The sequence below is a fragment of the Symphodus melops genome (genome assembly GCF_947650265.1).
Source record: "Symphodus melops genome assembly, chromosome: 9".
Taxonomy (NCBI): Eukaryota; Metazoa; Chordata; class Actinopteri; order Labriformes; family Labridae; genus Symphodus; species Symphodus melops.
This window is the reverse complement of record NC_136699.1, coordinates 20,603,849-20,675,937: the sequence shown is the minus strand read 5'-3', so window position 1 is coordinate 20,675,937 and position 72,089 is coordinate 20,603,849. Positions and strand designations below refer to the sequence as shown.

The 72,089-nt window shown below is 40.4% G+C and overlaps 3 protein-coding genes across 6 annotated transcripts; 1 reads left to right on the top strand and 2 right to left on the bottom strand.

Annotated features, from left to right (window-relative positions):
* Positions 1 to 12,209: 12,209 nt before the first annotated feature.
* psd2 (pleckstrin and Sec7 domain containing 2) lies at positions 12,210 to 43,133 on the bottom strand. Of its 4 annotated transcripts, none has more exons than XM_079352381.1 (15): positions 42,977 to 43,133; positions 33,678 to 34,209; positions 32,166 to 32,912; positions 22,111 to 22,299; positions 20,487 to 20,567; positions 19,789 to 19,925; positions 19,545 to 19,605; positions 18,049 to 18,139; positions 17,805 to 17,848; positions 17,507 to 17,697; positions 17,330 to 17,400; positions 16,046 to 16,203; positions 15,600 to 15,744; positions 15,142 to 15,285; positions 12,210 to 14,917 (listed from the first exon to the last, which is right to left on the bottom strand). In XM_079352381.1, exons 2-15 carry the CDS (start codon positions 34,154 to 34,156, stop codon positions 14,696 to 14,698), a joined length of 2,760 nt encoding a protein of 919 aa, XP_079208507.1. In that variant the 5' UTR covers positions 34,157 to 34,209; positions 42,977 to 43,133; the 3' UTR covers positions 12,210 to 14,695. The 4 variants fall into 4 exon arrangements, with proteins under 4 accessions (XP_079208507.1, XP_079208508.1, XP_079208509.1 ...); XM_079352382.1 differs by lacking the exon at positions 42,977 to 43,133 and adding an exon at positions 42,698 to 42,968 and having other exon boundaries at positions 18,049 to 18,138; positions 19,547 to 19,605; XM_079352383.1 differs by lacking the exon at positions 42,977 to 43,133 and adding an exon at positions 42,698 to 42,968 and having other exon boundaries at positions 18,049 to 18,138; positions 19,547 to 19,605; positions 19,813 to 19,925.
* A 7,643-nt stretch (positions 43,134 to 50,776) lies between these two features.
* Positions 50,777 to 62,277, top strand: LOC306828849 (uncharacterized protein). The gene is made up of 6 exons (XM_079351558.1): positions 50,777 to 50,895; positions 54,402 to 54,796; positions 58,390 to 58,507; positions 59,271 to 59,337; positions 59,807 to 60,038; positions 61,684 to 62,277. The coding sequence occupies exons 2-6, from the start codon at positions 54,616 to 54,618 to the stop codon at positions 61,848 to 61,850; spliced, it is 765 nt and encodes a 254-aa protein (XP_079207684.1). The 5' UTR covers positions 50,777 to 50,895; positions 54,402 to 54,615; the 3' UTR covers positions 61,851 to 62,277.
* A 6,044-nt stretch (positions 62,278 to 68,321) lies between these two features.
* LOC306828839 (uncharacterized protein) lies at positions 68,322 to 71,005 on the bottom strand. The gene is made up of 2 exons (XM_079351544.1): positions 70,733 to 71,005; positions 68,322 to 69,906 (listed from the first exon to the last, which is right to left on the bottom strand). The coding sequence occupies exon 2, from the start codon at positions 69,718 to 69,720 to the stop codon at positions 68,827 to 68,829; it is 894 nt and encodes a 297-aa protein (XP_079207670.1). The 5' UTR covers positions 69,721 to 69,906; positions 70,733 to 71,005; the 3' UTR covers positions 68,322 to 68,826.
* Positions 71,006 to 72,089: the final 1,084 nt, after the last annotated feature.

Sequence of the window (72,089 nt, the reverse complement as noted above, 5' to 3'; positions counted from 1 at the left end):
AACATGGCTGCTACGTACGTACGTCAATAGTAACTAATCAAGCAGTATGAGGTTTATTATTAACGTAGTCTTCTTTTTGTGAAAACAAAAGTTCTGTCTGTAGACGTGTTGTCGTGCACAAACTATCATGTAGTCAATCAATCAATATTTATTTATATAGCGTCAATTCATAACAGGTGTTATCTCGAGACACTAAGCAGGTAAAGGACCTGACTGTTTGTCTGTTAACATTAACAAAAGAGCAGGTAACAGGACCATGCTCATTGTTATGTTTACAAAAAGCAGGTAAAGGACCTTACTTATGGTAAGCCCAGCTTAATCCGTCATAGCGTGGCAAGAAAAAACTTCCTTTTAACAGGCAGAAATCTTCAGCAGACCCGGGCTCATGACGGAATAGCCATCTGCTAAACAGTGTGTTGTTATCGTTCGGTATTAGCTTACAAAACAAAGGTAGGACTAGAGGTGTCCATATTGCTCACCTGACTCGCAACTTGAACCTGATCAACTCGAGTGTGACGTTAGCCCCAGCTCTGAGTTCAGTTTTGCCTTATTGAAGGTTTTATCCTGTACTACAAAACAATGTTGTTCTCACGCCCAGCCAGTAGTGGACAGTGGAACTTTACAACGCGACACTCGCCAGTGTAACCACTTCCTCCACGACATTCTCTAGGATACTAGTTATCCCAGATCTTACCCAAATGCTGTGTATGGTCGCCCTGTGCTTGGGTAAAGGTTGAACTATTTGCCGAAAATATTCGATGCTCTTTCGGCGGTGAAATACACAATGTAGAATATCTTTCATTGTTGTTTATGTTTGTTCTCAGCTACTGCGCAAGTCAAAACGTATGGGCGTGTGGTGAGGTCATCATAGCCAGAGAGTTCACTCCGTTTTGTTCACATGGCTGCGATGCGCCCCCTATATCAGTTTCGCTCCACCCTGGAGCTCGAATTCAAAAGCTTGCGTCTTCACCCCCGTGAAACACAGACGCCGTGCGAACGAAAGGCCAATTCATTACTCAACTGTTTCGTCTTACTGTAAAAGGGGCCTTAGTGGGCTATTTTATTCAAGCAGGTTTTACTGATTTAAGCTCGGCCATCAAAGGCAGTCTGGCTAAAAATTGTCAATACACCTTGCCTTTAAAGTCACATTTTCTGCACATACTTATTACTGTGTTGTAACGTACTGAATCAAAGGTGCGGGATAGAATTGCTAACACAAACATTTTACACATCTTACATTAAAATTGAGCTCAGCGTAAGTTCAGACAGGAAGACTGGTGTTATTCGTTCATTCATTCACCTATTCATTCATTCTAAAACCACACGCCCTATTACTACCTGTATCTCTCTCTCTGGCGAGCAGCTGATCATGGGCGTGTATCATCCCGGAATTAACCAACTAGACTCTGCCACGAACTTTCTCAACCAATCAATGGCTTGCTGTCAACAGTTTAAAAACTCTCTCTCTTCCACAGTCATTCTGTTGCTGCAGACATACGCCGCAATACGCTCTTAGTTCTCAATATGCAGGCTGCGGGAGACGCTGTCTAAATCAGATTCAACTCAAAAGGAGAAAGTCATCTCCACTCAAATGACCTCAGCCCCACGGGCAATAACAGGACACACAGGAGCAGGAAGCAGCCTGATCATCCAAAATCTGTTAAGTTCGGTAATTACCTCATAGCTGCATCATGTCTGTCACACTCGCTTACATTTCGTTTCTCAGTGACAGCGTTCTCACTCACAATACAGCCTGCTTCAAGAATAATGTTCATGCTGCAGTTAATCCACGCAGCTGCTGGCCTCCGCTCCTCTGCGTCACGGGCAGGAAAAAACATCATGTTTTACAGCGGTCTCTGGCAAATTCCTGTTAACTTTTATTTCGTAAGGAAGCGGGCATCATGGCTAGCACGACTAAACTTGTTTATGTCACAATAACTTAAAAAACATAATTACTTATGTGTCGGACTAAACCTTAACTGTGGTTAACTAATCTAAACTGTTTATATGCGTTAATGGGTTCATTCACGACCCAGCTCCTCGGAGCAAATCACGTGTGTGACAGCACAGGTGATCAGCCTGCATACTCAGGAATGCCCGGTTACAACGAGCTGCAACCACACGTCATTCAGTCACTCGGCCCAATAAGTCATATATGAAAATCTGCTAGATCGGCTAATCATTCTCTGAATCATCAGTTAATTGCTCAGCTTCACGTGCGTCGGGGCTCGTGGCATCAATCACAAATGCATTCCTCTCTCGTTTTACACAATTTTTAATTATTTAAATGAACGGGGGGAGTAATTAACTAATGGCATCAAAGCAGTAGGAATAATCAAGTCAATATGTTAAATAATAAGCGTAATTCTCGTGAATCCATTTTCAAGCTCTATTCCTTTAACCATTTAAACCCAGAGCTGTCAGAAAAGCTCTATAGAAGTCCTCTTTAATTACTACACAATGGGCATATTGTCCTCAGGTGTTAGACTTTTCGTTTACTCAGGGTGTTAAGTTTTATTTATGGCACACGGATGCCAGTCATTCAATAATATGTTTCCAGCATGATCAGGCTAGTAGTCCGTTTTCTGTGCCTGGGTTTTATTCAACATATTGCCGTGTCATATCAACGTTCAACAGATTGAAGTCATACTAGGGCTGCATAAATACTTGTTATGAGGATTTGCCATAATCACATTATGACGTCTGGAATTAATTCATATTCAATCAATTATGTGTAATATGTTTTATCTAACAAGCGATACGTGGCATGATCAATTACCTCAATTTTCACCCAAATTAAATCTGATTTTAAAGTTACGGAACATGTCTTCGAATACATGTTGCTGAAGCCCGGTCAAACTTGACGCAGCTTGACTAGTTCATGCAAACACAATAATCAATTAGAATGGACTTTCAATTAAGAAATACCTCGAAATGTAAATACCGACAAACGAGTCTCTACAGACTTTCAAGTGTTTCGCTCAAAGGAAGGATGGTCGACTCTGATCCAGTAGATGTCGTCATTGGGCATAAGTATGAAACCAAAACAACTCAAACTGTCACTGTAACATTGTCACATTAACAGGCTAACGGTTGCACCTGAGTTGGTTTATAGCCCCACTTTGCATAATTCTACACATTACCATAATCTTAAATGTTGCGAGACATTAAAATTAATGGCGACCGTAGTGTTTTTCTTTCTATAAATCTGCAGTTTAACAACTTCATGCACAAAGGGATGAGCGGCTGGGCAGCCTTTGTAAACCAAATATAGATATATAGTCATCGTCAGAGATAGCGGGACTCGGGCGTCGCTCTCTTGGAGGACAGCAAGACTCAGAGAGACAAGTACACAGGATATACTCAATCTCTGCTATATGCACTCTAAAAATGTTCTCATTCAGTCTTTAAACCATGTAATGGCCAGATTATCACAGTAATTTAAAACAGTGCCACCTGTGGTGTAATTGAACGTCGTTTCAACTTGACAGTTGTCCGGTTGGCAGGTAAACCTTAATTCAGCAATGAGTCGGCACAGAGTAGTTTACTACTGCTAAAGTTTAAGTGATTTAGCATGCGTGTTGAACCTAACTTAGGTGGTGATGATAATATCATAGATTAAAGCGCAAGTGGAGTTCTCACTATATTGTCAGTCAACGAGGTGTGGCTAACCAGCTATATAGGATTCTGCTCTCGGCTCTGGCTTCTCCACCCATACCAACCAGCAGCTCAATCGACATTCATCACAAATATTAGATTATTAGGTCAACTAGGCTTATTTCATACCGGCGACGTGAGCCATAAATAAGTTAGGTTCATGGCTATTCAGGTAATTCCTTCAGAATAGTCACCGCCACATCAGCAGTCAATCCAGTCCTTTTCTCCTCGACAACTTGGATGATGGTCTTCCCCCAGTGATTAAGGCAGAAATGGGAAAACAGGGGGTGCGGCGGAGCGGAGGTTATGTGCTCCCTAACACACTGGTTTTGAAGAAAACTGAATAAGTCTCTAAATGGTGCATTCTGTTCAATAAGATGCATTGTTACACATTTTAGTTTTCCCAAGCTTGATAATGTTGATTTACTGTACAGCCCCTGCCCTGACACACCCCTTCTGAACGTCATTTGACTGCAGCTCACTTGGTTCATGTTGTCTAACCCCTTTGTAGTTGGCCCACTACTTCTATCTGCACTTTCTTTAAAAAACAAACAACAAATAAATAAACTTATAATACATGTGTCATCCAGTAATTATAGATCCCTAAACCTTGATAAGTCAATCATCTGTCAGCATATTCGATTCGAACGTGGAGCTGACCCGAAAAGGTGGAGCTAAACCCTGCAGTTCGTTGATTGGTTGAAAGAATCGTCACTTCCTTTGTTACGTTGGTAAACAGAACTCCGCCGTGTTCAAACCATTGACTGTAAGACACAGCTGATTGTTTACGTCTGTATTTCTCGCCGCACACAGCCTTCTCTGAAACAAAGCTGGATTGAGTTCTTGTAATAAACAGTCACATGCCAATGACAATGTGGATGAACTGTTGGATGTCTTCCAGCGTTGGTTTTGTTTATGTAGCGTTTTTCTCCTTTGTTGAATTTATTAGTTAGCGGTCAGCTGTTAGCGGTTAGCTGCTATCATATGAAGCTATTTACATAGCGGCTATCGTCACTATTTAGCGCACCGTATAGAAACCCGTGTGGTAAGCACGTCTATTAAATGCAGATATTTGCATGGCCTAGGTCAAGCTGTGCAATAATTTCAAGGCCGTGTTTTTTTTAAATAGGCCGTGCAAAAAGCGGTTTCGCGGCAGGCTACCTAAATCTATGTCTTCCCCTGACTTCTAGTCCTATATTCGTCCAGATATCTGGTGGTTCGGACCCTATGAAATGGTAAGTAAAAACATATAACTGGTGGTGGTGTATCTCATGGTGTTCTATAAGGTTATGTCTTACTTCCTTCTAAATCTCAGGCGTCATTTTTTCTTTTCTGTCACATGATTACAGGGCAGATTAGTAGTCATGCTGGCCACGTGTCGAATATGTCAGATCCAATGCACCCCGGCCAGCTAAAGGTCAGGTATAGTAGTCATGCCGGGCTACTTGTCTGCAGCCGGCGAGCCCAACATGCATGCCACACGACTACAACTTTAAGGGCAGCTTAAAGGGTCATGCAAAGTCAGGTGTCAGGTGAATAACCTAGACTGGCGCATGATCAGGTAAGTCACCATACCATAACTTCACAGGGTGAATATTCTCTGATCGTATTTAACAATTAACCACTGTTCATCATGTTGGGTCCAGCCAGGATGACAAAGTTCAGGCTGTGTCCCTTTGGAGAACCATGACAAAAGACTCTTTATCCCAGCAGGCCTTGCAGGTACTCCCAGAATGTTTTGCCACACCTAGCACATAGGTGTGAAGTTTGGGAGGGATAAAACCGGTCATCTCCCCTTGTTCTCTCTCTTTCACACGTCGTCTGCCGACGTCCGGGGATACCCCTCTGCATCCTGTTTTTCACAGCACGCTTCTCTGCGTTTAAAAGTTTTGGCGCGCAACTAACCCAAGGCCTTGAAGCATACATCCTGAATTCCGAGCTTAGATCATCCATTTGAACGCATCTCCAAGAAGAGCTTCTTATTTCTCCCGTATTAAAACGGTATTAAGAGAGATCGTAAGGATTACGTCTCATTCCGTCCTGTAAAGAAAGGACATCCACGGAGATCACCTCGCTCGACGGAGGACACCACGGCCCTGCTCAACCCCTTGGACACGCCGCCATCACCATACAACTGAAGGGAGACGGCTGGAGACCGTCCCAGCGAGGGACCCTTTTGTTGCTTCTTTCATCAACCGTGGACAAAACGGTTACAAGTGAGGCTTAGCTATAGGTCTGGGCAGTTAGCTATAGAGAGTGTGTTTAATAACTGAGTTATTATTGTGAAACTGTGATAATAATTGCTTGGTGTTTGACCACTGCGTCTTGGGTTTTACCAGAGTAAAACCTCTGTTTTCTTTATTTGGGCCGCTGCGTCCCGTGTGTTTCTCTGTGAACTCTAGCGTCATAACTGAGTAATAGACTCATTATCAGAAAGACTAGTGTGAAAGCCGTCTGATACAAATTCGGCCACTGGCTTCTGGTAGTGAAGTAAACTATGCTCTGAGTTGTGCGTGAGTTCCAGGCTGAGATTGAGCTTTCGAGGTGCGCTCCGTTCTCTCTCTCTCTCTCACACACATACACACACACATCACGCTTGTTTGTTTATGTTTGTCTCTGTAGTTTAGTTTATAGCAGTTGTTTGTTTGATTGAGTTTCATTGATTAACTTGACGTTTCTTTGTTAAATAAATTCTGTTATAATTTAAAGAGCAGTTGTTTGTGATTACTGTGTATTTGCATTGTGACTTAGGCTGGGTGAAAGGGCTTTGTGTTCGGATTTCACACCTTCAATTAAATACAGATTAATTATTAATGATATTGGTATTTAATTAATTTGAGACTGATATTTTTAATATTTTTGTTGTTCCACGTTTACAGGGTGGTGCTCCGAGGTTTTATTAAACTCAGTTTAATAACAAATTGATTTATATTAATAATTAAATAAACTTAATTATTAAATTTATTTTGACAACTAAATTTTACATTATAAAAACCCAACCTAATCGTTGGCCAGGTATTCACTCCTGAAAACCCCAACAATCATCTAACTCATAAAAATGTGTTTCCCGCAGACTCCATGCATCCGTAAGGTAAAACCTATAATAATGATTCTACCTTTGTCTTTCTCACTTTCTTTTGGGGGGCATCCTATCATGCGTCGGCCTCATTACCCCTCAGAGCTCATGAAGTCGTCATGATGGAGTCTAGCCCCCAAAAGACTTTGCACATTTCATTCTACAATTGTTGCACATTTCATTGTTAATAAATAAACAGTAATTGTTCATTCTTAATTAAGTCTCTCCTGATTGAAATAGCTCTGTGGCTGAAAAGCAAAACCAACATGGCAGTGCTAAAGCTTGCTGTTCAACAAATAGTTTCTTGTGGGCTTGGTTTCATAATTAGGAGCTCTTCTCTGTATGACTTGTTGAATTAAAATATGTTTATTGCGGCTATATGGGCTTTTGCAGGTCGTCACAAATAAAAGTGCCGTGAGGGACTAAACACGGGAGAAAAAGCTATGACGCCCTGTCGTTATGAATGACTCTCCATCAATATGCTTTTAGCCATTTATTCTTCCCAACAAAAAAAAAACAAAAAACAGACAAGACACTTTGACTGCATAAAAATCAACTTATGCAGTGCCAGGGCCGCTGGAAGTTATTTTGAACAGGGGGTGCTGTGAAAGTCTTTTGTTCTTTTTTGGACAAAAAGCCTATGAGCCTATTTAGAATACATATATAATATATACATTTAAATGTTTAAAAATAAATAAATTAAGATTCACCACGTCATTGTCTCCCACTCTTCGGTGAACACAGCCAGGGCCACACACAGAATATATGCAACTATTACTTAAACTTCTAAATAACACTTTAACAATGCAATACCTTTGATCAGCTGGCATCAACCGGAGTCACTGCATCTGTCACACACCACTCTATTAGCTCCAAAATCTTTTTACACACAGCACAAAGAAATAATCTCAGACAATCTAAGCACATTATTGAACAGCTCTCCACATTCATTACACAAACACACGCACAAAATAACACTTTCTTTCTCCATCTCCAACCTTTTTATGCAAACCACAAGTAAATGATCTCCGACATTTACATGTTATAAAACAATTCTCCAAATCCCTTATGCACAGAAAACATGATCAAAATAACACTCTCAATCACCACCACCTTGCAGAAATACTACAGTGTGGCATTACACTGCATAGATATGAAAGTGCGCGGCGTCACCATGATTTTACTTTGAGCTTGCAGACAGGGTGCCCTGGATACAGGTGTCCAAATCTCGATGTGTGCTCTGGGGTTGTGGAAATAAAGTCTCTAATGAGGAGACGAATGTTCAGGGAGTTCAAATTGTCTGTGTGGGCATGCATCAATTAAAGGTTTGTGAGTCTTTTCTGGGTCATGGTGCTGTGTACCCATGTCTTCAAAAGACGCAAGGCTGAGAAAGTGCGCTCAGATGAGGCCACAGAGACGGGTAGGCACAGATGTAACTCAATCAGTTTTTCTGTCTCTGAAAACATGGCTCTTGTTTGTTACTGGAGCTTAGTCCAACATGATGGTACATCTTGAACTGTGACACTCGTAGTTCGAGCATGGAGCGAGTGGAGAACCTTTTAACTTCACTCGGCGTCTGCAACCACGCGCCTGCCTGACGTTGACAACGTAACTTCCGTGAACTTGTGTTGATTATGCCTAAAAATAATTAAATCAAAATCAAAAATACATACGTAATAGCCTACGTGTGTCAAAATCTTTCCCCAGAAGATTCATAAGGAATTTATAAATTCTGCAAAAATATTTTTAACAAATGTTTAAAAAATCCCCATCTCGCCACTAGGGGGTGCTACAGCACCCCCATTTCCCGCGGCCATGTGCAGTGCACTGAGTGTAGTGTATGGTGGTCAACAGAAATTTCCCACAATTCCCCACAATCAACCAGAGGCCTATACTACGAAGCAGGATTTGAGCTTAGCGGGGTAACTTCAGGGTTAACCCTGGGTTTTCAGTCCTACGAGGGCGGATTACTTTTTAACTGGGTAATTTATGTTGAACACCTAACCTGCTCCGGTAACTTATGTTGAACACCTAACCTGCTCCGGTAACTTATGTTGAACACCTAACCTGCTCCGGTAACTTATGTTGAACACCTAACCTGCTCCGGAGCAGGTTATGTTGGAGATAAGAGATCAAACTTTGAAAATCTCCGCCCACCATCTTTTGATCGTGGAGCTCCCGGAGCTGATCGAAAGGGGGGAGGACACGTCATGTGTCCCGCATGATTTTACATTAGACTATAGTCCGTTTAGTTAATGATTATGTTTCACTGATATCCTTCAACAGAGACTTAAGAAAGCGCCGTAACATTTTATTTGAAGATGTACAATTACGAATATTTTCTTGTGGCTTTGAATTGTGTTTTCATAAAAGTTTAATGTCTCAAAGTTGCTCTGTTTGTGACGGTCAGAGCTGCAGTTTAAATACAATTTCTCTAACCTTTTCTACTCTCCACCTTAAAGAGTCAGAGCAACACATTCAGTTCAGAGAAGAAACGAGTTATTATAGTCAGTTCTAAGGTGAACTAACGATGGGACCAATATAAGCTACGGTTTTTACTCGCAGATTTTCCTTTTTTTGTCCATCCTGCATTTGTTACTGCAGCTGTGTCTCTTGGGAGTCTGTTTGTCTTAACGTATTTATATCGTTAATATAGTTTTTAGTGTTTGTAGATATAATGGTTGTAGATATGACGATCTGCTGACGGCAGACGCGGTGATGATTGTGATAGGTTAAATGACGCTAACTCCGCCCCTTTTACGTGAACACGCTCTTGGTAACCCTGGATTGACGGATCAGGTTGATAACCGGCTTCGTAGGACTGATAATCACGATCTTGTATGTCAGAGTTTGTTAAGCCAGATAAACCAAAGAGACCCTGGATATGTTGAACTCGCTTCGTAGTATAGGCCTCTGAGGCTGACGGCAGATGATAGTGTAGTATAGGCCTCTGAGGCCTATACTACACTATCAACCTGATCCGTCAACCCAGGGTTGCCAAGAGCGCGTTCACATTAAAGGGGCGGAGTTAGCGTCATTTAACCTATCACAATCATCACCGCGTCTACAACCATTATATCTACAAACACTAAAAACTATATTAACGATATAAATACGTATGGTCTACCGCATAGACCGTAAAAATAAGGTCTGCCGTTGGCAGATCGTCATATATACAAACATTACATTTACAAAAACTACAACCTGTATTAAAAAATACGTTAAGACAAACACTCCCAAGAGACACAGCTGCAACAATAAATACAGGAAGGACAACAGGAGGGGAAAATCTGCGAGTAAAAACTACAGCTTATATTTGTTCCATCGTTAGTTCACCCTAGAACTGACTATTATAGACTGGTATAGTAATGACGTATTTTTGTAGGCCAACCCGAAAAAATGGCGCCGGTGGTTCCTACGAAAATTCGCCTATGGGATTTTTGCATTGGATCATTGCAGAAAATAAGCTCTGTCAAACACTCGTTTCTGGCGCGTTGCTGTTTTGTTCAGCGGGATAATATTTACAGATGAACATCATTTATATGAAGTTTGAAGAGTTAATGCAGCCGAGAGAGGTAAAAAGCTAACGTCATGCGCTACGCGAACTACACCGCAGTCGGTTCATAATGACGTCACGACGGTTATGCTTCATCGAGCTAATCAGCGGATTTGACAAGATAGCTAAACGTTAGCTATTAGCTACTCTCCACTTTAAAGTCAGAGTAACTTATTACTCTGACTTTAAAGTGGAGAGTAGAAAAGGTTTTAGAAGTTATTTGTAAACTGCAGCTCTGACCATCACAAACAGAGCAACTTTGAGACATTAAACTTTAATGAAAATACAATTCAAAGCCACAAGAAAATATTCGTAATTGTACATCTTCAACTAAAATGTTATGGCGCTTTCTTCAGTCTCTGTTGAATGATATCAGTGAAACATAAATACCTAAAGGGACTATTGTCTAATATAAAATCATCCCCCCTCTCCATCAGCTCCGGGAGCTCCACGATCAAAAGATCTGATTGGTCAGTGGGCGGATATTTTCACAGTTTAATCTCTTATCTCCAACATAACCTGCTCCGGACTTTGAGTCATGTTCACATCTGTGGCAGCTTTGAATCAGAGATGTTAGTGAATGTCCTGCCAGGTGTCAATTCGACCAATTCATTCTCTCTATAGTTTACTTTATTAGTTTAGATGTCAGGGACCATGTACAAACAATAACTAATCTCAAGAATTAATCTCACAGAGAAAAGATGCTTCGTACCAGATTATAGCAGTTTGCTAATTTCCATTTGCAGTCCCTGCAGGTCAACACAAAATACATACACAATTCAATAAAACATATAAATTCATATCAAAACATATATATCTCTGTCATTTGTGTCATGTAAATATCAGCGATAAGGATAGCTATCCTAAATCTGTTCCATTTGTGGGTGAGTAAAAATTCTATTACTATTATTACAGCCAGATGACAATATCAGTCATCTGTCAAACAGTTATGCACTTTCACGCATTACTCTTCAGTTGAGTGACCATCTTGTATTCATTTATCTTTTCCACAATTGTCTGATAACTGAATTTGAGGGATCAACAGAATAAATGTGCATTGTCTCCATCTATCGCAACAAATTGAACCTAAATCTAAGAAAGATATCGGCTGAGATATTGGTATCGCATTTTTGTCTCTCCCTTATATCGATGTTAGCCTCAAAAAGCCCAAAATGGTCAGGCCCTAACTGTTATTCTGTTTATGAATGTTAGCACCTATGTAAACATAATTTGTCTGAGTTTAGCATAACTGGCTGATTTCTTGTATTGAATTTTTGTTATGCTTTGCGGGGTGAGACTTGAAGATGGTGAGCTGTAAATTTAACCTTGTTTTGTTTACCAACGACATGAGTTCTACAAGTTTTCTTATCTTTTTACATCGGCTCTGATAAACTACTCCTGCCAGGTACCACCAACAGTAGAATCCCATTCTGTGGGAAATGGTTTGGCTAACTATCTAATAAAGCCAACAGCTATCGAGGCCTTGAGCAGAGAATGTATAGCTTCTTACTGAGTACAACCTCTCGTCTAAAAATTATGGTGGCTCCAGAAAAAAATAACCTGGCCCTTCAAGCTATGAAATTTCAACAAATTAATAGATAACCGCCTGGGGGTCAAGAGTCTGTATCCAGTAGCTCCTTACAGACTGCACCAAAGCATCACTAGATAGCTAATGATCAAGGAGTGCGTACAATACATCAGGGTCAGTGGTGCTTGAAGTGGGTATCCTCTTAATTTTTCACACAAATGTTTTTAAGGGGCTTGTCCAACAGAGGATTAACAGCCCGTTATAAACAATGACATATAAGACTACTCTTGTACATTCAATTCACTTAAAAAAGGGCCTTTTGTATTTACACGTAAACACTCAATTTCTTCTGCTTATCATAAGAGTAGGGATTGTTATGAAATTAACACAAATCACAAAAGAGCAGGTTTTATTATTTTAGCTGGCAAACTACTACCTCACCTTCACCTCAGAGGAAATTTACAAGTGGGAAAAATAAGTGCACTACACCACTGCTCAGGGTTCATACTCAGTCTGGGCTATGTGAAGTGAAACAAGAAAGAAATGAAGAGGTGTTGGCTGTGGAGTCAAAACCTTCAACTTTATTAATAGTGTGAAGACTGTGTACTTACCGATGTTGGAAATGCTGAATATTGAAGCTTTGCTCAAATAAAACAATGGTTTATAATACCAACACAGAGCTGTTCCTGCAGTTTAGATTGACAAAAAAAAATCAACAGGCACAGTTATCTGTATAAAAGTTTACTTTTTGAAGCACAGACTTAAACTCAGTAAATATGTCCTTTACATAGTGTGAGCATCCTGTCAGAAAAGTTCCAATATACAAAAATCAAACAAAAAACAGATCCAACATTGACATCGAGGTGCCATGGCTGTCATTTTTTTTTTAAAATAAACATATAAACAATGCTATAATACAGCACAGACCTACCCTAGGACATCGGGAAACACTGGTTATCACAACAGCCAAAGTGACTATTAGGAGCAAGTCTCCATGTAAGAAAGCATTTATTCATGGAAACAGTACAGCTTTATAAAAAGGTACTTCCTTTTGAAAAACTCAGCTCAACTTCAGTATTTTTATCTACACGAGCGTTCAATTCTAGGGTTCCATATTTCAGTCCCAAAGGATTCCTTAGCGGAAATTATCAAAATGTTCTATGGCCAGCGCTGGAAATGTTACTGTTCACACTGTCTATATCCACAGGTCCAGGCTAAGGAGGTACTACACTTACTGATCTACAGTTGTGTCATAAGCAAATAAAGACAAAGGTGTATGTTTAGTTGGGTCTGTAAATATTAAGGTGCTCACCATCCCTCCCACCATTTCCTAAAAACGGGCTGAATATGACATGTCCTGCTCCACTACCATCAGCCAGGAAATCAGTGCAAGTGTCCTCGAAAACATCTTAGTCTCTATACACATACACTAGTTCATTCCCAATATGAGGCCATGCCAGCTACTTCTAACGATGATCAACTGGAATAAGATGTTAGATCAATTTCAGTTAAATATACAAATGTTATCAGCAGGATAATTCCTCACCAAAAATGCTCAATAAAGTCCTGTGGAAATGTCCCGTGCTGTATTCACTACCCAATGCCAAGAGCTTCAACATCTTTGAACTGGAACCACATGACCTCACATTCCAATGAACACACCTGTGCATGTACACGCATGCACGAACGCACGCGCAAACACACACACACACACCTCAATCAGTTCAGTGCACGTTAGGAGTATAAATCGAAACATGGCACAATTAATTTATTTAGCCACATATTATATTTTCCAGTTCAGTTTTAAGTTGTAAAAAAAATAAAATAATTAACTGAATACATGTGAATATTTGGAGCACAGACAGCTTACACTAACACAAGGAACAGACTTCATTGCTTTGTAAAGGAGGTGACTTGCACACCCGACCTCTCAACAAGTAGGCACTCAATCTCTCGTCGCTCTAGAGAAACAGCAAACAGAACTATTACAACCAATGTTTTTCCACTTGGAAGCTATTTCATCTTTACATTTAAACTGAATGCATGTAAAGAAGGAAATGCTGAAAAAGAGTAAGCATACTCTGTGTAAACCTCTACCGCTGGGAATAAAGGATTGAAGGAATGAATAAATAAATAAATAAATAAATAAACTATACATGGCAGGGACTTGGTCCTTTTTAAAGGTTGACAGCATTTATAGCATATCTTCTTATCAGACTCTGATAAGAGATATGCTGTATATGCTGTCACTCTCCACCCGTACTGTAGGTCCTTTTGTTTTGTTTGGTGCGTATACAAGAGAAATAAAAGCCAAAATGCTACAGTAGTACCATCTCTTTCTGAGACACTGCCTGACTAATGGACCACATGTCGAGGACAGGACAGAGAGCACAGCGGCAAAGCAGCCGTCTCTGTGTGTACTATATCCGGCCTTGAATTTTTTTTTTTTTTATCACTCAAAGTTCTGCTTGTAATAAAGAACATGTAAATGAAAGACGACTGCATTGATCTGAGTTTCATTACAAAATAATACTGTTGATATTTTCATAAATAGGGATCACAGTTAAGATTAATGTAATATGCAACACTAAAAGTTCAAAGAAATGACTCTTGGCAGGATCACTTGTTGAGTATCAAACATTCAGTCTACATTTTTATCTATTGCTTATAGATAGCAACTCGTTCCTCACCATGTAAAACTAATCTGGGAATTATTATGTATGGAAATCTCCCTTATTGCTGCCCGTTTTCTTACTGAAACAGAAGCGACAGAAAACAAAAAAGGAGAAAATACTACAAGGAAAGCCAAATAGAAGTGGGAGTATCAACTGGAGGATGTTGTTTTGTGGGTTGTGGTCTCTGGTCTTCCTTCCTTTCCTTAGCTCCTGTGTCCTAGGGCAGCTGCCCGTCCATTGAGCCCACCATGAGCCTGACTGATGGATGGAGATGACTGTGTCTTGCGGAGGTGGCATTCCCGGCCAGCCAGGCCACCCTCAATGATCAGGCCACCCATCACGCTGGCCTCAATCTTCTCAAGGTCATCTGTCTCTGCACAGAGTTTGGCCTGCAGGAGGCTGATGTACGTTTCATACCTAGTTTTCTGCTCAGAGAGAAGAAGGACAAGTGAGAACATAGACAAGAGACAATGAAACAGGATGTATTACTTCATCGTATATTTTTCAGAAACATACAGCTATGCTGGCTTGACATTTTTTGACATGTATCATGTACTCCTTAATTAAAGGGTTAATATAACTATGTACAGTTCAGGACACCTAGCTTTTTTTATTTGAATTTTCCAAAAGAAAATAAACAAGCCTTTACCTCGTACATGAGGTAGTGCTCTTTGAGCCGGAACTCCTCCCACTCACGACTTTTGGGGTCAGCTGAGGGCGAGTTTTTCCGGTGCTCTTCCAGCTCCAGGCTCATCTGCTTCAGCTTGCTCTCATGACTCAGCAGCTGCTCCTCCTGCACCAATCACAGCAAAGAGAAAAAACGACAGATACCCCCAACAGCCAATCAGATACCAGCAGACGCAAATAGAAAATGTGTTAAGTACCCAACCCTGCTCAGAGATTTGATATAGAAGAAGGATTTTGCATACTGTTGTAATTTATTGTAATAAGAAGCATCAATCATTGCCATAAAGTACAGACATTATTAATACGTACGTTTCATGATTAAAATATAACAGTTTAATGGCTGTGCTTTCTCCTGAATTAAGTTGAATTAAGTTGTGTGTGTGTGTGTGTGTGTGTGTGTGTGTGTGTGTTGGTCTGTACCTGCTTAAGTCTAGTGGAGGAAGATGGCAGAATAGGCCGACAGAACTTCTTCATGGAGCCGATAGCAGCAGGAAAGGCTGGAGCAGAGAACAGGGCTGCGACCAGGTTTATCCTGAAGATCCAAGACATCATCTCCTCTTCATCACTAGAAGGAGGGCCGGTTAAAGTAGAATGCCAGAGCGAGTAGGATGAAACATTATTTGGGATTAAACTGTGGCTTTGACTGTTGTCACAGCAGCTATCATACTTCAACCAATAAACTCAAATAAACTCTGCGTATGAGGAGGCTATGGAGCATACTGGGAAAAAAATTGCATTTAATATAAAAAACCCTGAATTTCATGAATCATATTTATTTTCCTTCTAATTTGTTACCTATTACAGGATAAAAAAAGAATAAGTAGCCTATAGCTGATGACATCATGAATATGACTTTTATGACTTACGGAGCCTGCAGCAGGAAGACTCTCCAGTCTGAGGTTTTGAGCTTCAGGACATTGGCTCTCTTGCTGTAGTCCATGGCTCGAGTTGCTAATGCATGGTGAATCCGCACTGCGTTCTTTAGGTCCACCTCTGAAATGTCAGCATCAGGCTTGTACTCGTCCTGAGAACAGAGGTGACCAACAGAAATAATTTAATGTCAAAACCATTCTGTTAAATTTAGCAGATAAATGCAGGAGTACACACTTTCAAACAGCAGAGGGAGACAAACCAAGTAGAGCAACCATGCCACATCTCCTCCCTTCATGCTCTCTCTCTCTCTCTCTCTCTGGGTACATCTTAAATAATGTCACCCTGCTCCTCGGTCCAACTGGAAGTAGTTGTTGACCTACCATAGTGAGGATCGTTTAAAAGGTCTGACTACTGCTCGAAAGATCGAGGATGCACAAGGGCAGAGCACAAGTCTAATGAAAGACACACCAAATAAAAAAAAGACCGAGTATAACTTTCATAAAATCAGTATTGAAAAAAGCATGAGTGATTCTCAAGTTTTACTTTTCATTTATTCTTTAATTCATAAAAAACAGAATTCTGTTTAGGACTTCGAATCAAAACGATCATGAACTACTCCTTCATTTTTAAAATGGATATAAAGTCCACCTGTCATTAGGAAACAGTTTTGACATGAATCTTCAAATAAAGCTTTGTTGAATGCTGATCATTAATGACCGTCACATTAGATAAGTGTTCATTTGTTTCTATTATCTCCTGAAAGTTAAAACTGTATTAATCATGTCCAGTGTTCCAGAGACATCAAAGTATCTGCGTTCATCATCATGTAGTCGTAAATAATAATAATTAAATCATGGATCGAAATGGTCTGAATAATAAACAGACTGCACATTGTTCTTCATGTGTTGCTGTTTGTTATCAGGTAACATACAGAAAGCTCATCCAGCTGTGATCCGTTGACGCCGTCATCACATACAGACGTTGCTTCATGTGACGCCTCAAGACATCTTGCGTTTCCTCACATACTTCCTCTTTCGTTTTCTGCTTTGCTTCAGCTACTCGTGTCTCTAGTGGGTGTGACTAAGATGCAAAGAAAACATGCAAGTGCTGGATGAATGGATCTATCTTAAGAGACATGGATGTACCCTCTATCTCACTTCCTCTTCGAAAACACTCACGCACATACACAAATAGCAGAGGCACTAACAGAATCCACACAAATACAGCAGTGGTGGATGTGTTTCTATGGTAACAGAGCAGAGAATGAGATGTCGTACCTTCTGGAGATACAGGATCATCCCCTTTAAAACTGCATAGAACTTCTTCCATCCACGGCGACCCCTTGGGGCTGTTAAGAGTGAAGAGTGACACAAAAACATTGCACAATCAATTATTTGGAACCACAGTAACTTCAGTGAAACGTGTGTGTGCAAATCTGTATGTAAAACACTCACTGCGTTTGCCGTCCATGTCAGCATGGCTCTTGCGGGTCAGTACGCCATGTTTGTAGGTGACAGCATTTAATAGAATCGGAATGGCAATGAAAGGGTTACTGCTGTCTGTTACCCTGGCAACACGCTTACTTCCACCCTCACACTGCTCCTCTACCAGCTCTGACAGACTCTTCCTCAGCTCCTCCTCCTCACTGCACACACACACAAATCCATTCAGATTAAGCTGAGCAGCACAGTTTCAAGGGTACCTACATCTGAAAACCTTTTCCTTCAGAAGAACTCAAAAAGGCATACTCACACGGCCCACTCCAGCTTCTCATTCTTTATTGAGTTATACAAGACCTGTGTGGGAAGGTAAAGACGGGAGAAATTGGCAGGATTCCTTTTGTCTTGTATTTTTAACCGTTTTACTTTATAATTATTACTTTAGAATTGGGTGCTTGAATAAAGAATGAAGACATTTTTATTTAAGGGCGTAAAGGAACAAAAAAAAAGCTGACAGAATGGTTGTTGTCTAAATTCTCTCAGGGGGAGCTCTGTACCTTTAATAAATCTTTAGGAAAGTCAGCGCCATTGTTGAGGCCATCTAGATTACTGATGAACTGCTGACAGGACATCTTTTTCCCGATATTCTGAGAGGAGGAGATACGGACACAAACAAACTGTGAGTTCAAGTTGAAAATGAGATTTTCCATCTTTAACAGAGATCAGTCACCACCAGAAGTAAAACATGACATTTATCTGATGCAACTTAAATGCAGTTCTCCAAGAGTCCACTTGGTGGCAGTATGATGCTGCGGTTACAAAATAAAAACAATGATTAGATTTGTGGTTTTCAATTCACTTTCATTCACATTCAAATTTGGTTTACTTCAAAGCAACAATCCAACTAGACAATCCATTAAGCACCATAATTATTCTATCAATCAGTCAATCTGTTTGTACTGCACATATTCATTTCACGTCATCTCAAGAAACACACTAAAAGAGCAATTCTAGACTGTTCTCCTCTGGATAATATCAATAGAGAACCAAAACTAATCCCCCATCAGCGAACAACATTGAGCAGACAGCCACAGTAACAAGAAAAAACGTCTGATGATGTTAAAAATGTGAATCTGTTCACTATATATGTATATAGAAACATTAAGACAAGGAACATGCATGTAACAGCATGTTTTTTTTAATAACATGAACATAGGAGCACAAGGCCCTGTGACATGCTTTGATCTGGGATCACACTTGAACCTTCATTTTCAGATTGACCCGCATAAAAGACTGATCATACCCTGTGTCTCAGCTTTGACTGTAACCGTTCTCTAAAAGCCATATTTTAATTTTAACATCTTGATTGGAACAGATATTTTAAAAAAAGGTTGTTTCTAACCTCTTAACTTTTTCAGTAAGAAATAAGCAGAATATATTGCATGTCTGTCCATCTTTTACTTTCGCATTATATGAAATTAATTTAATACAATGGCCTTAATTATGTCGCTTGTTGACAAGAATGGGAATACAGTGTAACATAACTATATGTTATGTTAGACTATATGTTATGTTAGAACTATAATTACACTTACCACCTGCAGGAGCAGAAAGAGACCAGGGGCCATATTTTGTTAGCAGGGAAAAATTGGAAAGGAGGAATGGGAGTTCCAAAAGAGAGAAAAACAGGGATAGGGTTAGAGGAGGTTCATTCGCTAAAAGTACATTTGGCAGGGTGAGAAGGAGGGTCAAGGAAAAGCACAGGAGCTATGGTAGCATACGAATAGGTTACGATGTCGCCCTCACGCCTGTGCTCCAGTTTACAAGTGAATAGATGTGACTGTTTGAGCAGCAAAGAGAAGAGACAGAATAAGGTCAGGAAGTAGGACGCACAGAGGAGAGAAAGAGAGTGGCGGAAGACAGAGACAGGGAAATATAAAACAATGACAGAAAGGAAGATATGACGGCCTGATTGTCTTTATATTTAGTTAACCAGGACGATTGGAGAAGTTTGAACCCTGCGGAACAAGAGAAGAAGAGTGTTTCAGTACGTACATGTCCATGTAGATCAGTGTTGAGCAGCATGAGGGCACAGGTTAATGTGTGGGCACCGTCTATGAGTGGGATGACACAAAGCCAAGGTAAGTTACAAGAGAGTTATCGAGACAGCGCAGCACACGTCGTTATACTGCAGTCTGCCACACACTTCAACCATGCATTGTGTATGTGATGCAGATGTGGCTGTTGCTCGTTTATGAATGATTCTTTATTGATGCAATCATCATCATCATCACTACCATCGTCGGCCTCACATCTCTGACCTTCAGAGGTGGGTGTGTGAGGATTGCAGTGGCAGAAGCGTCTGGAGAAATGTACGAGAACCCTCTCTCTCTCCTGGGTCTCTCCCATCAGCGGAAAGGCCCTCAAGAAGTTTCTGTCAGGAAGACAAATGTTGACCAATAATGCATCACACAGCCACAACTCTTCGACAATATGTCAGGAAGTGTAGAGAATCTGACGAAGAATAGAGTCACATACACTTTGTTTGAAACATATATGAACTGTTAGAGTAAAGCATATGTTTTAAGAATCACCTAACAGACTGCAGAGGAAGCATGGCACAGATTCTGGTAAAACATTAAAACCCAAAACCTGTAAAAACTCTGAAAACAAATTAAAGAAACAGTTGGCCGTAGTGGCTCACTCTGTAGGGACTTAGGTTGGGAACAAGAGCGTTGCCAGTTCAAATCCTGGTGTGGAGGAAATCTGAAAAGTGGTTTGGTAGAGGGAGAGGTGACAGAATACTGCAGAGTTACCCTTGAGCAAGGCACCAAACCCCCCCTCCCCCCAACTCAGGGGCAGTGCGTGTCCATAGCATCCTGTTTATGCATGTGTGTGTATTTCAGCCTATGTGTGAGTAGCATGTCTTAACACAGTGTAATAATTGAATTTCCCCTCACGTGATCAACAATTCTAAGTGCTGACTGTACATTACCTCAGGGCTCGATCCAGCGACAAGCCGGAGAAATCAAAAAAGCTGAGATATTCTGAGGCCACCAACTGGCTGAAGTCGTTACTGCAAAGAGAGAGAGAGAATTGGCAGTGAGCTTGTGCTTTGTTATTGTTATGTTGTAAATAAATCGACAAGATGATCGGCACGAGTAATATACTACATCTGTATATTTACGTGCGCAAATAACAAACGTGGAAGCATTAAAACACGTTTTCCTCTTTTGTTAGTACTGTGTGTGATTAGAGATGCACCAAGTGACTCCTCAGGAGGACTCCCTTACAGGTTAACAAAAACCTCTCAAGCCGTACAGAATTAGAGCCTGACCGATGAATCCGTCAGCTGATAATATTGGCCGATATAAGCACATCCAGTGACTATCAGTATGAGATCATTTCATCACACATCTGTGGCAATATAACTGGATATATTCACCAGTCAATAAGCTTTTCATTTTAATTTCATTGTATTACACTAGCAGTTCTGTTTGACAAGGAGAGGGCGCTATATTCATTACAAGTATTATCAGTCTGCAGAGTGTCGAGTGGTGATGCCCGTATGAACACAGTTACTTTACAGTTGAGTGACCATCGTGTCTTTGTTGTATATATTTTCCACAAGTGTTTGATAACTGCATTTGAGGAATCAACAGAACAAAACCTTTCCTTAAAACCTCTGCCTTTATATCTTGTTTTATGCTCAGGTTCTTCACCTGTCTAAATATTGCTGCTGTTTTATGGTTTTCTTCAAATTGCAGCTTGTTGGGATTTTCTTTCAAATGTAAATTAAATGTATTATTAATAAATGTGCAGATCTATTTCTACTTCTAGAGGTCAGACATAGATCTAAGAAAGATATCTGCTGATTTATTTCCGTATTAGATTCTTTTTCTATCCCTAATATCAATATCCTTATAAGCCCCCAAATCCCAGAAAATTACAAAAGTGGAACAACTAAATTCAAACAGTTGCTGTTTGTATGTAATCAACACATTTATCAACTTTCAACCAACTGAAAAGTTAAATCTTCTGACGCAGGACTTTATTAAATCTCTACACATACGGGTAAATGGGTAAAAGGAAATAGAAATGCCAGGTATTGTTTACCAAAGAGACTCCCTTTGTAACATGCTTGATAGATTGTCCACCAATAGGGACCTTATGTGTTTCAGATCTGGTATTACTTAGATCAAATTACAACATCTGTTAAAAGGAATGGGAAAAAGAACTCGATCATGTTTGGCAGGCGGGGGATTGGAAACATCTCTGAGAGCAATCACAGACAGTATTACTCTCACAGATGTGCAGTTACATGACAAATAAACACAAAGTACTTCAAGGCAAGAGGAGGAATCCTCCAGCAGGTCGATCCTTTTTTCGTCCACACTGCAACATGTTAGCTTGTGTGTTCGGGCTGTCACCCAGAGTTGTTTTGCTGTGGGTATGGTATGAAAGATGTAGCATGTGTGTGCTAATCTGAGATCAGCACAGGACTGGATATATTTGAAAGGACCGCCCACCGATCATGGTCAGACAGGCTGAAAATAAGCCAGTTCCAGTTAGCTGGCAGTTAATCAGTGTCTCTCGTTATGGTGTGTTTTTTTACTCACTTCTTTCCCAGGTGTCTGGCCACATCACAGCGCTTGAAGCCCTCCAGGTGATAGAGACGCTTGGCCAGCCTTTTAGCAGCCGCACTGTCGGCTCTGCAGCCATTTGTCAGAGTGTCCGTGCTACCACGCTCCAAACTGCCCAAATCACACTCCTCTGAGTCAGACAGCACGTCTGCAAGGTTGGCATCACTGGAGGACAGACACAGACACAGACACATACACACACACAATCAGGTGTTTAGGTTATAAATAAAGCACATGTCCACATGTCTTCTCAATATAAACTACACAGAGGGAACCAAAGATCTCTGGAAAAACTCCATTACATGAAACTATGTGCACAAACAAACAAACGACTATCAAAGGAGATTTTAATGACATCTTATCACACTGACCCAGATCCCCCCCCCCCCCCCATGTTCTAATTTCATTCAGTAAATCTAAAGGCTGATTGTGATGGAGTTTTCACCTGCTCAAGTCTCTTCAAAAAGCTCATCTTATCTCTGAACTTCTTACATAATATGAAATTAAGTGCTGCAGTAAAAAAAGGTCATATCTCAAATATTCTCTTCTCTTTCACAATATGATGATGATATAGCAAAGAATAATCCCCCTTCCCCTATTTTTTTATAGACGTTAACAAAGGTTTTTGTTCTTTTTTGGGGATGCCTGTCGAGGAGAAAGAATTCTCTGTTCCTTGTAACTTCATTCAAATTGCCCTGAAGAAAGAAAAAGAAAAGAAATAAGAATCTTACACTGAACAGCAATTTAGCAATTTCCATGGAGAACAGTAGGTCGTCTATGTAGATAATGTACAAATCAAGTAATGTTCTCAAATCAGACCTTCAGGGGCAGTTCAAGTTAGAAGAACCAGGAAGAAAAAAAAAATCAGTGTTCATGGCCAATCAATGACTTCAGAGTCTGCATAAATAACCAATGTTACTGAACAGTGTGATCAAAAGCTTGCCATTGTAATGCAACACTGTCTCAAACTGAGAATTCAAACTGTGTTAAAAAAATACGGAATCATCTGCCTCCTCTTTTCAGACTCTTTCAACTTTTACTGACTTCCATCAGCTGGAAGAAAGAAGTCAAAGCACTTGTAATGTAACTCCCTCAATCAAACAGAAGAATGAAAGTACAGCGGCCAACAGTGCAGTATCTTAATGCAGGACACTGTTTGAGAAACTGTCCAATCAAGACATGAGCTTACACTCCATCACACTGTTCACCGGTCATCAGATAACCGACAGCATCAGAACGGAGTAGTAATTACTACACTGCACATTCATTTATCTGCCCAAGTTGATCAGGATATTGAGCTTCTACTCATTTAGACTGTATACATCAGTCCCTCATGTAAAACGATGTTGCTACTTTTGTATTCCTTTTTTTTGAAGCAAGCAGATTCTTTCAACTCTTTTTCACCTCGTATTTACATTGTCTAACATTAAAACCCAAAACCTTTAAAAATGCTGAAAACAAATTAAAGAAACAGTTGGCCGTAGTAGCTCACTCTGTAGGGACTTAAGTTGGGAACAGGAGCGCTGCCAGTTCAAGTCCACGGAAGAAATCTGGAAAGTGGTTTGGTAGAGGGAGAGGTGACAGAGTACTGCCGAGTTACGCTTGAGCAAGGCACTGACCCCCCCTCCCCCCAACTCAGGGACAGTGTGTGTCCATAGCATCCTGTGTAGACAGCGTCCAGCGTCCTGTGCGTGTGTGTGTGTATTTCAGCCTATGTGTGAGTAGCATGTCTTAACAGAGTGTAATAATTGAATTTCTCCTCACGGAATCAACAAAGCATAGCTTGTCTTAAAGTGATACTTCACCCATTGAAATATGAATCTGTAGTGAAATTGGGTCATATATGTAGTAGAAATGTGAAATAATTTGGTGCCTTCTTGACCGAGAAAAAGCAGAAAATCTATTTTAAACTGATTTGAATCAAATACTACAACTCCCAGAATGCACAGAGCCGCAGGCCACTCTCACTGATCCCACTGAACACCAGAGCGACCCTTCAGGCTACAAGCTATAAGCTAACTTGTTTGCAGATCCACTTAGACTTCTAAACGTACTTTGTTTGTTTTTCTTTTGAAATGATGAATTATTGTTTTGTAGCGGGTTGTTTAATCCGAACAAGGACAAGAAGTACGTTTTCACCACTTGCTGATTAGACATTTGGAGGCGATGCAATGTTTACATTGGCTGCGGGTGGATACGGCAGCAGAGCAAACTGACACCCGAGGTAAGACTATATATCTGTAGCTTCAGTGGATGACAACCTGAGAAACTAGACTTGTAGTTCTTCCCTGCCAGTCTAAAATTCTTTACGTGACATAATATGACGATTTTTGCGTCATATAAAGAAAACTTTTAGGCAAAGAAAAACATATTTTTCTTGTCTCAGGGCAAAATGAGGGCTGGATTCACTACCATTCAACACTTCTACCATGTTTCTAATGATACAAAGCTTAATGCAAATAGGTGAACTATCCCTTTAACTGCATGTTATTCAACTACTATTTTTTTTTCACAAATGACCAAAAACAGCTCATCTATCAGTCTCAATGGTGATATCTAATTTCCAGTTTCTTGTGTGCTTCGGCACTGTGTCAGCATTCTGGCCAGTTAATTCAGACGTTTTTTACATAATCTGATTAGCCCAATTGCATTATCCTAACAGAGTGAATACATTATGTATGGTTGTTGAGAGGGATATGCTGGTTACCATGGGAGCCAATTGTTGTGTGCTAAAAGGAGGAGGAAACTGATGCTATCAACCTCAAGACTGCCTTTCATTAGTTAATCTTGTGTGGTCAAAAGCAGGTATCACAAAAAGAAGACAGTGACAAAGAGACTGACGACTACGCAAAAACAAAGTCAAAGACTCCTTAGCAAGGCGTCAGTCCCATGCCTACCTCTGCTGGTTGTTTGATAACACGCGACGACCATACAGTACAACTCAATAACAGGCCACGACTTCTCTGCTCCAGGCGAGGTCACACTCTCTTTAAAGCTGATTCACATCATGACACTTTTTATCTGGCCTCAGACCTCGGACCGGTTTTCCTTTGAGGGCACTACGAGTGTTTATTACCCCCAAATATCTGTTTGGAGGCTCATTTGGTTGCATGAGAACCACCTACATCACGCGCTAGCTTTTTCAAAATCATTCCTCAAATTGCGTTGGAGCATCAGCGACAATAATTGACAGTCAGTCAGATGGCAGTTTCATTTTCAGGGTGCCTGTGTTTATCCTAAAGTCCAGGGTGGGGCGTTTGTTTATCCGGAAGAGTAGGTCGAGGTTGTTTGTCTGAATCTGATTAAAATACAGTCACAGGGCTAAATGTAGTGATTCTGCCCAACCACTGCTGTCCGGCCTAAATAGGCCCATCACATACACAGATAACAGTGAGAAACAATATGAAATGACATATTGACATAAATATTGTTGAGCTAAGGTTACCAGGAGTGCTGCACTCTATGTGTGTGAGCTTGTCAGAGATGGAGAGCATGATAGTGCTTGCCAGTGACTCAAATGCTAATCTTTTCTGGCTGTGTAACACCCATAACCACACCTACAAGATGTCCTGTGTGCTACTAGGTGTGTGTGTGTGTGTGTGTGTGTGTGTGTGTGTGTGTGTGTGTGTGTGTGTCCACCTTGTCCTCTGCTAGGACTTGTAGATGAAATCTTGGCAAAGAAAACTGTTGCAATCTTGGACTCCTGGATGGATATACCATGTTAAGCAACAAGGACACCTCAGACACAAACACAAAGATACATGTATCCATGTTGCTTCCATCAGAAGTATTGCAGTCATGTGTAAAAGTTAGGCTTAAAACATACGCACCTAACAAAATACTTTAAATATGATTTTCATATTTAAAGTCATCACCTTGAGCTCTGGACTTGTAAGGGCCACTAAAGTAAACAATAGTTATATTCATCTTTTAATAATCAAAAAAATTAGAAGTAGCCCAAATAGCAGCCCTTAGGCTACCTTAATTAAGTCCTTATGTAATGTTGCAATACAGCGTGTCATGGATAAAGCCCTCAAGTAGGAAACTATTGTAGAAGTAGAAAGTTGCTTTTCTTCAGGGTAAAGAAACCAACTACCTTAGTCTGGCACATACTTTCATTTGCCACGCAGCATAATATTTTTGTTACCACCCTAAAGCTATATTAAATTCAGTTTTTTGTAGAACCATCAAACTCACAGCAGTTGCAGCAAAAGGTCGAAGTGAACATCATATTCCTCTTTCCACATTGTCCCTCGGATCTTGGAAATCAGCGGATATAGGCGCGCGACGGTCCGACCGCCTCATCATCCACTGGTCGGTAAAATCTGCATCGCCCAGTTGAGGATTTTTAACTCAAAAACGCAATTCAAAAGTTGGAAGTCAGACCATACAAAAATACAAACTACTGTGCGATGCTAAACTGTAACATTATTTCAAAGTGGTGTCATCAGGCAAGGAATGGGATTAGGTTTTTTCCTTGAACTTTCCTGACTGTCCAAACAAACGCTCCTCGATGGAGAAGTCGGGGGGCGGAGCAAACTCGTGACGACCTAAACTGTTCCTATTGGTTGTTTTACAATGACCATGTGTGTCCCAGCAAATAATTTCATTTTAAATAAGACAGACTCTGAGGCAGCAAATCCTAGTGAGGAGATGTATCGAGGTTCACTACACTGCTTTCTAGAAGAAATGAAGTTATTTTTAAAACGTTTTTTAATATGCATTACTCACATGGGTTAGTCTTTCAATTTGACTCAACAACGACCCTGCGAGATGGAGTAAGGTCACTTCATCCTAATAATGAGTAAACGCAATGTTGAGCTCTATTTTTAAAATGAGGAAGTAAACGTAAGAATGTAAGCTTTACTGTGAAGATTAGCATAAAGAGTACATATAACATAGGCCTAAATGTCTGTGTTTTCATGCAGCTCTACGTACATGTTAATAATGAAGCCTACACTAATATAAGGATACAAAGAAAAGAAGACAAGCCTATCATGCACAATGTGAATAGTGAATAGTTTCACTGCTACACAATAAAAAAACACAGGAAACAATGATACATCATTGCATGTGAACTTCATAATCTAATTCCTTCCTTCTTTTCTCTTTTCTCCTTAAAAAGCAAGGAGGACCAGCTGCAGGTTGTGGAATAATAAAGGACTGACAAAAGGAAGAGCAGATTGGGTTTAAGATAAATGTTTTATGATTAGAATTTATCTTTGAAAAGTAACACCATTAAGCAGCATGTGTGACATTTTACATATAAATTCAGCAGAAATCAAGTATTTCGTACTACCTCTCTGAGTCATGACGGTCTGTTAGCTGAACTGTTGCCGGAGCCGTGTCATTAGATTACAGTCATTCAGTCTCAATTTATGTGCAATATGAAGCTATGAGTTAACCAAAACATGCTAACATTTAGCCTGCAACACAACAATGCAGGACACAGGCAGGTCAAGCAAAGGACAATTTTGTCCACCGCTTGCGCTTAATGGTGCTTAATAATGCTTAATAATGCTTAATGACGGTGCGTTCTTCTTGATAACTCCTTTATATGAATGTTAGTGGAGGTTTCATGGAGGTGTGTCGCTGGAGGAGAGTGGAGGCTTCAGAATTGACATTACTCAAGCTCCGACCATAAATATTGAGTCTTTTGTTCTGCTCAAGGTGGCTGGCTGCCTGTTCAAAAAACGTTTCTCCTTGCCACTGACACTTTGCTAAATGTTGCCAATCACTTAACACGTGGTGAATTAATAGTGGGTCTCTGTAAATAAACAAAGAGTATGACCTAGACCTGCTCTTTTTATTGAGTGTCTTGACAATACAATTACTATAAATTGACACATCATCTTCATCATTAATCCAACAACCTTTCTTGTAAGACATATAAAGCAAATCTTGAAAGTTGAAATTAGACCAGTCACTGCTACGGCAAGATGGATGTATCAAAGAACATACTGTGCTATAAATAGACACGGGTGACTCTGTTGGTGCTTAAATATTCGGTTTGTGTGTCTGTGTGTGTGTGTGGTGAGAGAAAGAAAGAGTTTGGATAAATTGCTGCCACTGTTACGAAAGTGTGTAAGTGTGTGTATGGGAAACCTTATAGGCAATATAGGAATACTTCACTTGCATACATACGTCACATTGGGAGTCAGTTGTTCTGGCTGAGCGTTGGATTGATTTGATGTCTCACTCACAAGGTAATTTAGTGTTTAAATGTCATTCAAAAACCATAAATATCTAAACTTATTTTTATCGGCTGTTTCTATTGCAGCTCATTTCACACGTACATACATATTTAATTCAAACACAGATATATACTGAGCGCACATAAATACATTGCTAACTCAAACATATATTGATACTCATATACACGATACACGAGTATGTATATGAAAGCATATATATATATATATTTATAGAGAGAGAGAGAGAGGGAGAGAGAGACAGAGAGAGAGAGAGAGATCCAGATCTATGCATGACAATATGTTTATATGCACAAGTGTTTCAGAATCAGAAATACTTTATTAAATTTGGTTGCTATCATCGCTCTTAATAAAACACAATACAGCAGTAGGAAATATAGAAATATTTTGAGATCAACTCAGTAACAGCCAGTAACAAGTAATCTCGAGATGTTTCAGAAGCGATAAAAAAACATGTGTCTGTATGTAATTGAGAACAGAAGAGAACTGACGCAGTGTATGCAAGAGAATTATAAGCGCCTCCATATGTGTGTCACTGAGCAAACATTAGGATAAATGAGCGTCATGCATGTCTTTGTTGTGCACACATGCTGGTGGCCAGTGTGTTTTTAACGTGTGTACCTTTCTGCACTGTGTGCACTTCAAGTGTATATGAAAAAGATTAGTACACGCAGCAGGGCTGCTTCTCTGATACCGAAACAACTGCGCCTGGCTTTCATGTTCTCTGCTTGGGCTTTGATCTGGTAGGCATGAGAGATATAAAGCAAGGAAGACAGACTCGGCATATTTCCCACACAGCTAGTATACATTTAAATGTGCTATAAATACACTTATGTGCATAAGAGAAAAACATTCATATGTTAAGAAAATAAACTTCACTCGCCCTCGCTTTCAATATTAACTTGTGTTCTGATAGGAGAATAATTATGCCGTGAGTTTTCTTTCCCTTTTGTATTTCCTGGTATGGTTGTTGGTATGCTTCACATACTGTAGGTTGTATTATCACATAAGGAGCATTTAACTAGTTTAAAACTTTGTGGTAGCTCTCGGTTTTGCAGCCATTTCAGATTATTGTGAATCTTTAACCTAAATGAGGGGTCCTGCAGGGCACAACTGTTAAAGTAACCCATAGACTACTTGACCAAATGAAAAGTAGAAAAAGAGCTAGGAAAGTGATAGCCACTATTGGACAATCTTTGGAGCTGCAACTTGGTTTGTTGATTTTCCATTTCTTCAATCCAACGTGTATTAACTTGTCTCATCATTGCAGAAAAACTGAAAGCTTTATACAGCACTATTTCAAGCACTAAAAACAGAAAGGTCTTAGTGAAAACTTTCCTCACACGATGTTCACGTATATCTAACAGAGCAGCCAGGATAAAAGTCTAGACAAGTACAGACAAATAAATGTATTTCTGATGGAGCTGGGCCTATAATACTGCCGTTTAAGAAGTCTATCCAGCAATCCATCCAAGCTAGAATAGCAGACTTCTCTCTTTGTTTACCTAGAGAGTCTGTGTCAGATACTACTGGCGATGAGCTAAGTAGACAACCTCCATCAAAGCCACATTAAATGTGTGCAACTGAGTAATGATTCAGCAGCACATTGGACACTCAATGCATGCTTTAGTTACATGATTAGGATTGCACACATTGAGATGAAGAATTCTGAGCAGCATACTGCTTTAGTTTTATTTTTTTTTTAATTACTTAATGAAGGCCACTGTGCAATGTGTGCACAATTAGGAACAAGCAAGTTTCAGACTATTATTTAAAGATAAAAACAGAAATCACATTAACTTTAGATTTCATAAAAAGGGATCAGGATCTTATAAGCTCTTCTCTTAATTTCTTGGGTAAGGAACTCATTCGTGTTCTGACTAGAACTAGGAAAAGGGACCACATTACTCCTGTATTGGCTTCTCTCCATTGGCTCCCTATAAAATCTAGAATAGAATTTAAAATCCTTCTGCTCACCTACAAAGCTCTAAATGGTCAGGCACCATCCTATCTTAAAGAGTTAATTGTACCGTACTATCCGACAAGAACATTACGCTCCCAGAATGCAGGCCTGCTTGTGGTGCCTATAGTCTCTAAAAGTACTATGGGAGGTAGAGCCTTTAGTTATCAGGCACCGCTCCTTTGGAATCGTCTACCAGTCGGGGTCCGGGAGGCAGACACACTAGGTACTTTTAAGAATAGACTTAAAACTTTTCTTTTTGATAAATCTTATGGTTAGGGCTGGCTTAGGACCAGCTCATAGTTATGCTGCTATAGGCCTAGACTACCGGGGGAACTGGCACCAGGATCTCTTATCTCTTTCTCCCTCTTTCTCTCCCAGCTTTCATATCTTATTACTGCTTGTCACTACCTTTATATTCTAACCTCTCCTTTTTTCTGGGAGCTCCTGAGCTCTCTTAGGTTGGTGAGGATGGCCTGTCCAAACACCCCCCCCCCCCCCCCCCCCCCCCCCCCCCCAAAGCCCCTCTATGCTGAGTCAATCCGAGAAAAAGTGTTTCAAGGGTATTTAAATGATTAGAATTGGATGACCTTGCTTTCCAAGCTACTATTTCTAATAGACTGAAAAGCATTTCCATGAAAATAATGCACACTCCTTCAGGAGACCACAAACATATGTGTTTCAACTTGAATTTGTTTTGGAAATGGAATTCACCACAATTGATGAGAATTTGTGAAATATTACAAAACCCCAGAAGAAAAGACAGCAAGTACAGCTGTGAGTGTTTTTTAAAGTATCCGTTTACGGCTGATAGCAGATGTATTATACACACACACGCACACACACACACACACACACACACACACATACACATACACACACACACACACACACACACACACACACACACACACGTTTAAACCAAGAGCCTGCTGGCTCGAGGAGAGCTGAAGACGATGATGTCATGACATGAACAATAGCTCATTCAACTGGTCGCTGGCAGTCAGGAAGTAAGGCTGTGCTTTAAGGACAACATCTGAAGACAAGGGGAGGAGGAAGAGACGGGTAAGAGATTCTTAAACGCTGTTGTAGCACCAGGAAAGTCTATAAACAAATCCCACAGATGAGCGAAACAAGTTGTACTTCCTTGCATCTATTTGGCATTCTAGCAGTCCAGTTACGAGCTGATGGTCTGGCAGAGCAGGATAACATGCAACAAGAATATTATAGAGGTTCCATATGGTTCCTGTTACCAAATCCCCCCTGAGAGCTTCAGCGTTTTCTTCCTTTATCTTTGTTATTGCTCCAAGGCAGTAAAATTAAGTCTTGTTAGTTGTTGCTGTGTTCCTCAAATTCCTTAGGTCTCGTTCATATCATGGAAGGAAGCATGACATGTAGATCAAAGTGTTAACTCAAAGCATTCTAATATATATATATATAATATATAATATATAATAATAAAACAGCTTCCTGTCTTCAGTTACGTAAAAACAAGTGTGTGTTGCTTGAGTGAAAAGAGATCTGATGAGAGAAGTAGGTGAAGAGATATCCAAGGCAATCTGTTGTGTTACAAAAAAGAAAAAGCTTTAAATATAATAAGGAGAAAAATAATATTGGCAACAGCAGTAGTGTGGCTTGCCTTTCAGGCAACCACCCTAATTAGTTCATCACTATGAGTAAATGTTCAAATTGTCTTGCTGACCAAAGCCTTTCAGCTTATTAAAGAGCTAATGATGATATGAGAATATTGTTAGAATTGGATTTTCAAAATTCCGACTTTGGCAGGTTCCGACATTGGTTATATGAAAAAAAGACTGCAATACAGTAATATCTTAACATGTAAAACATGGTCTTCTTACCTGACAGAGTTGTTCATAGCTCCACAACCTTCAATGGCTCCTGGGGAGTCTGTATGATATCCATTGTGAATGGCCCAGCGCCCAGGTTGGCTCAACACAAACTCAGACCTGCTCCCTGGTATGGTGGTTCTCAGCGGGCTTCCTCCTACTCCAGCTCCACGAGCAACACTCTCTCCAGCTGTGAGTTCACTACCTGGGGACTCTGGTCCAACCTCACAGCCTTCTTGCTCCTGAACAGTTGCCAGGTCCAGCTCAAGTGGTTCAGGTCCCTGAAACAGCGCCCTCTGCTGGATAAGAGGTGTTAGTGGTGCTTCAAAACTGACACAGCTGTCTGTCTCATCCGTGAGTGACAGAACATCCAAGGAGTCCAAGCTGCTGTAGCAGGTCCCACCCCTCAGCAGAGCAGACTCTACAATGCGTTCAAAAGTGGAACTAAAGCCGTCTTTGTTGTCCCCCCTACATTTTTCCCTCTCCTCCTCCAACTCCTGTTCCTCTTCGTCCTCCTGAACATCAACTTGCTCAACAATCTGTTCAAACACAGAGCTGAAGCTGTCCTGATTTTTCGTCACGTCTCCCTCTTTTTTTACATCTTCCTCTTCTTCCACTTCTGTGTCCGCCTGTTCCACCGTTGTCTCAAAGTTTGAGCTGAAAGTGTCCAAGTGTGTATGAGTTCCCCCCTCATCACCTCCGTCGTCCTCCTCACCTGCGTCATCATCCTTCTCATTTCCACCTATGCCATTTGCTAGTCTGGAGAGAGAAAAAAATTGACATTATCTCCACTACAAAGTTCAAACATATGACAGGTTCTTAAAAAAGATGGTTGAGCAAAGCACATATTCATTGCTGCTACAATTCTACATAATAGATCATCCACATGCTATGAGCTCATTAGCCAAACCTTCATTATTTCAAACCTTTTTTTTTCATAAGAATATGAATCTATTTAGGTGTTCTGCTTTATGCTACTGATGTACATAAATAACTCAGGCAAATTCACTTGAGGCAGCAATGAAAACATTTTAAATCTTATATGTCATGTTATTCCTTTTGCTCTTTAAATGTTAAACCATGGTCTCTCGTTAAAATTTTCCTTAAGCTAATTCATTCACGCCTTTTACTATTCATTTGTGGATTGCTAATAGGGCTAATAATATACAGAGAACATGCACACACTGAAAACAATTTCAGCATTTAAAAAAATCCAGTGGGGAAAATACCTCCCTGTTTTAATAATACCAGAAAACATGAACACAGTCTACTGAACCATAAGTGACAACCTTACACACTGAGGCCGAAGGGAGAAGTTTGTATATTTGTGTGTAAATCAGTCTGCTTATCACGAGCAAAGTTATGAAAAACTATTGATTAGGCTCATGTGATATCTTGACTGTTTTTGTTGGATCTGACTGGTAGGTTTAATTTTCAGCACAGTTTGACATATTAAGTTAAAGTTACTGAAATTTGAGCAACATATGATCAAATACGTCAGTAAAAATTAGTTGATGAACTAACCGTTTAGCCTGTGTGAGGTGATTTGCCTCCACTGTAGATAGTTGGATTTCTTGACTTTTCTTCCCCTCCTCTTCTTTCATCCTTTCCTCTTCATGTCCAGCCTCCTCCACAGGTGAGCTAACCTCCATAACCTCAACACATCCTTTCCCTCCCATCACTTCCTTCTCTCCCTCCAACCCTCCTTCATTTTGTGGATCCTCATCACCATTAAAATCTAACATCGCTTCTCCCAACTCACCTTCCCCTTCCTCATCCTTCACTTTCCCCTGTCCCTCCCCATTCTGTGTCTCCTTCTCTCCCTCTCGGATCTCTATTTGTTGTTTTCCTTCCTCTACGTCGTTCACTGCCCTTGCCCCCTCCTCCTCCTGCTCTGCCTTGTTGTGTGTTTCTGCTAGAGTGTCAGTGGAGGTGGCTGAATCGGCGTTCACTGGGTTATCTGGTGGAGTGGTCGACGGCAGAGCCTGCCCCTCCTGGGTCATGATTCTCCTCACTTGGGGTGAGGTTGCTTCAGATCAGCAACCAGGGGAAAATTCTGCAATTAAAAAGAAGCAGAGACAGAAAAAAAACAGACAAATCAGCATGAAATGACAACAATGTAAAAAATGAGGTTTGAAAAAAAACTAACATTATTTATTGTCTTAAAAGGTCACCTTCAACTAAACTGTGAATATGTTGCAATGTGTTACAAGTTGTGTATGTGTAAGGGAGAGAAATGTAAATGTCTGGTACAGACAGCTCCAAAAAGAGGACAGGAAAATGTACATTAAGTCAAAGCAGTGGACTACAGACTTGTCTGTCTGTAGTGCATGCTTGTCGGCATGCACGCGTCTAAATGATCCTGCTGGCTCATCTTGCTTTGCACAGTTCACAGCTTAATAATACAATGTTTCCATACCTGATGTGACTGTGCATTGTGTAAATGAGTGACATCCTAAGATATGAACATGTAGTCTAATGACATACTGTCACCCTGACTTACACTTGTTTGAGAAACTGAGGTCTGAAAAGCAGATCTTCCTATCCTTAAAGCTCCAGAGTTTGTGTTACATTCTTGTATTAAATGAAGATGTATTTGTAAATACAAAAGATTAACATAAAATCTGACAACCTGTGTGAAACAGCCCAGTTAAGTGTATCCTTTATCACAACTTAAAAATAAGTTTAAATATAACTGTACAGAATAATGTTACAAAGCCAGATCTCAATGTGGAGTTTTTTATTTAAATAAAAGCAGAAGAATTGAATAACCTAAAATACATCACTTCATATATTGCAAATTTATGTATTTATTATTGCAGTAGATTTTGATTCAATGTCAGTGGAGCTGAAGCTTCTGTTAAAAATTAATTTAGCTTAGAGTCCTGCTCTGCTGGAGCAGAGAGAAGCCAAGAAGAAGGCTGTCACCTAATATGTGTCCTCAGCAACAACAGTTCTGTGCTCTGCTAAATCATCTGCAGCAAGAGGCTTACATCACAGCTGCAGTGACATATTTACTGGGATTCAAGACTTTATGATGACACTGGCATGCAAGAGCTGTGCATACCTTATATGAAAACAATGTGGTTTTCTCATGGGATACATCAAGCATCTCATGTTAAAGTACACTTGTAGAAATGAACCGGATCATGATAGAGAGGACAGACTTGTAGCAGGCTCAGATTTGGGCCGATTTCTAATCTATAATGTTGCAAAAGCTTTAGCTTATCCCTTATAGGAATAATACGTAACTGTGACTTCTAGCATTATGTAATGGGTACTGCAGTTCAAATTCAAAACATTGGATAGCTGTGCCCTGACTACAATTCCACAATTCACTTAAGATGCTTTTATCCACGTACATCATAGTAAGTACAAAACAAGCAAGGATCTACAAAAAAGGAAACAATGTCAATAAGTGCAGACGATAAGCTTTAAGTCAGATCGGACACAGGTGTTTTCAGGCAATGCACAGAGGCAAAGCATAAAATTGAAGGCAGGTCTTGAGAGCTCTAGCAGTATTTATAATGCATGGAGGAAACCCTGCCAGTAGGGAGTTGCAATAGTCATTGCTTGATATCACAAGAGCCTGTAGAAGGAGCTGTGTCGCATTTTATGACAGGTAAGGTCTGATCTTCCTTATGTTGTACTGGGCTGGACAATCAAGACCACTTGAACCTTAAATGTGAGCTAATCATGACACCCAGACAGACTTTGTTGGTATGAGCTCCGTTGTACCAAGCTTAATATTGATTTGTAGTTGCGAGCTACTGTCTCGCTAGCTTGTCAAAACAGCTGATTAGATCGATAAAGCATAACGGTCGTGATTTCAAAATCAAGTTCGCTAGCTTTTTACTTCGCTCCTCATTAACGTTTCAAACTTCATATTAATGGGGTTCATCTGAAAACATTATCCAGCTGAACAACAAAGCTATGCATCAGAAGTCATTGACACAGCGCTTATTTTCTGCAATGATCCAAAATCCCATAGGAAAATTTGCGTAGAAACCACAGGCGTAGTTACTTCAAGTTTGCTACTGCATTGTGACTTTTAGTTGGTTAGAACCACTGATACTCTGTGAAATATATAAATGGATAATTAATTCTGTTTATGTACGAAATTAAGACCTTTATTTTGGTTAAATGTTATTTGCTTGTCTAGTAACTCTGTCAGTTAACATTGAGGATATTGCTCAGTAGCAAGATGTTAACTTTGGTAATTTTACCATAAGCTTGTGTTTACATTGATGTTGTTTGAGCAAGTGGTATGGGATTTGATATGTTGTATTGTATCTTCGTGTCTAAACTGCACATAAATGAATATCATACTTAGCATGTTTTGGTATTTAAACATTTTTTAAATGAAAGTCTGGCAGAAGCAAGAGAAGAGTGAACAACTACAGCTGGCTCAGTGTGTTTTCATCTTTTACGTACGTTCTTTAAGCTGTTTCTAGGTGCCATCCCGAACCTGTTACTCTTTGTACACTTCTCCCTTCCAAGATCAAGATTGCGCAGAGTTGATGTGTAGTCAGGTTGCTATGTTGTACGCAAGCTTCTGTGTTTAATCAACTCTTTCTTAAATTTCAAAAGCATCTCCAGTATTGATCCTTGTTTTACCACATTTCTGCTTGTGAAGTTTATTAGAAAAATGCCAAGGCTTTTTAGGTCTGTTCACTTGCCTGCTTCCAATGCTGCAAGACCTGGTGGTTTGACCTTGGCTTTGCTAACCAAGGGGTGAAGGGCAAAAACTGCATTGTGGGAGTGCCTTAATAATGCCTACCTTCTCTGGTCCAAACAAATACAGGCCACTCATGAACAGACTGGCTGCTGTCAGCACTTCAACATAAGCATGCTTCCTTAATGTCTGACAATATAGTAAGATATATATTTATATTTTAACTTTGTAAATATTGGACCTTTAAGGATGAGGACACCACAGGCCAACTAAATATTTCATTAGAACCAGAAAAAGATGATGTGAATTATGCAGAACCCTTATTTAAAGCCTGCATCTGACTGAATTACTCCTTAACTTTACCTTTTTAATATGACTTGATGTTTTCAAGCAAATACAGCTAGTCATGGGAGGTCATAATGTACCTGTGGCAAAAGCAATTACTGGAGCACTAAAAGCCAGCCAAACACTTTCAACATCCTGGTTATGTTTTAGGTTTAAAAAGTGAAATCTGTTTTTTACCTCTGCAAAATGCAAGCAGTAGATGTCAATAAATCCATCTTTATTTGTGTAGCGCCAATTAATAACAAATGTTATCTCAAGACACGAAACAAAACACTAAACACTAAATCAATCTCGTTAAAGAGCCTTCTGCTGAAACTTTGTCAGGCTTGGAACGATGGATGATGAAGAAAGAGAAGACAGATAGAGATTTTTAGCAACAATGTTCCTAATAATGGTAAATGTATGCAATAATACCTGTATGGCAATTGCCTGACCAGTCTAATTTGACATGATCACCTTTATCGATGATAAAACTGGGAGGACTGGTTATGGTAAACATAGAGATTCAAGTTCTGAGATTCACTGAGCAAGCTTTAAAAAACTTCAACCTCATGACCAAGCACAGTGTGTTTCAGCTGGTATCTAATCCATCCGTATTCTTCCACTTATCTGAGGTCAGGTCAAAGTTGTAGCAGCTGAAGTAAGTCCACCCAAACGTCCCTCTTCCCAGCAATGTTTTCCAGCTCATCCTGGAGGATTCTGAGGCATTCTCATCCCATATATAATCCCTCCAGCCAACTCTGGGTCTATTGCAGAGTATCACCCTAGTTGGACGTGCCTTGAAAAAATCTCTAAAGGGAGGCATCCAGGTGCATCCACATCAGAGGCCCAAACCACCTGCACTGGCTCCTCTTGATGCAGAGGAATAATGGCGCTACTCCGAGCTTCCCTCCGACATCAGAGCTCCTCACACTGTCTCACAGGCTGAGCCTAGCCTACCTTCGGAAAATACTAATACAGTTTGTATCCAAGTTCTTGTTCTTTCTCACTTCACATAGCTCATGACCACAGGTGAAGGTGATCTGATCAAGTGGCAAATCTAGAACTTTGCCTTCAGGCTTAGCTCCCTACTCACCACAACGGTTTGGTACAATGCATGCATAACTGTATGTCTATACTGTATTCGCGCAGCACGTTATCATCATGTTAAACATAACCAACAGCAATATGACCTGGTTGTCTACAGCACATAGAAGCAATGTTATGACTATCCATAAAACACTTGACTATATAACATATTAAATGTAACGCCTGAAGACTCTCAAACATTGCATTTAAAGCAGTCAACAGAGATATGCATTGACATAAAACACACGCACATACAGGTGCACGGAGACTTTAAAACTACCAGTACTTTGAGTGGCAGCAGCGCAGCGCTGTCCTCTCGCCAGTCGCCAATCCCTCCTGTCAGTACAAATGGAGGCGGCATTGGAGAACCTCCTAATCAAAGTATCCTTCCATTCAGACTTAAACTTGTGAGGTCCTTTTCAAAAGCAAGCTCTATCAGCTGGGCCTTATGTCTGTGCAGCATACTACACATGAGTTTCCACACATTGCTGTGGAAAATCCTAAAGTTAGGGCAAAGATATATAGGCTGTGAGAACAGTCAACATAGCCTGGACTTATATGGATATCCATGAGCTGAAGTGAGCAAACCGGCAAAACTCATCTCGCTTTCAAAAATCTGCGGTAACTGTTGAGTGGCTACACTGAAGTAGGCTAAGTCACGTACTGTACGTAGCCTGACTTTGTTGGCTGTGATAGGCTTTTCCAGTGTAGATTCCCATCAATCAAACAAAATCACACCATTCTTTCTTTACATTTTTAATGTGTTAATGATAAAGAATGCAACATCAATACAACACGTTATTAGCAACTATGATATTATAAAATGAAATGTTTATTTTTTGAAAGATCTGTGCCTCAAGTGGGGGGCAAAAGCATTTTTGCGAGTCGGTCTGGCCCCCATAGCCATGTGTACCTTGAGGTCCTCCATTAAAATCACAAACACAATCAGTGAGAGGCAACCCTGGTGAAGGCCAACATGCACCTGGAACGCGTCTGACTTTGTGTCAAGGATGTGGACACAGAAGAAGATAGAATGAAAGCTGCATAATTTGAATCTATTCAGGCATTTAAACATGTTTGCAACTGCACACAATGACACGTAGTCAGTCTGACACACAAGCACAAACAGACACACAAGCACACAGTCCAAACAAAAAAAAAAGGTGACACATCTGCATACGTGGAAACAGTGAACGTTTATGAAACCAGACATGGATAATGTGTTTTCTCTTTTTTCTCTCACTGTGTCTCTAGTGTCCTGTTTCCTCCCACTCTTTCCTCTTCATCTGTTCCACATCATGATTTCTGCTATCTCATAGTTTAGATCTGCTCTTTTCTCTGTCTCAGCCACTTATTTTGCAGTAATTAAGGAAATGGGACTTAGCCAGCAGAAAAAAAAAAACACTGAGGAAAATGAGCAATACTGTGAGTCTGCTACTGATGCAGAGATCAGATCCGCTCCGACACCCAACCATGGATGGCTGGAAAAATCAGCCAATGAAAAATACTAGTGAGTAGGTGTGTTTGTGTGTGTGGCTCCAAAGCTTCTTCACTGCATCCAATTTCAAATTGTCTGTGATGTGTTTCCATAAAGTTGTAGGACCAATAGAGGTTTTGGTAAATTAAAATCCTTATAATTTGTCCCCCAGTAAGAGCTGTTTATTAATCTGTAATAAAAGCAATACTGCAGCATTCAGACTATCATTACAAGAAGTCAAGCTGGTTATTGCAAACACAATGCAAAGCAGCATTACACCCTCATAGTGAATGCCATAAAAACTCAATGTCTGTAGCTTACAGACTCTCTTGAATCCTGTAATGTCAAACCATAACTGAGGTTCTTTCTTGGCTGAGTTATACCAGAGTCAGAAGATGTGATCGTGTTCAAAGGTGATGAACTAAGCTTCTTTAGTCATATGACTTTCATAAGTCTATTCAGGGAAGTTACCCACTCCCTCTTTATATAAAATACATTAATTACATAAACTTCACAAATATAATGCAAACATTTGAATCACTTTGTGACTATATGCATGAAAACTTAACCTCTTCCCTCGTTGTTTGGCACTTTTCCATTGGCTTCTTTTTTAACACCAGTGCTTGGTAAAACATGAGGCTGTGCAGGAGATTCACCAGGATTCCCCCTAGCTGAGTTAAATGACAGAAGGACGCCCTCAGAAGTTTTAAATATTTAGACATTTCACCAGATATGCACATGTTAACTATATTGGATGTTGTATGTGGGAAAAAGTTTAAGACATGAATTGAAGAGGCAGCAGTGGCTCATTTTGCAGAGTCACTTGTCTCTCGAACTGAAGGTCAATCCCCGGGTCCTTCAGCTCCTGCCGGTATCTGTCCGATGTGTTCTTGGGTTAGACACTTAACACTTAAAGTTATTCCTGCAACAACATGATGACTTATAATATTTCATAATGCTGCATTATGAAAAAATCTAAATTAAAGATGTATTTATTTACTCATCTGTCTGTCTGTCTGTCTGTCTGTCTGTCTGTCTGTCTGTCTGTCTGTCTGTTTTTCAAAGACAGTTATGTTGTGTGTGTCACTTTCAGCTGAAATGGTGGAACACAGCAGCCAATTAACATGTCTGAATAATTATTATTTAGAGTTCAATAGCAGTCAAAATGTATTCATGAAACTTAAAGCTGATAGTAAATCGATAATAATGATAAAGAAATATTTAAGACAAGAATGGAACACCTCTTCTGCTCCATCCTCCATGTCTATTGAGTGACATGCATAGAACAAAAGGCACTGCTGTCTTATTAATGACCTACTGACCCTTCGCAGACTGGGCTCTGCACCATCACTGCAGCCCACACAAACACACTCAGAGTACACTTAAAATATGCTGCTGTGTTACCAACACAGATTGAGACAGAGGAACAAACAAGTGTATCCTAAGCCTGGTGCAGGAGGACAGAAAAATTAGGAGTTGGAAGTGGTCCAGGCTATCCTGCCTATACAAGTCCCACCAGCATGACAACAGGGCCTCCAACCATAAAAAGCCTACTGGAGCATAACAATCATCCAGCTCCCCCAAATCACCCAAATATGTCGCTCCTATGCCGACAAGCATTCTGTCACTTTGAAGGCTTCATCTTAATACATGCTCCAAGTAATGTGGTGCTTTATCTTGTTAAGGCAAAGTCACTGGGCAGTGACATTTTGTCCTGTAAATACACTTCTTACTTCTCAAGAACAAGCACACCCAATATAGTATCCTAATATATATATATATATACTTTTTTTGGGGGGGGGGGATTATTGCATCCTTCCAATACTATTTTTACTCAATTGCTGAGTCAACAAAATACATGGAGAGATATGTTTGCAAAAGAAGAAAGGATTGTGTCAGTTTGGTTTAGAGTAGCTGCTGGTGTATCTGTATCGCTCGCACCTTACATTGAGGATGAATACATCCCCCATGTGCTTATAGGAGAGCAAGCAAGTTACATAAAGTAATAAATAACAATAGAGACTAGAGATAGAAATGGCCTAATTAAGATAGTAGTTGCGTTGCAACCCCTACATCATGCTTATATAAGTCCTTACTGGGCTTTCCATTTAAACTTACAACTAGGATCACATGTTCTCCAAAATGTGGGTTTGCAATATGACTGGTTCTCACTCTAATGTTTTTTCTCCGAAAAGGCCTCCACCAAAAAAGACATAAACAAACACAAGCCATTCTCTCTCTCCACCAGAGACAGCCATGATCTGATTCTTTTAACATCAATTGACGCACACATGCTTTCATACTCGTGCATATTCTACTGTGAGGTTTTCTGATCAAAATCAAAGACCATCATGATGGGTGCCTCTGTTGTATTTCAACTGGCAATACATCATGTGTGTATGTGCGTGTGTGTGCGTGTGTGCGCAACAGAGACAGCCATGTTCTCACAGTCTCTTCGAGCCAGTAACCATGACAACAGGATGGCTGAGAGACACAGCTCAAGCTCAATTGAGGCCGGTGTCTTTCTTTTCCTCCAAAATAGACCTTGGTAACATTTCAAGATCGACTTGTCCTCTTACAAGCAAAAAAGGAAACACGTTTCTCATTCACTCCTCGTCCGCGGGAGGGAGAGAGAGAAAAAACAACACATACCTCCGTAAAATCCCACGGCCCGCACTATGCTTTTCTTTCAGTCTTTATTAGCTCAACAAACGCCGCTGTCTCAATGCCTGCCGGTGTGGATGTGTACATTTGAGAATACAGCGAGAAAGAGGCTACAGGACGCGCAACCTCAGCGCAGCCTGCTCGATAAATAACCTTCTTCTGCTAGCTTTGTTAATGCATTTGAGATAATGATAGTCTGTCCAAGCATGGATTCTGTAATTGCCAGCTAAATATTTGTTGGCACTTACACATCCCTTCTAGCTTAAATATAAAATCAGTTTAAACCATAACCAATACAAATATGTGTCGACTCACCAGTCAAATGTGTTCAGTTGGAGGCTGAAAATAGGGAGTTGTATCAGCGGCGTGCTCTCCGACTGTCTCTCATCTACACCGGGGAGTAACACTAACAGACGGGATCTTTTTTTCCCCTCTCCCTCTGAGTGTCCTTCCCAATTGCCCCCTCTCGCCGGTCTGCGCGTGTGACCGTTTTTCACGCAGTAGCTGCCGACCAGCTGAAGATGTTGGGCTCTTGCGCCTTCGCGCAGGCTGGAAGTGTAGGCGCGAGAGGTCCAGGTAGCAATACGCGCTTACGTGAATTGATGAATGGATAGATGTGCAGAGGCGTCCTCTCCGTCTCGTCCTCTTCGTGGAGCCTTGGTGTGTTTGAATGGCAGCTGAGAAATCGTAATTCCGCTCATCGGACTGCTCGGGTGCACCACCACTCTCCTGTGGTTAGTGCAGTTTGAACGGGACATGTCTCAAAGGCCTGCTGATATCAGACACTGTAGCCTGTACTGAAGACTAGCACTGATAGTAGTGTTGACATAAACCTTTCTGTTATAAGCCTTTGATGAGTCCATCGATGATATAACTGGCAGGGACTTTGTTAGACCTCGACTTATTTGTTGTTCCTGAAATCCAGAGCTACCCATAGGTCTTCAGGACATTCGCAGAAGGATGGCTTTATCAAAAGTTATTTTTTTCCCCACATAGGCCAATCTACTAAGTAGGCCTTTTGGCTCTGTGATGCTGTTTGTGGAAATAAAATAACAATTTGTGGTTATAAAATCGACCCAAAAAAAGAAGAAGAAACAAATTCATGCAGATGATTTACAGACAGTCACAAAGTGCAGTCCAAGGTTTAAAGTTCTGCAGCTGTCATGTCCTGGATGTAGCATTGGTCATGCTCTGGTTTGGCTTAGCTATTTTTTTCAAGCAAGGAAATCTTTATCTACAGTGTGAAACATGTTCAAAGTAACAAAGTGAAACTAGCCTACTAAAAAAGGGTTTACCTAAAGTTAAGGAAGGCTGGTGCGCACATCATGTTGTGAAGCAATCACTGCCAAAAAAAAAAATCAGGTTTGCATTTTTTTTATTTTATTTACCAGGAATACTCCCATTGAGATAAAAAAAATCTCTTTTCCGAGGGAGCCCTGGCCAAGACGGCAGCATAAAAACAAAACATAAAAGTTTCACATTTAAAAGCAAAAAGTCACATTTAAAATAAAATACAAGACACAGAACACAATAAAACAGATCACAAAGCATCAACTGAACCATCAGCAAGTAGTTCTCAGCAACCAGACATGTGCACACTGTGGTCAAATAGTCCTTAATCCTTCCTTAGAAATTGATCATGGTGATTTGGGATTCCAGTTTAAGGTGTTCCCGTAGCTTACACCATGATGAAGGTGCAAAAGATTAAAATGCACTTTCACCTAACGTAGTATGGGTCCGAGGAACATTATACATAATAAGGCTGCTAGACCGTTTGATCTAGGAGCCAGAAGAGAATACTGATACGGAGGCAGTTGCAAGACTGCCTTATAAAGACACATATACCAATGTTCCATTCTCCGGAAGACAGACCAACTTTCTTATACAACTTGCAATGGTGCGTTTGGAAACCAGAGTTTATACAGAGCTCTTTGTTTTAGATATTATACATAATTATATAGGCCTCATTTTTTACATGTTGGAATAAGATGTGGTTTTTCAATAATATCACTGTTTTGTCATAGAAAGTTATTGATGAAGGGGGATCAACCTTTCTAGCCTTGAACACACATTTTGTGTTTGTCAATTGTGATTTCATAAAAACAGTAAAATGCCTTGGCAGTTACTTCAACTAGTGGGCCTGTATACAATCATTGCTTTATTTACAGTCTTTTTTCCACTAATCTTTCTTAGTTTGACCCTTTCTCCTTCCTTTGTGGTTGTGCCTATTCAAAAGAGAAACTCAAGTGATCAAACCACTGTGAAGAAGATAAATGGTAGGAGACCAATGAATAGCTTTAAAAGTTGGCTTAGATTTCTTAGAAGTTCTTAATTACATATTGTTTCAAACATCTGCTGATTGTAATGGATATGTGTCTGTTTCATCTTTACTTATTTTGAAGCTGAGGTATGCATTGTAGGATCTGATTTGTGGTCAAGAGAGTTTCAAACAAGGCAGCATTTGAAAGATATGTGATCGTGCTATCAAAAAACAATTTCAATCTGCTCAATACCTCTATTGATTCAACCTATTTTTTGTTTGTATTTTTATGTGGCAGGGCTATAAACAAAATGTTTAAATTCTTGGCCTTATTGACAGATAAGATGTGATTTTTATGCCAGTATCAAATATAAATCAGATATACCATCTGTCCTTGACAAAGCATATAAAGGACATTTGTTTTTACTCAAGCAACTTATGCAGACAACTCTTTTCCCATCCACTCATGTCCAACTTGTTCTTTCACTTTTACCAATCTCTGTCATGTAAAACGATATGTATTTTATTTTAAACATATAGTAGGTGCAGTATTTTGATATTGTCTTATTGGTTTCCCTCAAGGTCATAAACAGAAGCACAGCAAACAATGACACATATGGCTCTCCATTGTCTGCATCAAAAGTGTTAGAGTTTGTTAAGGGTACTTGAACACATCCTGAGCAATAAACACAATAGCACCAAGTGTTTATGTAATGTCTGCATTGACTTAGAACATAACCTCTAAACCTGTGATCTCCTATGATCAATATCTCACAAGGAGACAAAGGGGGGAGGGGGCTTCTGTAAAAGAAGAAGAGAGAAAAAGGGGAATTAAGGAAAGAGAAATTGGTAAAGCAGGATCTGGGATGTGGACAGAACAAAAGAACCTGGTGTGTGTTTGAAGACAAGGCGAGGAGAAGGTTACAGAGGCAAGGCGTAAAGTGAGACAGGTGGGGGTGGTGGTTAAGCCATGAGAGGAGACAGGGAGGGGGGTGGGCAACAGAAGGCTGAAGATGACAAAGAGTTTAAAGGATGCACAGATGACCGTAGAGAGGGTATATGGTGAAAATAGTTTAGGGAAACCCTCTGCACATCATACGTAATGTCAATTCTAATTACTAAATTATTAACCTGACTGGTTCCCTTCCCCCCTCTGTGGCCACATGGACACACACGCACACACACACACACACACACACACACACACACACACACACACACACATATGCACTCGCTTCTTCATCTTCTCTCCCTCTCCTGTGTCCCATGAGAGGCGGAGGATGGATGGAGAAATGAAGAGGTGTGTCTGCAGCTAAGTGACATCTGCAGGGCTGTGATGGTAGCAATGGGTTGGGAACACTGAAAATCCCTGGTGTGACAATGAGAGGGAGGCGGGAAGGGGAGTGACGAGGGAAGTCATTTGTGTAGAGAAAAGCTGACAGCTTGCGTTTTGGTTTGCTGGTCTGGGTGGTATCTCGTTATGGTGCACATTAATGTGCTCAGCCATGGTGACAAAGTATTATTTGGAATGGTGGCCTTCAGACATGCATTTACCTGTGTGTGTGTGTGTGTGTGTGTGTGTGTGTGTGTGTGTGTGTGTGTGTGTGTGTGTGTGTTTGTGTTCAAATGTACAATCACAAGGTGTACTGCAATTACATTTGTGACTGTGTGTGCACAATGAAGCAGGTATTGATAAATCAGTATGGTGGTTTTGGCATGTTCAAGTAGTAACATTGTGAGTAAATGGTTCTTATCTTCTTATCATTCAAAGCACTTTCACACTTAACATCCACATCATATTCACACAGTGATAGCAGAGGATGCTGTGTCAAGCTGCCATCAGTATTAACCCATTCCATTCATATATTCACACTCTGCTGGCTTAGTCATTTGCAGCAATATGGGGTTCAGTCTGTAGACAGTAAGAGATGTCAGCTAACCACTAATCTTACAGTTAAAACACGAGCCACAGTTGCCTGAAAGCAAGAGGGAGGTTCCGAAAAAAACAAAAAACAGCCTGCTTTCCCCCCAAAACTGATTCCATGACGAGTGAGAACTACTACTACTCGAGTATCTGTGAGAACTACCATATTTTTACAATAGCTCCAACTTTGGTCAAAAACAAATCAGACTCAAATACTGTAATACATAATATCTATCCTCCCTTTCTGGTGCTCGTCCTAAGGGCTTCTGGCCCATCATGCAATTTTAATCAATGAAGTGTATTCCTAGCTCTATTTCTAAGTGACAACTGTGTCCATTGTGTTTGTAAAACTAAATATGAGTTATTTTGAGCTGTAGACTGTCCTTTGAGGTGTCCTCTAACTGTAAACTAGTTTGATGTTTTTTGAGGACTACGGATGAAACTGAGATTTTGTGCTCATATTTACATATTTTATGTTTATTAATGAACATGGTCCTAATTCAATACAGAAATAAAAATTAATGCCTGATTGGTACTTTTGAAAGCAAAGTGAATTCATTTCAATGTAACAGCAGGTCAGAAGCAATCTTGCTTAATCAAACACATTTTCCCCAACATTAAGACTAAAACTGGTCTCAAGATACTGTATCATGATAATGATCTATTTTACCTTATGGTTTCATTAACAATAACAACTTAGATTACTAAAGTTAGGTTGTTGTTTTTTTATTCAGAATCTCAAGCTTACAATTAAAATTAGTAAATAAAATACCACCTTGAAGAAAAAATACATTGAGCTGGCTGTCAGTTGATTACACATGGAGTGTATGACTTAAATGCACTGCATGAACTACTGTAACGTTCTTTAAAACACAAAACGGTTGTTTTGAATTTTCTTGAAAATCTGCCCATTTGTCTCCCTAATATTCACCAAACAACATCAATATATCAAACTCACAAGCTAAACAATGCGTTTTGCTGTCACTTTTTGGCAACATGCAATCATGTTTTTCTAACATCTGCAGCCATGTTGACCTGCAATACCCCTGTGTTGCAGCAGAGGGTGCTGTGCGTGAATCATTACCATTTCTCCACGTGGTTCACAGATAATGACAAATGTCTATAAAGAAAAGGGGAGTTTCCCTTAATGCATGTTTTGCTCTGGCAGACCTGGGTAAGAAAAAGTTTGTGTTGGTGTTCCTAAAAGTCCATGTTTCTATTTTCTATGATCCATGTCTTCTAACAAATGTAAAGATAAGGGCATGATTAAGTGACTTGATCAGTTTGGCCTAAATTAATCTGCATTATTTAAAGGTTTGGGGCTCTATAAATACATTACTAAACCCTATAGGATTAGTTTAGGGGAAGTTGACATTTGACCTCAGTTTAGGTTTGGGAAATTAGATCAGATGTAAGGTTTAGTGTGATTCTAGGATTGATGAAGTAAATGTACTTAACTCATTGTATCTCATATTTGAACATGCTCTGCTTAAAATCTGTTTGTAGACCTTGAGCTTTTACCCTGATACCTAATACAAACTTCAAACAGATGATGTCTGGTATCACTGACCTCTTAGTTTTGGGGGAAACCCATTTGTATTTACAAATGAATGCTGTAGTTTTATTTGTGTAAAACAAACTATTGTTGTAGGATTGATGCTTTTTTTTATTTCATGACTTCAACTCAAAGCAACAAGGTGTTGGTGAAGATTTTCTAGAAGTTCCCTCCCTTTTATAATGCATTTTATGTCACGGAGTTAGCAGGCAGGAAACAGGGAGGAGGACCCAAGTGCAGAATAAACTAATTTATTTTAACAAAAAGGCAAAACAAAAACTTACTTAAAAAACTAAATCCAAAACGTCTCGAAAAGCAAAAACAAAGGAAATCCAAAAACTAGGAGGCGAAAACACAGGGAGAAGCAGCAACCAAAGACACAACGACATACAAAAGACAATGACGATGAACCGACAAGAAACAGAGGCAAACACAGAGACTAAATAGACGAGGGGTAATCAGACGCAGGTGAGACTAACGAGACAGGTGAGGAACATCAGGGTAATCACAAAGGCGGGAAACACAAGGAACAAAGAACACAAGACCAGAACACTGAGGACAAGTATAAAGTAAAACCTAACACTGACACCACCACCAAAACCAGATCTACAAAATAAAACAGGAAACACTAAAGACTAGACTTAAAACACAAGACAGGAAATAAACTAACAGGCAACATAGGAGGACACAGGCAAACACACTCAAGACTAAAGTAAACACAAGACTATGAAACACATTAAAGCACACAAGGGAAACAATCCACACAAGGAAACAAATAACACTAAGGACAGAATGAAAACTAAAACTAGAAGAAACACAGAGACAAAACCAAACTATGACATTTTATAGTCAACACAAGTAGTCAGAGCTGTATCATTTTAAGAAGATGTGTAACCCTGAAATTAAAGGAGAATCAATGGACCAACTTCATAATAGCTGGAAGCAGTAAGATATAAGACACAGGAGCAGCTTTATAGAAAAATATTTTTTTTGTTGCACACAGTTTCTGTCTTGGGGAAGCCAAAATGTTTCCAAATCTCCAATTTAAAGATGGTGCTGTGTCCTCAATTTCATAACCTTACTCTGCAGCTGCCAGCTGCCTCTGCACTACAGCTGCTGATGCTCATCATATTGTTGTGATTTATTTGTCAGAGTACTGATGTGAACCTTGACACCTTTAAATCGAATTTTCACAATTTCTCGACAAATCTTTATATCCCCCCATAGATCTTGTTTTGAGAAGTGTTCTGAGTGGTTGTTGCTTAAAATCGCTGAGGCCATCAGACTCCCTGGATTTACGCCATTTTCTCTATGCTGCGGTGATGTCCAAATTTGAACACGAAAGCAAAGTTTGTTTAGGGAGGAGGAGCACAATATATGTAGGCTCAGTTATGTGTTAGCCAAGATCTTTTTAGTAACAGTTGTTTAAGTGGTATGTACACTTCTTTCTATTGTGGCGGAGCTTGAGGAAATTAAAATCCATATTTTACAGACTTGTAGGATAAAAGTGTACTGCATCCGTCAAGTTCAAGGTTCAAGGTTCAAGGTACTTTATTGTCAAATATGCTCTGTTAAACATACAGCACAGATGAAATTGCAATCCCCTCAACCCACAGTGCAAACCTGCAGTGCATAAAAAGAGCACTAAAGAATAACAATAAACATGACAAATTTAAATAAAAAATAGCAAGAAAAAAAGCAATACTATAAAACAAATTCTTAGCAGCAAAACTTAACTAAAGACCTTTGGGACAACAAATAACGAACGACAGACAATCAACAGAAAAGGGCACTTGTGAATATTGCACCATGGAAGCAGTATGTAGATAAATTAAAGGATTAACAATATAAACAGAATACAGATTAAGTGATCAAGTTAAAGTGAGGTAGTGCGTTGTAGTGTAGTACAAGTTAATGTACAAATTAAACAAGAGTAACACACTGTAAAAGGTGCAGGTCATTATCATGACACACTTATATTTCCTGTAAACATCAAGAGGAAAAAGTTGTGACAGACAGTAAAGTCAAGAGACAGGTTCGTCATTGAAGACATTTATGAAGCACTATTAGCTCAAATTACTCAGAGAGACGTGACTCACATTTGCAACACATGCATAGACTCTTCTGAGCAAACAAAATGACTGCTGGTGAGGAAGTATGTCAACAACCTGTTGACGGAAAGTACTGGTTGGATAAATATCCTGATTCCTTCCTGATTCCTTCCTGCACATGTGGTGTTGGAGGATGAGAAGAGGAAGGGGGTTAAGGGGGCACAGCTTCGCAGAAATTGTGCATCAGATCAAAATAAAACAATGAATGCAAAAATCCCTTAAACTCATTCACAGAGGCTTTTAGAAATCAGTGTTGAAATGGGAGCACACAGAACGTGACACTATGGAGTAATTTAAAGCAATGGATACACAGTAAATGGACAGAGACATATTTTAACCTGACAATAAATAACACAGTTATGTGAAATAATTTCTTTGTAGCATGAGGAGGTGTCAATGAAAGCCGATCAGAAAGTGAGAGAGAAAAAGAGGAGGAGAGAAAAGAAATTAAAGCAGTGATGTCACTCTGTCCCACTCCTTTTCTCTATAAATGTAGCAGAGCAGGGCTGAGCCTGCATACCACTGCTGCTTACGACCAACCTGCTCCTACACAAACACACAAAGACACACTGTGCTCTCTCACGTCACGCTCACTCAGCACACAACACTCACAGAGAAGCTGAAACTCAGAGCAGAGAGATGCTATCAGCTGGCAGCCACTGAGTAAGTCCACTTCTCTCCTCTTTGCTATTCTTTCTTTCTCTCTGTCTTTTTGTTTTAGCCGCTCTACGGGCTGCCTAAATTCATTAATCTCTCACACTCTCCTACTCTGTTGTGAAATAGCCCGTTTTTGTTAAGAAAGAGATTTAGTAAACCTTTCTCTCAGTATGCCATAGACATAGACATTTTTCCCTCTGATTACTTTCTTTATTTTCTCTACATATGAGTGGAGGCAGTAGAAATGTCAGACCTATTTGCATACTGGTGCACGGCCGGAGCTATGCTTTGGCTTTTTCTTCTGAAAAGCAGAGTTGAACCTGTGCTTGACTACATTCTTTTTATGTCCTTGTGTAATTGACAGTGTGTAATGTCTGTTTTGGTTGTGGATGTCTGTGATTTCTTTCGAAACTCTGCACTCTGATTTGAATATTCCTGTTGTGCTGCTGTTGAAATGTGCACAGTTATTTATGGATGAGGATATTTAATGGAGCTACATGACAGCTTTGCATGCTTCTGTCAGAACAATCACGATATATTCAAATTAGTGGATAGACTGTTCCAGTAAGTGTATATTGCTTTATCAAAGTCAGAGTCTTTGAGGCGTTTACAGTCTTACTGTATGAAACATCAACGAAAACACATCCGAACATAGAGCTGAATATTATTAAATAAAACAAAGCCTAGTGTTTGACTAAAGTTATTTCAAATAGTAGCTTTTAGACATAGATGATAATTTAGATCAGTGGTTCTCAACTGGTGGGTCAGATATATGTGCCAGGACCCCCTGAGCTGTTTTCAGAGAGTCCTTTCTGCAAAAGAAAATGATGTCAAAAGTCTATGAAGTTCTTTTTAAACATGTGTGTTAGGTACTTTTTTTAAAGCAGGTTTTGTGCAGTCTGAGATCCAAACTGCACACATGTATGAAATCTGATTTTTTTCATCACTTGAAAAGAAGGCAGATAAGTGTCTATCTTGTCTTTATATATAAATAACTATTTAATAAAGCATTTAAAATAACTTTTTTTTCAAAAGTTTGACAGAGTTAAATCCTTCATCAGCAGGAAGATGACAACATGCATCTAAAGACTGAATGTGTGACATGTTACACCTTAATGAAGCAGAAATCCATTTTATCCTCTGAAATATCTCTCTGAGTCATGACTGTCTACAAGGAGTGTGATATGTTGTCTTGTGCCGCATCTACACCGTGTTCAGTCTATGGTTTATATGGACGGGACGTGCCGGCTAGCTAACCCCCTTGCGTGTACAAGTATTTTAAGTGAGGGATTGGAGAAAAGAAGAATAACAAACTGTACTCATTGCTTATTCAAGTCAGCGTTGTCAGGGCCATTTTGTTTAAATTTACACGCAGTGTGTGAGCTAACTAAAGAGTGCTAGCCTGCTCACACAACAATGAGGTTTTGGTTTCATGCTGTAGCTCAAGGGCGACATCTAGGCTATAGGCTACTGGATGGAAAAAAGTTGCATGTTCCTTCTTTAACCGCTCAGTTCAGACTGATTTATACATTTAGGGCCTGATTTACTAAGATCTCAATTAAAGAGTACTAAACTGCAAGTTCACTGCAAAAGTTTGCATGTTTGGTTTGTGGGCGTTTTGCGGGTGATTTACTAAGAATATTTGCGTGAATGATGTCAGGTGCAAACCTTGTGGAGGCGGTAGTATTTCAGTCAGGTTTTTGTGTGTTCTACTGGTTTATGTCACGGAGAGTTTGGACGGAAAGCTGGACGACTGCAAGCACAAAATAGGTGTTAGTGGGAGGCAAATGAACGTCCAGTATTTTCAAGTTATAAATCTGAATATAACAAAAGGAAAACATGGCTTATAAGAAATCCTCGGTATTAAACTGGGCCTCTCTTTTCTTCCCTCCCTCTTTTGAATGAATTGTCATACATTGCGAAGGAGGAGCGAGTCCTCTGTGGCACTGGTGCTCAGTGTGTGTGTCACTCGTGCCGTTGTTGCGCACCAGAAGCTGGTCAGCGCTGTGCCTGATCGGACATAAATGCCATGGCAACAGTTACTGAAGTTAGGGGTACAAGCATGGTGAGGCCCCCCAATCCAAGTGTCCCACAGCACAGCGGCAGGGGAGAGGGATGTAGAGTGAAGAGACAAGCGCGCTCGGGAGAAGCACTCCATAGCACACAGGAGACACGCAACCTAAAATGTAATGCTAGTGAGAAGAGGGAAATAGGAAGATATAAGTGTCAATGTTGAAAAACTTTTAAACTATTATTGAAGTAAGATAAAAAATAAATGCATACCATTTATTCTTCTGTCATTTAAACATGTTAAAACGTCTTTTGTTGTGCCCATGTCTCCTCCTAACTGCAGCTCATTGTGCGTAACACTGGGGCTCTTGGATTAGCACGTTCCTTTCAAAGGTGTTAAATTTAGACACTGTCACAATCACCACGATTTTTGCCTGGCTTGGTAAATCGCATTGCGTGTACTAACTTAACTTCTTTGCATGTTATCCTCCCAGCATTTTGCACACTGGGGCAGAAACGCCTCGTGTTGCATATTCATTAAGGCAAACGTACTATTTGGACAATACGTGTTGTTTTGCTCATAACAACACGTGCAGTGAGGACGCAATCCTCACTGCACGCTGATAGTACATTTTTTGCTGGTGGTATCAAGTTTGCACACGTTTTAAGACATGCAAACGTTTAGTAAATCAGGCCCTAAGTGTGTATTTTTCTACAATTTGACTTTGTGTTAAATTAGTATTTTATTTTCCAATGTAAGCAATATACATGCCACAAAGTCATCAACAAAACAGCAATGATCTTGATGATATCAGAAAGGAGAGAAAGAAAAAAATGAAGACTGAGCAAACAGCATGAAACACAAGCTCAAAGGGTGTCTTACTTCTCCTGTCTACTGTGAAATAATATTTAATGAACTACAAACCCCAGGATCTCGCAAATGTAATTGTTTGTGCAGGGAGGAGACTCCTTTTGTTTTTGTAGATATGAGGTGAAAGTTCTTTACTGGGATTTTTTTCTGAAAAGTTTCTGCACTAGGTGTCACTAAACTGGAGCTGTTGATATCTTTCTGTAACCTCCATTGATAACATGCTGGGGGGAAAAAGAACAACTAATGCTGTTCACTGCTCACTATCTTTGCCTGTTACCCTTTTACACTCAGAGTGGTGTGTGTGTGTGTGTGTGTGTGTGTGTGTGTGTGTGTGTGTGTGTGACCCATGTGTTCCTGGCAGTGTTTGAAAGCATACTGGCATTCTCACTGCCTACTGTATGCAGAGTAAACACTGCATGCACATTGTGGCTCATATGCTCAAACCTGTTGTGTTTACCTGTTAAATCAGGAGTGAACAGAGGATTAAAAAACAATGCAGTATTAGATATAACCACTCTCTCTATCTCTCTCTCTCTATCCCCTCCTCTCGCTCTGTTTTTCACTCACTGTTAAAAACAGCAACAGCAGCCTTTAGTGCACAGTTAATCTAGACACTTTTTTGCCTCCGCAGAGCCTGACACACTGCACTCAGAAGGTACACTTGACAAAGGACACAAAAGTGACCTCCTGCACTTAGACGGCACCTGATCCCACATCCTGCAAAAAAAAAGGGAACCTGACGCAAGAAAAGGGAGTGATCATAACCTACTGCTGAAACACGACCCATTCAACTGAGAAAAAGAGAGGCCAACAACTGTCTCTAGTGCCTGTGGAGAAGAAGCAGGATGCTAGCAAAAATCCTCGAAGACATGTGGGTGGAGCCGGAGGTGCTTGAAGCCCTAAATGAGGAGCAGAAGAGGACTCTCTTCTTGAAGATGAGGGAGGAGCAGGTACGCCGCTGGAGAGAGCGCGAGGAAAGAGACGAGAGGGAAGGAAGGAACAAGGACAACACCAGGTCAAAGAAAGGTAGACACTGGCCTTGCTTCTTTTAGTTAGTACATAAATGAATTAGTACACAGAGATCACACTTCTTATGTCTAATAGTAAAGTAGAAATCTGATTTCAAGTAGAGCAAGAGCAGACAGCACTGACTGAAGTAGAAACATAGTTTTATTTCAGGAAATGGTAAGATTTCCTGGAGTGTGACCTTTTTACAAACAGTGACATAACTCAGGAATGAAGTTAAACGACCAGCTTCTTAAACATAATGTCATTTCTGTCCAGTAAATTAGTGTCACAATAAAATTGACAGTTCTCTTCATCGTTCATGTATTAAGATAAAACCACAGACTATAAATATTATGGACAAAAGCCTGAACAAAGTCATCCATCTGGGGGCTCATTGGCACCAGCCGCTCCACTCATCTTAGCCGAACTTACAGTCTCAACCTAACAACAGGCTCAGAGCCGGAGCTGAGGCGGGTTTTAAGTGTCTTGATGAACCATTACATCATGTCATGTCAGCTACAAGCCTAACTATGGATAACACGTATGGTTCTCAAAGTCAAATTGAAAATCACCCCTGTAACCTACTGTGTGCCAGACAGTGATGACAATAACTTATCAGACATATTTAGTTTTTTGTACCAGACTGTAAACATGTTTATTTCTCCTGTAAAAAAAGGGTTTTTTTGGCTTTGGTGTGTTTGTGACTTATTGATCTCTTGGAGCTTATGGATCTCCTTAATACTCAATGAACTGCAGGATTTTGCACTTCTGCATTGTCTTCATTTTTTAACAGCGGAAGTTGCCGCTTGGATAAAACATCTCTCTAGAAGTAGTTAGGAGTTATGCGTCTCTGCCATCTTCCAAGTAAGAATAATGTAACTTTTTACACTGATCATTTGGCAATTTATTTATTTAGTTGGGGTGGTGATTTCATGAAGTGTTTGTTGTAAAATTATATGTAAAAAGTATTCCTGGCTCAATGCTCAGCAAAGACACAAACAGTTGTTGTTTACTACTTCTCACAGTTTTAGTATCTGTATTGGGTTTTTAATGTTGTTTTCTAGCAGAGCTTATCACATTTGATTGTTAAAAGCTTAGTTTTACATTCAGACCTGGAAGAGTATTAACAACCTTCACATTTACTGTTAGTAAAATCCGTTCATCCAAAATATGAATGAGTAAAACATCAACAAAGAGATTTCAATGTCAACAGATCTCACAGTTTTTGGCCACAATTCAAAGATTCTATTTTCAGCTGGTGGCGTCTTATTTTGATGAATTACCGTGGAGTTTCTAAATATTGACTCTGTTTGGTCCGTAAACATGCCACTCACATCAGAAAGGCCACCAACTGAGCTACTAGTGTTTTAAAACTCTAAGTTAAACTGCAGGTGAAAATCAAAAGGACTGATAGTATTGATTAATGTTTTCTTAACTTACTTTACACACACAAACACACACCCACACACACTCTAGTGTCTGACTCATATTTAAGTTACATGTGACATGAACTCTTCTTTGCTTTGAGAATCAGTAATGTGTCCCTCTGCCTGTCATCTGACTCATTCTCTAAACCTGTCTCGAGGAGTCATTCTATACACGCTCAAAGTTGATTGAGATTTAGTCAGCACTGTTGTTTGGTGGTTTGGGGCGTTGCCATACTTTAAACTAAATATTAAGTTACCTTCTTTATTTACCCAATCTCTGCCATGTCACCGGAGCTGTCTGTGTGTTTGGGTTACACAACCTGTCTTCTTTGTTCATTGAGCTGTCGTCGGGAATCACAGGCATTGAACATACTATCAGGCTTGTAAATGTCAGATAAAACACGGTAACAATGACCTTATTTCTTGTTAGCATATTATATAACTTATTTGAGATAATGTGCACTCACATAGCGGTGACTGTATTTAAACTCAAGATGTTCCAGGAAATAAAACAAGACTTTAGCTGCAGGCTTGGTTTCTGACAAATCTGTTGGTGAGTCAGGTTAAGCCACACCTTAACCTGTAATGTCACAGAAAGTGTTTCCCCTTAATGAAACTATCCTGTCATGGAAAGCACCTGTTATCACATGTTGGGGAGTGGTTTATTTATGCTATCTGTGTCATAATGAGGTTGAGGTGTGGCTGAAAAATTGGTATTCTTAGAGCTTTCAGAGTTAGTTTTCCTGCCAGGACACAAATAGAAACAATTGTCTCGACTCACCGTACAGATTTTTCAGATACCAGCCTGCAGTAAAAGTCTTGTTTCTGTTCATATTTGCTGGAAACATCGAAGTTTAAATACAGGTACCCGCTAAGTAATTTGAAAAGTTTGATGAGAAAAAAACAAGTTCTTGCTATTGAAAATATTCAGATATGTTCAGAACAACAAATATATAAATGTATGTATATACCAACACTCCAAATAAACACACAACAGTAACGGTATATTATACAGGGCACACCTACTAATAGAAGGGTTTTCTTTATTTTCACTATTTTCCACATTTTAGAATAAGTGTAGTTATTAAAACAACCAACTTCACTGTTTCTATTCATAAAAGAAACACTTCAACCATTAAAGCTTAAGCCTTCAGATCAACATGTCCTCAAGAAAATAAATTGCATGTCAATCAGGTGTGTCCAAACCTTTGACTGGTAATGTACATGGAATGTAACATGGGCACACATTGTAAAATAATTCAATATGATATCAAATGGTGCAATGCATTTAGAGCTAGATTGATAAATACTGTAATTTTTCAATACTTTTATGGTCAAAAGGTAAAGATGACAGTCTTGTTGCATTTCTTAAAGTGGTGTGAAAAGGTGAACTGGAAAAAAACTAAAGGAAATAACACAGCAGAAGTAATAACAACAACTACAAATACATACATGTTGAATACGTGTTGAATTCACAGAAATAGTTTGGATCTGTATTCCATAAATTCACACAATTTCCCCCCTTCAAGTTTTTCTTGCTTACTCTACGATATTTAAAAGATACAACAGATCGGACAAACCAATACATGAGTTTATAACAAACGGAAGAGGAAGATGAAGAACAGAACAAACTAGAAATATGTGAGTACAAATAAATGAAGAAAAAAACAAGATAAAAACGTAAAGGTTACGTAAAGGTAAGGTTTGTGCGGTGCTCTTCTTAGTGACTGTCTTTACATCTATTATCGATATCAGTGTTACTAATTAAAACACAGCATTATTAGAGAATGAAACTAATTCAGGTTGTCAGAAATCAAACCACATTCACTGTTATTAATACAGAAATAAGATCACTTGAATTCATTTGTTCTTGTAATGATAGAAGACTTTTTTTGTGAAGCTTCGTTTTTCAGTGAGACAAAATGAATTGATTAGTCATTAGACAGTCAGAGGAAGTGAGCCAGCAGACGAGAAAGCAGTAAGTAAGAGAGGACAGTCCAACAGTTTTGGAAAGGGTTCCAGAGCTCTATGATTATAGGACAGCACCACCTACTGGATAAAGGTCAAAATAACACTTAAAGATGACTGCTTTTCTCAGAATCTGTTTGAGAGGGGGAAAACAATGTACTACAAGCTTGACAATTCTGTTTTTTCTCTCTTCCCCTCTCCCCCCAATCCTCACAGCATTCAATAAACATGTGAGCTGGCTGCTTGGGCGAGATGGCGATGTGAGCATCAGTGTGATTGGAGAGGTGGACGAGTTCAGGTCCTCAAAAATCCTCCACAGACTCACAAACAACAGGTAGAAACCAAAAGCCCAGTCTAGTCACAATATAGTATGAAGTATTGAAGAGGTCTTCTTGGCGACAAAAATATTCTGCTCTTGTAAAAGTATAGGACACAGATCCACTTTGTCATGCAGCAGAAGGCTGATAATAAAGCACAGAATTCATAGAAGAAAAAAAAAAAGATTATTTGTTTGTGCATATTTATTTGTACAGGGACAAGTATGATGCCACACACTTCAGCATTATAGCCTAACTAAGATGGGCTTAACTCAACACACAACAAAACCAAACAAGCACAACAAGAAACAGACACAATGGAAAGTCATTAACCTGCCATTTAACGCATCAAGCAGACCACCACACGTCAATCATGAGGCTTTTTTAAGTCTATCTTTTCAAAAGAACTTTAGACTGAAACAAAAATTACTCACCACACATGCGTAAAACATTGAGAGCTTTTAGTCTTGTACACGTTTGCAAGGTTTCATTGTCTGTTTCTTTTTTTGAGTGATATAAAGACAGCTTGGTCAGCCAGAGCAAAGTTGCTTAAAACAAAATGAAAACATCTACAGAGGTCAAGCCGCCATTCCTCTCAGCTAATTATGTAATTCTGATTCCCTTTGATAAGATGATCAATGCACTAAAGAGTTTCAGTATGCCGTTTTCTTGTTCCGATTGGATTATAGAAGTTATTTGTCTTATGACTTGCTGAAGATCATCCTGTTGAAACAGTTGGGGCTGTCTCCTAGACTAAAAATGGACGTCTTTGTCTTTCAGGGTCCGCAGTGATGATGTGATCGAAATCCAGACAGCGGACCTGCAGGCAGAGAGAGACGCCCAGGAGGTTTGTTTTCATCAATCAGTAACCTTTGTCGATGAAAAAATGAAGCCAATGCCAAAGTGCAAAATCCTGCAGTTTGTCAAGTGTCCACTTGAAGCTGGCTCCAGAGTTCGAAAATATCAATTTTTACAGAAGAAATTAATGTGTTTACAGCTTGGTACAAAAAAAGAAAGCGTTCTGATTAGTTTGTCCTCACAGGTACATACTGTATGAAGGGTGAAAGTTTTTATCATGCATCTGTGGGATTTCATGAACGATATACAGTATGTTGTCCAGTGTTAGGCTGAGACAGTATATCCAACATGGAGGCAGATGCTGATGAGCCTCTGGAGCCCCCTTCTGTCACAGATGGGTGACGTCACTCAGGCTACGTCCATTATATTTCCAGCCTATGGTGTGTACACAGCTCTGTAACAATGAGCACAGAAAAAAAACAATGTTGCATAATTGTTAAATTTTGTCTCACATACAGGATGACCCAACCTCGCCAAACAGACAGTCATGCGAAGAAGACTTGGACTGCTGCAGCGCTGATGACGACCTTAAAGACCAAGCTGAGGACAGTGATAGTGAGTCAGGCAGCAGCTCGGACAACCACAATGAGTGGGCCCTTCTCTACAGGCCCCATTCTTGTAGCCATAGCAACCAGCCGTCGCTCAAACCCCAGCTGTCAGGAACAGAGATGGTCGGCCAAGAGGACAGAGGTGAAAAAAGAAAAAACAAACATGAATTAGGTGTATTTAGGATGAATGCTGAAATCTATGATATAAATGTTTGTATTCTAATCAGGTAAAAGTAGAAAAAACATTTATAAACATTTTCATAAAAAAGTGTGTAAAAGTGCTTGCATAATAAAAAAAATATAAAAGATAGGGTAAGATAAAACTTTAGCATGACACTGTGAACATAAATAAATAGCAATAGACAGGCTTCTTTAATTGTAAATAACAGCTGCTGTAGCCTAATCTTGATGTCTGTTATGGCACTGTAATATTTCATCATTAGACTTGTCTTTTATTTATCCTGTGGTGCAAGAATTAATTGTGAAAAAGATTCATTTGGTCTTATTCTCTAAACTGTTCAGGATGAGTCTGACAGTGTATGACTGTGTCATATAAGCATGATTCTTATTTGAAGGAATATTAGACCTCTGGCCTGGTGAATCAAGTTCATTTATACAGCATATTTAATATGACAAGCATAGATTCAATGTGCTTTTTGACTCCCAGATGAAGTGTAAGATATACTCCCATAATTAATGATGTGTGCCGATTGACATGTTTAAAGTCTGCTTTTAAAAGACACAGTTGTAGTTGACCATAATGGCTAAATGCACCATGAGCTGAGCTTGTATTAATTTTGGGTAGGGTAAGGGGACCTTTATTTGATGATCTGTCTGGTCTGCACTCAGTCAACATGCCAACAACAGGACTGAGCTAAGCTGTTAAACAATTTAGAAACAAATGTTTAAAATGGGAGTGATTGTTATGGCTTTTTAGGTTTGGGTTCAAACCCTGGTCGCGGCATTCTGATTGAGCTGGTTTATGTAGCACCTGTAACTCCAGAAGAAATGCGTTGCAGTAGTCGAGTCTACTACAGATGAAACGTGAACCAGCTTTTCAGAGCCCGACCGTGACAAGAAACATCGAACTCTGGACAGGTTTCTGAGATGGTAAAAGGCTGTCCTGTGAAGTGTCCTAAACATCCAGCAGGTGCTGATGTTGGTGACATACTTCTGAATAGTTCATTATAGTCAATACATGTTGTGAATTTTGTTTTAACATTATGATCAATCAATCAATAATCCTTTATTCATCTCGCAAACGGAGAAATTACAGGACTTGTGCAGGGAGGGCACTGGTCTGCTGCGACTCGCATCACACTGGCATTTGTTTCTTCCCTAACAACAGTTGATGAATGTTTTTAAGAGAAATGTTTTGCAAAAAAGATTCTACAATTCACTTAGCAGACACTTTTATCCAAAGCGAGTACAACACAAACAAGAATCTAGAAAAAAGGAACAATGTCAGTTAGTGCGAGTTACTTTATTGTCCCCGTGAGGAAATTCATTTTCATTTTTAGTGCTAACGATGCCTGTCAACGCCTGTGAGTCGAATTGGACAAACAGGTGCTGACAGGCAAAGCACATCATTGACAGCTAGTTTTTGAGAGCTCTATTGAGTATAGAAACCATCTGAAAAGTTGTTCGCCATTAACATCACTATCAATAATATCCAGACCACCGTTATTATAGTCCTTTAATAGGTGACAATAGGTGAAATTTAAGTAGGTGATATAAATAATTTCAGATTCTGTGAATTAACTTGTGTTATGTTCTCTTCCTCTCAGAGATTGTTTGTTGCGAAGAGAACAAGTTCGAACATGGAAGTCGCGTGGCACAACTCAGGAAGGTGTTTGTGGACGATAATCAAAGCACTTTACCTACCAACACCAAACCTCCTATACCTGCCAAACCTGCTCATCTACAGAAGAAAGGCACAACTCTGCACAGCTAGGACTCCAAGGTATCCATGCTGCTACAAGACACTGGCTGCTGAGCAGGCAGTGGGACTCTGGTAGTCCGGACTAAGGACACATACAGTACATTGGAGGAAAGGAATCCTTGAACCTTGAACCTGAGCAAGGCACATGATATAAAGACCAACCTACCTGCAAGCCAAAGGAGTGGACCGGAGAAATACTTCAAAGTTAATGAGGTCAACATGGAGGATAAAAAAAATAAGCAGAAGGCTGTTGAAGACCATATTCAGATCCAATTGTACAGATGTAGTTGTAAGAGCAGTAGTTAAATGTAGTTTCGTGTCACTGTAGTGTGTTAACAACTTAATTATTGGTAAAAACAAATAAAGAGTTCATTTGCAAAAACAGATAAACGGCATTCCGACAAAAAGAAATAAATAATGCCCTTTTGATAAGCACTTGAAACAGTTCAACATTCGAAGGAAAATGATTCCCACCCAAATGGTTTATTTTTGTAGGTTTTACAACAAATGTCTTCCAACACTTGAACTATAATTTAAATCCATATTATTGAAAAATTATTGGAAAATGGACGTGATGCCTAGTGTTTTTCGACTGCAGGTCACACCTATTCACTCACACACTCTGAGGCTGCTCTGTAATGTGTCCTTGAGAAGTAATTGCATTTGTACACATTCACACGCCACTGACAAAGTAGCGGGAACAACTTGGGGTTAAGTGTGTTACCTAAGACACATCGGACATGTAGCTGCAGGAGCTGGGGATCAAACCCCCGACCTTCTGGTTAAAAGACGGCCGATAAACTAAGCCACAGCCTCCTTTATGTGCTTTTTTGGAAAATACAAAAGTATGAGAAAAATCCTGTCAGATTTTTCATTATTTGAGGGGGTTCCAGCCCCTAAGAGATTGAATGGGCATTAACCCTCTGACGTTACGAGCTGTAAAGTCTGTTCTTTAAAAAAAAAAACCAACACAGTGTCTGGAGAACTGGATCAAAGCCACACAATTTCAGTGTAAGTAATATTACTGGAAATAAACAATTACAGTTACATTTTTAAAGTGAAGTTATCTGCTTTATTCAAACAAGCGATAAACAGTCCACTGTGTTTCATGATGTTGACTGATATTAGCTTTTAGCTCAAAATCTTGTGAAAGAGCTGCAATTGTAGATTGACTTTCGAGGATAATGTTTATAATTAAAAAAAAATAATTTGCCAAGAGATCATATCACAAGATCAATTTTTTTCTACTTCCAACTGATATAAATTGACATGATCCATACTAACAACTTCAATCATTACGATGACAACTGATACAGCTGACATCACAAAACATAATTTAAAGCTGTGGAAAACAAATTAGTGAATCTTATTAATGTTTTTTAAATGTCTTATTTAATATTTTGTTGCAAATCCTTTCAATTGAGTTACAGTTCGGGATTGACAACACAGACGTCAACAAACCATTCCATTGTTAACGCCTTTCCTTCTTGTTTTGGGGCCTTCTGGCCTTTGGCTCAGTCTAAAGTCTGTTAAACACATGATCAGTTGGACTGAGGTCAGTTGAGGAGGCATGATCAGGTGACAGACTTGGCGAGGAAAGAATTGCACGTTTCGGCTCTTAAAACCTGCTGTTTAATATGACTGACATGCATTTCTAATGGACAGGAGCTTCAGTGCTGTTCAGCCAACAGGCATTTGAACAGCATCGCACAATCCTTCCACTTTGAGTCGCACCTCTAACCTTGTGATCCATGCTGACTCCAGAGAAAGAAAAAATGAAAAGTTATTCCTGGTCAAATATGTAAAAACTGCATTGAGGCTACTGTAGGAAAGAAAACATAATAATTTATTTTGTAGAGTGTTCAAGCTGTAGTTACTACTTAACTCATTGGTTAGATATTCCTTTTACTTGGTCACTAATTCCCTATAAAAACATGGCCCCTTTTCACTATTTATTATTGTGTATTTTCATCGTAAGTTCATATGTCTTTGGCTCTGTTTAAACAAATGAACACACCTAAAAGATAGATCTCATCTTGATGAATATTTTCAGCATAACTGTGTCAGTGTTTACAGCATGTACTCAGTAAAGAGGCATCTGATAGGGGAGGACAGAGAACTTGTTGATGGTGGTCAATTACACACAATGATTATCTATTCAGCAGAATGCGTCAGAAAACAGTTCATCAGAGATCAAACAGAGAGCACAGAGAGCTGATTAGCATGTGGTTCAGTTTGGGACGAAGGGCAAGACGCTCGGGGAGACAGAGAAAATTGGAGTCAGGTCACGGGAAGCAACACGTCAGAGTCAACTCAATAAAGTTCTTCACATTCTCTCACTGTTCCTGCCCCTCTATCTCGTGTGTGTGCTTCTGAAGGGCATGCATGCGTGTGTGTGTGTGTGTCTGTCTGTCTGCCCGCCCATATATCTTGTATCATGTGACTCGACACGAGCAATCATGCACAGTGTGAAAAGCCCCACTATATATAGAAGAACAGGTTTGGGTTTCCAAGCAAAGCATTGTAAAAGCCCGGTCATCTTTGTCATGTAAGAAAGTGCATGTTATTGACTAATGTTTTTATCTACTGAAGGTCTTAAGAGTAATGCTGCTTATATTTTCAGTGGAGTCGCCATTTAAACACAGAGACTAAAAAAACAACAACAGATGTAATTATTTCAGACCCCATAAGAAAATAGATTTTAGTAGCCACAATAAAGAGGGAATGCACCAAATGTTTTTCAAGACAACTATACAGAGTCTATAGACCACAATAATATAATAAATAATACAATAATGTCCAATCTCTTTGGTCTCAATCAACCAATCAATCAATCAATCAATGTTCATTGTTTCACACCAGTTCATAACATCATCTCAATACAAAAAGAGCAGGACTAGACGGACAAAAGAGACAGACAGACAAACACACAGTATCCACATCCATAGACAGATCCACAGCGGAGTACAGTGCACTGGCTAGAACAGACTGCTAGAAGATCTCCAACATCTTGCTGCACACGTTTAAAGATCTCAGCTTCCTCAGAAAATAGAGTCTGCTCATCCCCTTCTTGTACACAGCCTATTATTGTCCTTCCAGTTCAGCCTGTTGTCTATGTTGACGCCCAGGTACTTGTACTCCTCAACCACAGTCACATCCTCTCCCAGGATACACAGCGGCTGTGATTCTGTCCACTTCTTTCTCAAATCGATCACCATCTCTCTGGTCTTATCCACGTTCAAAATCAGGTGATTTGTGGCTGTCCACTTCACAGTTATCCACCAGCACCCTGTACCCCTACTCTTGCCCATCACTTATATACCCTACCACTGCAGAATCATCCGAAAATCTCTGCAAATGGCATGACCTAGAGTTGTACTAAAAGTCAGAGGAGTACAAGGTGAAAAAGAAAGAAGACATCACTGTGGAGCTCCTGTGTCCTACCATTCCAGATTGAACACTGTCCAGTCCGACAAACTGTGGACTGTCTGGCAGTTAGTCGTTAATCCAGGAGGTGATGGACGAGTCCACTCCCATCATCTGCAGCTTCTCCTCCAGCAGTTGTGGCTGGATGGTGTTGAATGCAAGGAGAAATCAAAGAAGTGCAGATGTGAGTGAACACGCTGCTGCAGGTAGATGATGGCATCGTCCACTCCCAAGTGTGACTGGTAGACAAATTGTAGAGGGTCAAGAGACGGTTTCACCTGTGGCCTGATTTGGGACAAAACAGGCCTCTACAGCACCTTCATCACATGAGATGTAAGAGCAACTGGTGGATAGTCTTTGAGGTCGGATGGCGTTTGTCTTCCACAGCACCGATATCCTCTCCCGACGCCAATTCAGGTGGAAGAGGTGTTGTCGAATCGTCGACAGCTGGCTGGCACAAGTCTTCAGAACCCTTGGGCTGATGCCGTCAGGACCTGGAGCCAGGTTGAGACAAACAGAGCCACAAGAACAACAGAAATAATATAGATTCATAGCTACAATGAGAGTATTAACAGAAACAACAATGTATGATCATTCTAATTAACATTAGCTACTATAAAAGCTTTTAGATTACTTTCACATCATCAACTATTTTTTGGATGGATTTGGAGCAACCTCCCCTCAGGATGAATACTCATCTCTGGCAGTGTTGAGTTGTTACAGCATTCTTTGATTACTAAAAACTTAATGTACTTTTACTTTACATGAATATGTTGAATTCCATGCCTTTTAGCTGTTTTCCTGAAGCGCTGCCCTGGGTAAAATACTTTAACACCATGCTTTGCTTTTCTTCTTGGACCACCAGGACATTTCTTTAATATGCCGTAAGTTAAGGATGAGCAGATTTTGTGTAGACATTACCTTGAAAACAAACAGACGGATGCATGAAAATGTCATTATATGATGATGTGTTTGTGTTATGACAGTTGCAACCCAGTTGTAATTCGCAAGGACTGAAATATCTCAGTTGAATGCTGTTTACAGAGGACGGTCTATTCTGAAACCAACTTCAACAGCTTTAGGGTGAAAGGTCGAGTCCCCTTTTGACCCCAGTGTCACCAAAATATAACCTGAGGGCCAATGAGCCTGAGCTTTTCAAGGATGTAAGAAACTATTGTGATTCTGTTCGGGGGATACATGCTGTGTAGTAAAATGAACACAAATGGAAAACACAAGCATAATGAGGAGTAATCTCAGAAAGATGCTGTTTCTGCAAAGCTGTAACACATTTCCTAACACTGGGGATACAGCCAATGGGTGAGCAAAAATTCACAATGAGACATAGTGTCTCCAAGCAGACACAGTGGCCAAATTTTCAAAGGTCTGGCTCGTGAGTGAGGGTCCGCCCAGTTCCAGCGCAGGTTGCCTTGGGCTGGCAGGTTGTTCCATCAGAGAGTAAGCAAGAGGAGTTTTCCTCCAGAGAGAACAGGGCCGCTGGTTTTAACATATGTAAGCTCCACAGGGGTCTGTGACAGCGCACACCCACTATCTGGACAATGCATCCATCATTAACCCTTATAGCCCCGCATCTGATTGCTCCTCCATCGGTCTACTTGCTCTTGAATTTCACACTCATCTCTCCTTCTCTCTTTGTTTAGACCACCTTATCTTCATCCCCTGCTGTCCATCTCCCGTCCTCTTCCCTGCATATCTCTCTCCTTCTCTTTTCTCTCCCCCTGTGGCCTGCTTTTCATCTCTCTCGGATTCACCCACTCTGTTTCACCCCCCTTACGTCTCACTCTCTCCTCCCTTCTCCCCCATTCACCCTCTCCCTAGATCAGCTTTCCACCTCCTCCTCCTCCACCAACCCCACTCCCCCCCAACTCTCTCCCTCTCGACCCTCCCCCCTCCTCTTCTCTGTCCTCTGTTCATCCCTCCTCCTATCTCCCCCCCCCCCCCCCCCCCTCTCCTGCCATCTTGCAGGCCAGTGGAGCCAGACTGCAGGCGTTCAGGGAGTCACTGGACCTGCTGGGCAGCGGGTGACACAGATTTCCGGTGTGTGTGTGTGTGTGTGTGTGAGTGAGTGTGAGTGTGTGTGTGTGTGTGTGTGTGTGTGTGTGTGTGCATGCGTGACAAGAACAGGGAGGGGGGATTAAGCTCCAAATCACTAGAAAGGCACCAAAGAGAGGGGGAGAGAAGGGGAAAAAAAGCTGCAGATCCAAGAATTTGAAATTCTCCCTTTGTCTGGGAGATGAAGAAACATTAGACTGAGGACTGAAACTAAAAGACTGCGTGTTTTCCATTCAGTGGGAGTGTTGGACTTGCATGGTGTTGGAGCTCATTGCCTTTCTCCATGAGTTGGCAGTGTCCTGTGTTGGCTGGCGTGCTGTTTTCTCTCTCTCTCTCTCTCTATCTGCCTTACAAACACGCACATACATACACAACCCCCACTCCCCCACAGATGCATGCACACACACACACACACGCGCGCGCACAGTCCCTCTGCGATCCCCCTGACTGAAGGCACACAGGAAGTGCAGCCGTGGCCCAATTATAGCGTGACACCTCGGGCCGGCCGTTGCCATGGTTACGTCTTCCCTGCGGTCCCCTGGAGTGTGGCGCCGTGGAAGAAGGTCTTATCACATCAGCCATCGTTACGGCAACAAGCTAAAACCCACCCTGTAGCCTCAGTCCAGCTGTCTGTGTATTTTGTTTGTTAGGAGTGGTTGTTTGTGTTTATGATCTATACTTGTAAAAAAAATAAAATAAACTGTGTGAATAGAAAAGAGGGTGTTTGTGATTGTGTGTGCATGTCAGGTGAGGTGTGTATGAGTGGACTTGCCAAGATGTGTTTGTGTATGTGTGTCTGTGGGGTTGAGATAAGGCTCTCAGCCACACCATTAGGTGACTCATAATCCACGCAACCTCACACTCACACATACATGTGTATGACCACAAATATGCAGGCTAACAGACACATACACTCAATTAAAAAAGGACGCACACATGCACATAGACAATAACACAGGTGTAGTATTAACCCAGCCTGTAGACAAATTACACAGCCAATTTCTTTTATTTCAAAAGGGCATCCAGAGCTATACAGTACAAGTTGCACATGAAATAATTTAGTCTTGGCCGATCAGATTCATTTCTTACTGATGCAGTTACGTCAGAACAAGAGAAACAAAACTCCCCGTAAGAAACAAAACATTTGGCTCCTTTTTATGTTGAAACAGAATAAATCCAAACTGGACAGGGATGTAAAAAAGACATAATGTTTCCAGATATTTACAGTCTATTTACAGCATTTTTGTTGTCATCTAAATATTGACACACATTGGTATCCTTCTTTCTCTCCTCTCCATGCTGATTGTCAAAAGAAAGGATGGGAACAAGTGTGGACATTCTTATACAGAGCTGCAGCTCTTCACGAAACACATGATCTGAAGGTCTTTGAATCAAAGTCTGAGCTCTGGTATCCTGTGTGTTTTGTTAACTGCAGCTTCTCAACAATCATCCAACCAGGAACCGCTGACAAATGCTGTCACCTCATACATTACTATCCATCCAAGGCGCTGTTGCTTCTCTCCTGTGCCAGACCCAAAGTAAAGTCGGAGCCCCTCAGATCAAACCCAGACACTCTGCTGTCGAACCCAGGACCACCGGGCTTCCTCTTCAGCTCCTCACACTTTCTGTATTTACAGATCTGGTGTCCCCTCTTGCGGTTGCGGCAGCTGCTGCACTGTTCGCAGTTCGTCTGACGCCGACAAGGTACACACTCCCCACACCTTTTTCTCTTCCTTCTCCCTCCACTGCCCCCGCCCAAAGAGCCAGGAGAGTAGCCCTCAGCCACTAGCCCCTCCACACCCTCAGCACCCATGCTTGCACTTCTCCAGTGGCCTCCACCCATCTGAAAGCCAGCCAACGGGAACAGAGCAGGACTGAAGGGGAACCAGGCACCCAAAAAGGGTTGGAAGTCAGTTCCACATCCAGAAGAGTCCTCTTCCTCCTCTTCTGGTCCGGACCCACCTCCCTCTCCATCCCCCTTCTCCCCCTTTGCCTCTGCAGCGTCCCTCTTAGCCGGCTGGTTGCTCTGTGCACCCAGGCCATCCTGCTCTGTGGTGGCTGGGGTCAGAGCCAGCAGCCCGGCACGCATCAGCAGCTCTGCTGCGTGGGCCAGGTGGAGCCCACTGGGGGACTCCCACATGTCAGGCCAGGAGGGGGTTCGGCGAGGCTTAGTGTGTGCAGGCTGTGTGGTGCGCTGCTGGGCCGGGGAAGGCTGGATCAGGCCTTTGACGTCCACGGGTGGGGAAGGGGTGGAAATGTAATGGGAGAGGCTGTAGGGGTGGTGGGAGCGCTTAAGGCTGGGTCTCAGTGGCTCATTGGGGATTTTAGCAGTACTGCGGGCCTGATCTGGGGAGGAAGGGCCAGCGATGTCTACCGCGGTGGACATAGCAGTGGCTCTGGGTGGGGGTGTCTGTCTTTGTGTATGCGTGTATGTGTTTGTCGAGGTGAGGGAGAAAGGGATTGAAGCCGACGCGGGGTTGACAACTGTCCTGCTGTTACTTCAGCCAAAATGGCAAGCCTTGGCCTGTGTCCCTATTCCCATTCTCTGCAGCAGCCTTAGAGTCCTGGAGAGCTAGAAATGAATAGGGGATGAAGAGAGGAAGGTTAAGAATAGAAATGTTGGAGGGACAAAAACAGAAGGAGAGTAAACAGCAGATATGAGAATGAAACATTTTTTTTGACAGGCCCACTAAACACTGACAGGAAACGAGGGTGTGAAAAATCTGTTTTTAAATAAATATGAATAAAGATTTTGTAATAAGACCGCTTGAGCAGATGAATAGATCCAGGTATGAGGCACAGCGCATGCCTTTCCAGTGATTTCCGCATACAGGAGGCAGTATCCCTTTAAGAATTTCACGGTATATCAATGCAATCAATAACAGAGCGACAACAATATGCAAAGATATGCGCATATGCGCAGGTCAAATGTGGAGCGCGCTTTTCAAATACATTTTGACTACTGCTGTTATGTGTACCAGCCAAAGATTATGCTGTACACACACAGACTCTGTGGTGGACCGTAAAAAACAGGCTGTCTTTTGTCTAGTATCGACGACGAGAAGCGAGGTGCGCAACGATGCGGTTACTGTGGATAAAAAAAGACAAGGCTATATTCCATGTTCACATTAAAATACGAAAACTACACCCGGGATCAGACACTGGACATATTTCATGTTGGATGACAAACATTTAAACCCTCGAATATGTCGATCGGGAAACCTGATCGATCATTTCACCGTAATTAAGGTTACCTAAGAAGACGGTGCTCGACCAACGCCACGGCTAGCTGACCACAGTCCGAGTGGTCGCTGCGACACAGCGCAGCGCGCAGGAAAAGGCGACAAAACATTATCAGCAACCTTTACAGGAAGTATCGATAAATCGTCAGCCCTTACCTTCTAAATATAGTCCAAACTCTTGTACCAAAAATATGATGAAGTCATGAACTAATGGCGTGGTGATTGTGGTGTATATGGACGGCGAAGCTGCCGATTCCTCCTCCACCTCTCCGTCCCGGAGGGTCTGCAAACACTCTGCACGGAATTTGGGGGCGTCGCTCAAAATGCGAAGTGGACTCTGCAATCGAGACCGTGGCCAGAGCGACCCCATAACCACCACAGAGCAGGCCAGCATATACGCACATCCGTCAGTATAATTGATAGAGGATGACAGATTTAACATTGATACATTCTGTGCATCAGTTATTACCATGAGCGTAAATCTGAAATCTTCGTTTAGGACCAATTGTCCCTCCGTTATCTTGACAAGTATTGGGAAGGCTATGGACTATAAAACAGTAACAGAAATAGGACTACGTAATGAAATTAAAATATTTTAATAAGGTCATCAAAAATGCAAATAAAGGTCTTTCAATCCTCCAGTGTTATTCAGTTAAAGTATTATGTTGAATTGACCCATTAAAAGTAACAAGTCCAGAATTTGTAGAGAACAAATTACATTAATTCGCAGTAGTTTGAAGTCAATCCTGGTTTACAGTCCGTTCACAGTGACTTTGTAATTGTGATGTTATTAAATTGCTTGAAAGGGAAACGTTTATTATTCTGCTCTTATAATGAAGTCTCATGTAGTGATAGGTGTTATGTTTGACGTGTTTAAAATTACACTCTAATACTTAACATGTTTAATGCTTCACATTTTTAGTTAAAAAAAATTAGGAGAAGTATAGTGGATAGAAAAATGCTCTAAAATGTTTTTGGTCTTGGGTTTGCTTCATCAAAACCGGAAACCTGTATAATAAATATTAACACACTTTTTCTTTTTAACACTTAATGGTCGCTTAACTCAGAAAAACTACAACTGATTATATCAAGTAACCTACGATCTCAGAATAAAGGAATACAACAAATAAAGGCACGTTAGTTATTAAAAAAAAGTGATCAAATATAAAATGATGTATTACAACAGTATAGCACAGGGTGATTAAAGGCCAACCCGTTTAGCAACGATGACGTACGTTGATATGATCCTTAGCACACATGTAGCTCTCCCTCCCTCCTCACTATGAGCGGGGCTAAGTTGTCAGCTAAAGGTGACTCCTCATAGGAATGATTAAGTCCACTCCACCTTTTGTGAGAGTCCTTCGTTGCATCTGGCATGCAGCCAGATACCTCGTGCGTGTCTGTGAGTGTGTGTGTGCTTGCGTGCGTGTGTCACTATGGGAGCAGGGGCCCACCGTGCTCAAGTACACTGTCTGGCCTGGACTATCCGTGTAAACACAGCGTCTTCTAGTGG

What these genes read in the sequence shown, in the direction of transcription:
- LOC306828849 (XM_079351558.1), top strand. Translation starts at nt 54,616, where the DNA reads ATGCTAGCAAAAATCCTCGAAGACATGTGGGTGGAGCCGGAGGTGCTT. An exon ending in CAACACCAGGTCAAAGAAAG is followed by an intron (nt 54,797 to 58,389) that starts GTAGACACTGGC and finishes CAATCCTCACAG; the next exon opens with CATTCAATAAACATGTGAGC. An exon ending in CAGAGAGAGACGCCCAGGAG is followed by an intron (nt 59,338 to 59,806) that starts GTTTGTTTTCAT and finishes TCTCACATACAG; the next exon opens with GATGACCCAACCTCGCCAAA.
- psd2 (XM_079352381.1), bottom strand. Translation starts at nt 34,156, where the DNA reads ATGACCCAGGAGGGGCAGGCTCTGCCGTCGACCACTCCACCAGATAAC. An exon ending in GAGATGTGAGGCCGACGATG is followed by an intron (nt 19,606 to 19,788) that starts GTAGTGATGATG and finishes TCCCACTCATAG; the next exon opens with ACGGTGCCCACACATTAACC. An exon ending in CCTCCACTAGACTTAAGCAG is followed by an intron (nt 15,286 to 15,599) that starts GTACAGACCAAC and finishes TGATTGGTGCAG; the next exon opens with GAGGAGCAGCTGCTGAGTCA.
- LOC306828839 (XM_079351544.1), bottom strand. Translation starts at nt 69,720, where the DNA reads ATGTCCACCGCGGTAGACATCGCTGGCCCTTCCTCCCCAGATCAGGCC.